At 37.6% G+C, this 72,089-nt stretch overlaps 2 protein-coding genes and 1 long non-coding RNA gene across 3 annotated transcripts in view; 2 read left to right on the forward strand and 1 right to left on the reverse strand.

Moving 5' to 3' along the window:
- Positions 1–15,746: 15,746 nt before the first annotated feature.
- Positions 15,747–50,527, reverse strand: LOC149134003 (uncharacterized). The gene is made up of 2 exons (XR_016243070.1): positions 43,949–50,527; positions 15,747–17,066 (listed from the first exon to the last, which is right to left on the reverse strand). It is a non-coding gene; the product is annotated as an uncharacterized LOC149134003 (long non-coding RNA).
- Positions 20,555–30,964, forward strand: LOC106876196 (tRNA dimethylallyltransferase). The gene is made up of 6 exons (XM_089357242.1): positions 20,555–20,888; positions 21,664–21,741; positions 25,236–25,345; positions 27,152–27,269; positions 29,469–29,537; positions 30,845–30,964. Exons 1-6 carry the CDS (start codon positions 20,870–20,872, stop codon positions 30,892–30,894), a joined length of 444 nt encoding a protein of 147 aa, XP_089213368.1. The 5' UTR covers positions 20,555–20,869; the 3' UTR covers positions 30,895–30,964.
- Positions 50,528–52,545: 2,018 nt separating the features above from the next.
- LOC106876199 (uncharacterized) overlaps positions 52,546–72,089 on the forward strand; it is a 54,275-nt gene continuing 34,731 nt past the window's right edge. The window contains exon 1 of the mRNA XM_089357238.1: positions 52,546–53,167. The gene's annotated coding sequence lies outside the window, so the exon portion shown is untranslated. The remainder of the gene's footprint in view (positions 53,168–72,089) is intronic.

Consider the following 72,089-nt stretch of genomic DNA (forward strand, 5'->3'; position numbering starts at 1 on the left):
TATATATATTATATATATATATTATATATATATATTATATATATATATTATATATATATATTATATATATATTATATATATATATTATATATATATATTATATATATATATATTATATATATATATTATATATATATATTATATATATATATTATATATATATATATATATATTATATATATATATTATATATATATATATATATTATATTATATTATATATATATATATATATATATATATATATATATATATATTATATTATATATATATATATATATATATATTATATATATATATATATATATATATTATATAAGAGGAAAAGGACAAAAAAAAAAACCAAGGCACGACAAGTATATATATAAATCTTTTACTTGTTTCAGTCATTAGATTGGGGCATCTCCTTGAAATATTTTAGTCGAACGACCTCATAATTATCCTGTAGGTTATTATTGCCAAACCGCTAATCACGGAGATGTAAACACACCAACACCGGTTGTCAAGCGGTGGTGGAGAACGCGCGCGCGCGCACGCACACACACATAAAGATCCTTCCTCCGGTCATATAGACCCATAGCGCCGGTTTTCCGATTTCCATACTGTATATATTCCCCGCTGGAGATTAACATCAGTTCGTCGCAGGATTACCCATTCTTACCACTGAATGGACTGAAAGCAACGTGAAGTGAAGTGTTCTGCTCAAGAACAACGCATCGCCCGGTCCAGGAATCGAAACCGCAATCTTACAATCATGAATCCAATACCCTTAATCACTAAGCCATGAACCTTCATACATACACACACACACACACACAACGGGTTCCTTTCAGTTTCCATCCTCCAACTCCACTCATAAAGCCCGTGGTTAGTCCGAAGTGACATGCAGTGGGACTGAACCCAGAACGATGAGATTGAGGAAGCAAACTTCTTTTCACACAACCACGCGCGCCTGCGGTAGGCTTCTTTTTTAGTTTCTGTCTACAAAATCCACTAACAAAGCTTTAATCGACCCGGGGCTAAAGTGGCACTGCAGTGGGATTGAACCCAAGACAACATGGTTGGGAAGCAAGCTTCTTACCACGCAGCCGCTCCTGCACCTGCAGGTCACATTAAGTATGGTAACCTGCACTTAACTTATTATTAGTTAGTGCTCTCTGTTAGTGTTATAAGATTTTCAATGTTCTTTGTATATGTAACGTAGCCCGTACTTAAATCGACGATAGCAAAGAAAGCCTAAGACGGAGTGGGAGGAGTAACAGAAAGCAGGCCGGCCGACCGACCGGCTGGCTAAGCGCGGCAACATTCGCTCTACCGCACACCAAACAGTCATTTATCTCCCGCTCCTTTTCTTCGCACTCCCGCAATTTCCACAACGCTTCGTCTCCTCCTCCTCTCCTCCTTTTGTGGTGGCGGCAGTCGTTGTAGTAACGCTGATATTCAAAATATGAATGAAATGACCGTTAGGTGGGCGGAGTCAAGTAGAAGGCGGAGCGATTTGGCGCTAAAACGCACAAATTATATTACGCAGACGCGCTGTATTTTGTAAACATCACAATGTTTGCTACTTGGAAGCGCGGCAGTTCTTCAGCCCCGCGTCAGTAGCAATCCAACAAAGCGGATGAAAGATGTTCCAACCGTGACCATCCCGTTTCTTTTTAAGCATAGTATATCTAAAACTACTGTTGTCCAATATATATTAGATGATCTTTTCAGATAGAAACAGGCTTTCTCGTTTGCTCGTGGCAGTAACTGTGTTTGACTGATTGACAATAGTAGTAGTAGTAGGCCTGTTTATGTTCTAGAGTTACGAGCGCGTATTAGAGAATTAGAAAACTTTTGTGTTCTTATCCTTGTGACAAATAAAGAAATTATATATTATGTTAAACTGTTATGATTGAACGCTTTCCTATCTTCTCATTGATGTGGAGCAGAGAAGTGAAAAGTGAGTCGTTAGTTCAAGCCTAGTTCGCAACTGAAAGTCTCTCTCACACCCTCCCTCCCTCCCTCCCTCCATCCATCTATCTATCTATCTATCTATTTGTCTATTTATCTGTCTCTCGTCTCTCTCTCTCTGGTTGTTTGTTAAATGAAGCGTAGTTGTGTTCCTCGATGCAGATTCCTCTCTATCACTTTCTTTCTACATACTACAGTCCGGTTCCACCAAATTGGCCACCCCTTTCTATTGAGAGAGAGAGGCGGAAAGTAGAATCGTAGGATCCTTGTTCAAAAATAAACAAAACTTGATTGATTCGATGTTTGACAAATTTTTATTGTTGTCAAAACTATTTCTACTTGTGTCAAAATATACCCCATGCCAACAGTTGCGTGTGTGTAATAATATGTGCACACACAACTCATATATACCCCCGTTTTTCTTGCTCTCTCTCTCTCTCTCTGTATATATAAATACGCGACGGGGTGCTGAACAGTTCCTGGCATTAGGTAAAAGAAAATACAGGAAGATCAGTTAATTATGATTTTATTTTTTATTCAATATATTCCCCTTTCAGATTCACGCACTTATTGCAGCGGTCTTTCAGTTTTTCTAAGCCCTATAAAAGAACTCGGAAGGTTGTGCCTCTAATCAGGCCTTTCGAGATACCCATAAAGCCAGGAACTTTACAGCCCCCCCCCCCCTCGAATATATATATATATAATCGATCATTCAACAATTTATCTTTGGACCCCTTTGATTACTATTTTATTCTGGTGGACCCCCATAGTTTTATAGAATGTTATTTATTAATATTTTCATACATTAATTTGTGTAGGTTGAATGAACTATGTAAAAGGTTAGAAAAAGAAACCTAGATGTTTCTTGTAATACATACCAATACTTACGTCTAAAGCAAAATTTTTTCAGGGGTCCTTAAATTACTATTGTGGTTCTCCATTGTACTATTTTGTTGTGCGGACCCCAAAAAATCTTATGTAGGATAGAGCAGTAATGTATTTATATGTCCGATCACTGAGTGACCAATGGTTTCGCATTCGTAGTGTTTAGCTTTGTAGACGAGTTGTCAGATTCTCTGTCTGTCTCTCTGTCTCTCTCTGTATATATATGAGAGAGCGAGCGAGAGAAAGAGAGAGAGTACCAAACGCGAAACTCGGACCATTAACGATGTGTACCTACGCCTACATGCACGCACGCACATACACGTAAAGTTTGTGCATACAAAGGAAAAGAAGTACTCAATACCAAAAAGTAGAGTGCTTGAAGCTTCGCAATTCCTTATTCCAAATTTCATAACCGAACATTGGCTTTGTTAAATTTGGAATATTTTAATTTTGGTCGTGTCGAGTTTTGCCTATGGACACGCAGGTTCTTCAAGCAAGCTACGACAAGTGGTAACTTGCTTGAAGATTCTGTGTGCCCACAGGCGAAATCCAGGGTAGTAACAGACTGGCTCTACCAAATAAAAATATTATTAATCTCTACTAGCGCACTGAGTTCTCTTTCTTCCGGCAGTCAATTATTTATAGCTTTATCTGCTTCGAGATTCACCATTCCAAAAATGAATTATCACACTTTCTTTCGAAGTTTATAAATTCTTATGTCAACTATGTGTGTGTGTGTGTGTGTAACGTGCAATATGACGGAATGGAATAGTTAAGGGAGTTTGCTTTGGTACCAAAAGGCCCAGATCCGCTCCCGGTACGTGACATATTAGCAAACATTTACTATAGACCCGCATCAATCCATCCATACTTGCGAGTGAAATTAGGTGGGCGAAAAGTGCATGGCAGCCCGTCGGGTGTAACGAAAAACAAAACGAAACAAAAAGAACGTCTGTGTCCCAAATCATAAATTCCATAATCAAAAAAACGTATAGTGCACCCTATCTGCCGTGGGGCGGTGACAAAAACAATTATAAATAAAACTTGGCTGGTCATCGACCGAGTGAGACCATGTTTTTTTTTTTTGTGAACGTTTACTAAGCATCGTGTAGTTGCATTCACGTGACTCTGATACTCGTATACACGTGTTTATGTGTGTGTGTGTGAGTGTACATATGTTCGTTCTGCGTGTTTAATGGATCACTAAACTCACATATTAGACTTCATTGATTGAATTACTGCGGCAACGTGGTGTATTTCTTTTTATTTTTTTCACACAAATAGAGCAAATCTCTTTCTAGGTTATTTGGTTATATAAACTTATTGAACTAACAACACTTATAAATGTACTATTGGATTTGCTAGAAAGCGCAGCGAACAGTAAGGTTTGTTGTATACGGGTTGTGACAAGAAACAATCAACGAAAATCGATCCATTTTATGGTTATTTACCTGAAACTCTCAACTTCTGTTGTAAATGAGGGGATTTGAGTTTTCCACCAAACTATATACTATACCAAAAGGCAGTGTTTCTCGTGGAAACGGGTAGAAGGTACCCCAGGGAAGATCTATGAGAATTGAAAAAGGGGACGAATATGCCAGGTTCATTAAAATTACGGTGGTTTCCATGGTGCACTTAGAATTATATGGATGCAATATATATTTCCTTGCTTTGTCATCTAATTAATGAAGGATGGGAGAGAAGTGCAAAAAATTTGACTACTATAAAGTGGATGGTGATGCTAGTATTTATCAGTATGAGGACCAACGCCATAAAGTACCTGAACTGGATGTGCTTAGTCCATATGGAGTAGAAACCAACGACGACTTTTCTCTTATGTTCTCGCCTCTGGACTGTCTTTTCTACTTCTTTCCAGTTGGGCCCTTGTTTTTTTTCAACTCTGCTTCCTTTTGGATTTTGCTGTACGGCGTCGTGTGCTTCCCGAGGAAAGCCTTCCACTCTTAGGTCTGGTTGGTTGTGAACTCTCACCAATGCCTCTGTAACTTTGCTGCTTTATTTCATAAATATTTGCCATGAAGGCATTACAAAAAGGGGACGAACAAGGACAGACAAACATAAAAGGGGTGAAGTAGCTGTGTCGATTAAATATTTACAATTTTAAATGTACAATAATAATTTGATTATATTTACAATGTTCGATTAAAGCATTGCTCATTACAGATGCAATTTGTAATGGCTTTCCTGAAGGATAGGCATCCGACCACCAGGGCAGACCCCTTGCTTTTTCTTTCCCTTGTTTTTGGCTTCCACTTACCTGGTGCCAAACACTCCCAGCTTCCTCGCCACAGGCTTCCATCTTCTCATGAATCTGTCTCGTGACAGATACCTCTTCTCCAGCCTGATCTTACTACTGAGGTGGTAACAAAAAAAGTTAACTAACCCCTGGCCAGATACAAAGGTATCCGTCACTATGCCTCTTACACGCGTCTTCCATACTGTTTCTTTCAGTATGGCTACTACGCAGGAAAACTTAGCTGCTTGTTAGATAGGAATTGTTGGCTTTATGCAAACCTAATTTTACGTCTGGAAGAAGCGGTCCATGTTAGTCTGGCCTCTGTCCTTTGACTTGCCGCTCATGGGGAGCTCTACAAGAAGTTTGTGCTCTGCTGGCATTGCACAGGGTCATTAAGGCATACGAGCCACCACACCGTAACAAAGACGGGACCTTATGGTAGCTGAAATGAATGGAACAATAATGATTTCATAGCATCACCAGTATTTGATGAGTCCGTGATTTCCTTTTCCATAGCCGACGCTATTACTGGACAGCTTCTGTCCATATGCTTGTTGAACGCGTCTCTCAATATGTCGCTGCAACAATCAATTGCGACAGATATCAGCAGAACCATAGCTTTATTAAGTTAAGACTCTTCAACATGTCCACAATGAACATTCTGGGATCGATTTCCCGTGGTGCGTGGTCTTCCATGCTGTACAGAAAGGGCTGTATCCTTAGTGCTAATATGATCATCTGGATATTCGCTACGAGCATAGTGGTGAGTAGCATCAATCAATCTAACATAATTGATGGTCATTGAGGTTTTACAGAAAAAAAAACAGTGGAAGTATAAGGTCAGGTCAGATTTGCGTGAACAGAACCAACAAAAATGTAATAACAATATATGTGGCCTTAATAAGCATTAATCTTCCACGATGTCACTATATTGTGTGTGTGTATATATATATATATATATATATATATATATATATATATATATATATATATATATATATATATATATAAATCGTCGTTTTAACGTTCACTTTTCCATGCTCGCATGGCTGAGACAAAATTTGTTGAGGGGAGATTTTCCAACGGCCGGATACCTTTACTGTCGCCAACCTTTGGCTGTTTCCTAGTAAGGTAATAATATTTACCATGACCAAACATGTTTTCACGGACGACTGGGAAAAAAGGGCACCACTGTCGCACGAAGTCAAGGCAATAACATACAAATATATACAAACATATCTTAAATAATACAGTTCTATATTTAAGAGATGAGGAATTAGTTACATTATTTACATTTGACGCATAATAATAACATCGAAAAATACCTTAGGAATGAGAACCCAGGTTCGAAATTTCCCCCAAGACACCTGATGAAGGCTGGAGGGTATACCAGCTGAAACGTTGTGTTAACAACAAACAAGATGAGGACAAATATCCGTCAAATGTAAATATCTTAACCAACCTAAATTTTGCTTATGCCTAAACACTACTTAGCGCTAACATTTCCTATTCGTTTTAGTCAGTTGACTGCGGCCATGCTGGAGCAACGCCTTTTAGTCGAAGAAGTCGACCCCAGACTTATTCTTTGTAATCCTAGTACTTATTCTATCGGTTTGTTTTACCGAACCGCTAAGTTACGGGGACATCGGTTGTCAAGCGAAGGTGGTGGGGGGGGGGGGACAAACACAGATAAACACACACACACATATATTTATATATACATACGACAGGCTTCTTTCAGTTTCCGTCTACCAAATCCACTCACAAGGCTTTGGTCGCCTCGAGGCTATAGTACAAGACACTTGCCCAAAGTGCCACCCGGAACCATGTGGTTGGTAAGCAATAAATATGTGTGTGTGTGTGTGTGTTTGAAATAGCGGTGTAAGAGTGTACGTGATATACGCTCACGTGTATGCCACAATATATTAACGCTTATGTCGATCTATGTAAATTTATTTGGCTTCTCTGAAATATAAATATTAACAAATATTACAGACTTCATCTAGACATAAGGCGTGGCTTCTTTGCTCGTCATCAGCCTGAAGTAGCACGACCAATTCTCTTTATTACGATAATACATATCTGACATAGAGGGGACAATACAGGACACTAAGCTGGCTGAAGATGCCTGTCAACCTCTCACAAATATATATATTTCTAGTGAAAACGCATTCACTGATTACAAAAATTAGAAATGATCTAATTATAAATCTCACAGAGGGACTTAAGCAGCAGTGTTACGATAAAACAGTTGTATACCGTCAACTTAATGTGACAGTCCCAGAGATTTATAATTAGATCATTTCTAATATATATATATATATATATATATATATATATATTGACTAGAATGAAAGCATCTCATCTCGAAGCGGTATATAAAACACGGTAGAAATTGCACCCAAGCCCATATAATCCTTGGTTTCGAGTTCGATCCCCCGAAAAGACCAAATGCATAATTTATACGTGAAAGAGTAGGCGTGAACAATAAATCGCTTTTCATTTAATAACCCCATCCGCCACCCCCAACGTCCTTCTCCCCCTCCCCATCTTCTGTATTCTTCTTTTGCTTGCGACATCAAATCCTAAGTATGTTGTTTACAGCTTTTATCTCCTCCCTAGCACTCACTCCGCACCTCATTACATCTGTGTTTGTATGTGTGTGTTGGGTTTTTCTAATTCAACAACCTACATTTGACAAAATCTCGAAGTCAGTCATTTTAAAGAATAATCACTTAATTTTAGGTCGCGCATGGAGCCTTTTATCCAGTCAATATTTTTCGTTTTACACCCCCCCCCCCCGAACCCTTACCCTAAACCCTTACTAGTGAAAATGATATAATTAAACAGGGGATAACACACTTGACACCGAACAGCAGTAACTGTATTCAGCTGAATAGACGTCAGTGATTGGTTGAAATTACAGAAATACGACAACTTTAACATGAAATAACTTGCGATGTACAATTTTTTGTTAAGAAGGTTAAGAGAAGTTGTTGTTTTATATGACACATTCTACCAGTGTCCCAAGTTTGAAAGTGTTTTGTTAAGAAAACAAATGTTGCCCGTCAAACCCCAAAGATCCCGTATGTATGTATGTATGTATGTATGTATGTATACACGCGCACGCACAGAGTAAAAATAAGAGAGATAACTATAGGCTTTCTTTTAGCTCATTTACCTCAATCTGTTTTGTCTGAAACTCAAATGATATCCAAAGTGAGGTTAGGAAGGCAGCATGACTATCTAATTTCGTAAACTAACCGCAATTCCGTCATTGCATCAGATGGCTTCTTCATATAGCATCTACCTTACTATTTCGTCATCAGTTCTTTCCTATTAGTTAGTTTCACTCACAGGAGTGCTACAGCCAGCAGGAGTTTCAGTGAAGGATATCAATCCCCAATACTGATTTTAGTCGGGTACACCTGATATTCATCTCTATATGCCGAACTGTTAAGTAAAAGGGACAGCTTAAATATACACAAATAAACTTCGATCTACCAGATAATACTCAAAAAGTAGCTTGCTTACCAACCACATGGTTCTGGGTTCAGTCCCACTGTGTGGCACCTTGGGCAAGTGTCTTCTACTATAGCTTCGGGCCGACCAAAGCCTTGTGAGTGGATTTGGTAGACGGAAACTGAAAGAAGCCCGTCGTATATATGTGTGTGTGTGTTTGTCCACCTAGCATTGCTTGACAACCTATGCTGGTGTGTTTATGTCCCCGTAACTTAGCGGTTCGGCATAAGAGACCGACAGAATAAGTCCTGGGGTCGATTTGCTCGACTAAAGGCGCTGCTCCAGCATGGCCGCAGTCAAATGACTGAAACAAGTAAAAGACTAAAAGAATATCCTTTTCCTCCACCAGCTCAATTACTTGAGCTGGTGAACAAGCGCACTATTAGACCACTAGGTATGCTCAGACACCTGGTTAAGTTCTTGCTTTGGAAATCGGGATAGATAGAGCTTTTAAATATAACAGACCCTAAAATTTAAAAAATTGTGCATGTTCTCTGATATTGACTGGGTCATTATTATAATCGTTAACTTTGGGTGTAACTTCTCGACAAAAGAGAATACTCATATCCCTGTCGGAGCAACCAGCGAATTCCCGCTGTTGTCTGTTTTTTAATTCGTAATCTGATGGGGACAATGTTCGCTGTTGTAACAGTTTATCTTGGGCAGTGGTGGTTCTCAACCAGAGTCCATATGTCCCTTGAGGGTCCATATAAGATTCTGTTGTTAAAAACTATGTGCAACAAATTGGTTATACTTCTACAGTGTTCAAAACATTTAGACAATTTTTTAATACAATTTCTAATAATATTTAATTCTAAAAACATAATCGTTTTTTTTTTAATATCGAATGTAGCTTCTCGACAAGAGAGAATACTTGTATCCTGACTGTCGGAGCAACCTAATGTATCTATGTTCTTGGAGATAGTGACGATGTTGGCATTCCCGCTGATCTGTGTAAAATGTGTGCGTGTGTTTGTTTCGGTCTTTATTTCCATTTCAGCAGAAGGCCAATAATTTCCAATAAGGTCTCAGTTCCCTAGGTAAAGGACTACGTTTATTTCGGACATACAATGTCCTCAACCATTTTTGTTTTTTTTACCTATGGATCCCTTTGGTTTATATATTTCACTTTCGATCCGACGGAAACATCTTTTAACATCCGAAGGCTGTAAGATGTCTAACTCGCGTACCACCTGTAGAATCCTCCATGTTCAGCTCCGCCGTGCTTATCGCCAGACTAGTGGGTCAAATAATCGATTCAATGGCTAGTTGAAGGCTACTTTCAAGAGTAACATCAGCTCTTCAAAAGTGGAATAAATCGCTGCCAAGCGTTTCACTATGGCATTCTTGCATTCTCACTAACGGAGAAGAAATGCAAAACAATTACAACCAGGAGAAACGAGTAAAGAGACATGCTTGCAGATTCAATACCCCCGTCTCTCCAACCAAATAGTCGCATATCTACAACCCCCAAGTTGAACATCGAAGAGTGAAATATATTGTGAAGAAGATGGCCGCTATTAAACTCGATGGATTCAATCAGTTATTAGTGAGCAATAATGTAAATAAACCATTGTTTGTGATTGCTATAAAGACATTTGATTAATAAGACCTCCTTACAAGTAGGATTTGATTACTATTTTATTGATGTTTAAAAACTAGTTTTATAGAAACTTATTTCAAAATTAACTATGTAAAATGTTAGAGAAAAAAAACCTAGTTGTTTCTTGCAATACATACATCTACAGAAAATTTTTTTCAGGGGCCCTTAAAATACTACTGTAGGCAATTTACTATTTTGTTGCATGGACCCCCAAATATCTTATATGGACCTTCAGGGGCGATATGGATCCTCGTAGAGAACCACTGATTTAGATAGATGATCTCCCAATCATATACTAAAAATATGTACAAGGGACTTTTTGGCAATAATTAGACAGGATTAAGTTGTTTTTTTTTTTGTTTTTTATACCGAAATATTTCCTTTTTATTCATGTGTATGTGAAAATATTTTTATAAAATTCGTGTCTGTAGCTCTATAGATTATTTTTTATTTCACTTTGACATAAAATGGGGTCAACTATACCACTTTGAAAGCTTTTGATGTATTTCAATAGAAATTGTTTTTTCACGCGTATAAGTTCTTTTACACACACACACACAGGTGTATGACAACTTGGAATCAACACATTGGTATTTTAAGTAAAAAATCAAACCGATACATGGTAAACAACCCCCTGTTACAAAGAGGAAAGAGAAAAAAAAGATAAACTTTCACTGTCTTCATCCCGTTTGACGCCTTGTAAACAGACTTTCAGGTTTTGAAAGATGGTCAGTCTGTCACACACACACACACACTCTCTCTCTCTCTCACACACACACACGACTTCCTTTGCCAGCCCATTACACGCCACTAAGTACTTGAACAAAAAGATTAAAATATTTTAAGTGGACACGGTAAATGGATGGGCTTGGTTGCTTAACCTTTGTGATCTTCTTGTTGGCTCGGTTAGTAACGAAAGCGTGGGAGGGATGATGGCGACGGCGGTGGATCTCTCGGATGAAGTCTGTTTGACCATTGGTCAAATTTTTGATGAGTCATCACATTCATTTTATTCACTGGCGATAATGAGTCTGTCAGCACGATTTTTTTTTCTTTTATTCTTTTATATATATATACTTTTTTTCGTCTTGTTCCGCATCCCGCTACCACACCCATATACCCCACAGAAAACTATTTTAATAACAACAATTAAGAAAAGAGGAGGGTTGATTAAAGACACAGAGAGAAAGAGAACGGAAAGGAAAGTGTGTGTGTGTGTGTGTGCGTGTGCATGCATTCTCAAGGTTGTCTTTACCAAGTCTATGGGGATTTGTTTTGAAGAGAATGATTTCAGCAGAGTTCTCTCTCTCTCTCTGCTGTGAATCCGGTTCTTGCTTTCATTGTTCAACCACTGAACTTACTTGTCCAGCTGCTTTCTCTTTCAAACTGTCCGGAACGCACTTAATGTTGGCTATCGTCGTCTTAACTTGTGGCTGAGATCTGACGCCTATAATTTAAATACCCTTCGCAGCAGGCATAGTGATATGTGTGTCTATGTATGTATATATGTGTGTGTCTGTATATAAATACACACACACTCACACATTATATATATATATATATACACACACACATACACACAGAAAGAGAGAACCTATTAAGCGCTACAGAACGACCTTGTTTTGACACTCAATCACTTTTGTCATTTGATCGACATTAAATTCTTCTACAACTTCCCTATTGGTACCAAACTGGATTTACCACGGTTAGCAAAAAAAAAAAAAAAAGATAAAGAGCAATAAAACTTTAGAATGTAAGCACAAAAGGGTAGCGAGCTGGCAGAATCGGTAGAGCGCCGGGAAAATGCTTTGCGAAGTTTCTTTAGTATCTTTGCAATCTAAGTTCAAATCCCGCCGATGTCAAATTTGGCTCTCACCCCTTACGGGTCATCGTCATCATCAGTACCATCAGTTAACGTCCGTTTTCCATGCTGGTATGAGTTAGACGGTGTTTGTCAGGAGCGGTATTTCGCCCGTCGCCACGTTCTGAGTTCAAATTCCACCGAGGTCAACTTTGCCTTTCATCCTTTCGAGTTCGATAAATTAAGTACCAGTAAAAAACTGGAATCGATATAATTGACTAGCTGCCATCCACCAAAAATGTCAGGCCTTGTGCCTATAGTAGAAAGGATAATTAATTATTATTAAAGGATGTGTTGCTTGTTTATCCCCAGGTCAACTTTGATGGAAAGTATTCTAATGATGACCATTTCATGATTTTTAGGTAGCTTGCTTACCAACCACATGGTTCCGGGTTCATTCCCACTGCGTCGCACCTTGGGCAAGTGTCTTCTACTATAGCCTCGGGCCAACCAAAGCTTTGTGAGTGGATTTGGTACACGGAAACTGAAAGAAGCTCGTCGTATATATATATATATATATATATATATATATATATATGTATGTGTGTGTCTGTTTGTACCCCCAACATCGCTTGTCAACCGATGCTGGTGTGTTTACGTCCCCGTAACTTAGCGGTTCGGCAAAAGAGACCGATAGAATAAGTACTAGGCATCCAAAGAATAAGACCTGGGGTCGATTTGCTCGACTAAAGGTGGTGCTCCAGCATGGCCACAGTCAAATGACTGAAGCAAGTAAAAGAGTATAGTGCTACGCAATGTAAACCATAAGTTTGCAACAGTAAATAGTTCTATGTTAGGTTACTCATGTTTAAGAGTATAAGTATCAAACTATCGAGATGTAGACTTGTCTTATATGCACTTCACACCATGAATGCAGAGTTGAGATACGAACTTCTAAAAGGCGTCCCATGATTTTACTTAGCTTTTACTCAGAATTTTGTGTATGTGCTGTCGGAGATACTTGAACCAATACGCGCGCTCAACACCATCCCTAAAATGGTTTGTAAGTGTAAGGAAACCTTTTAATAAATAGCCCCGTAGGCAAATTATATTACAGGATAGCTTAGTCACTGGCTGTGAGAACTGATCCTGGACTCTGCTTGTCCAATTCGTTTGTCTATAAAGTATAGGTAACTATAATGTAGGTACATCATGTAGGTGACTATAATGTAGCTCACCGTTTGTATTTCATTGCATTGCGGTACTGAGTTAAAGATCAAATATCCAAAAGAATGAAATGGGGTGAAAGTAAAAAAGAATTTTTAATTGAATCAATTAAAACGGTCAGTCTGATATCTGATTTGTGTGTTGAAATTGTGAAGAAATCTTGGTCAATAACTGACGAGGGATGAGTGTGTCCACGTCTGTCGTATTTTTTCCTGTTTTCCCTCAGTACCTTTGTCGTCTTCCTGTTTCACTTCCCGCGCGTGCACACACCTATATGTATGGTCTCTTCAGCAATGTGTAACTACACACGTGCTGTTGGCGATTTCTTTTCCTTCTTTTGACTTTTCCCTTTCACCGTTCCGACCAAGAGTTATGCTCGAAACGTCAAACTCTTCTCTCATTTTACCGAACGTCAACACACTACATTCCTTGTACATATCCTCTTGCTGTCCGTTAATTTTATTCGTTTATTTGAATTATATATATATATATATATATATATATATATATATATATATATATATATATATATATATATATATATATATATATATATGTATATATATATATATATATATATATATATATATATATGTATATATATATATATATATATATATATATATATATATGTATATATATATATATATATATATATATATATATATATGTATATATATATATATATATATATATATGTATATATATATATATATATATATATATATATATATATATATATATATATATATATATATTCTTTTATTCTTTTATTCTTTTACTTGTTTCAGTCTTTTGACTGTGGCCATGCTGGAGCACCGCCTTTAGTCGAGCAAATCGACCCCAGGACTTATTCTTTGGAAACCTAGTACTTATTCTATCGGTCTCTTTTGCCGAACCGCTAAGTTACGGGGACATGAACACACCAGCATCGGTTGTCAAGCGATGTTGGGGGACAAACACAGACATACAAACACATACACACACACACATATATATATATATATATACGACAGGCTTCTTTCAGTTTCCGTCTACCAAATCCACTCACAAGGCTTTGGTCGGCCCGAGGCTATAGTAGAAGACACTTGCCCAAGATGCCACGCAGTGGGACTGAACCCGGGACCATGTGGTTGGTAAGCAAGCTACTTACCACACAGCCACTCCTACGCCTATGAGTTGGATTTTTAACACGCCCCTTTGAAGGATTTCTTTTCCTCAGCTTGTTACAATATATATATATATATATATATATATATATACATATATATATATATATATATATATATATATATATATATATATATATATATATATATATATATATATATATATATATATATATATATATATATATATATATATATATATATATATATATATATATATATATATATATATATATGTATATATATATATATATATATATATATATATATATATTGTAACAAGCTGAGGAAAAGAAATCCTTCAAAGGGGCGTGTTAAAAATCCAACTCATAGTATTTAATGTAATATTGTAATATTAATAAAAGTAAATTATTGGGTTGTCAATAGTCTCTCTCTCTCTGTATGTATATATATACATATACATCACTGTTTTTTTTACCTTGATTAGTTGAAACCTGATCGCGGCAAACAAGCTGCTGGCTCTTCAGAGCTGTTCTAATTGACAGAAAACAACATCACAAACTGCTTCCGTAATGTGTTTCCACCAGCTTACATTATCTGAAATCTTTACTTGATTATCTGATATACTTTTAACATCATTATAAAAATATATTTGTTTACATCTGCCTCATGTTCGATGTTTGTTTACCACAAAGCCTGGCGAATCTTACGTGATACGGTTTCTGTTCTTTATGTCATCCACTAGATGGTAAAACATTTCCATACCGTCATTAGAGAGATACTGACTCAACAGTTCTCTGATACGTAGACAATATAAACCCTTTAACATCCAGAAGAACTCTGTCAAATTTAACGTGTATTTATTCACATAGGCGCGGCTGTGTGGTCCTTGTTCGTCCCCTCTTTGTGGTCCTTGTTCGCCTTTATGGCAAATATTTATGAAATAAAGAAGCTTGCTTCTCTAGCACATGGTTCCGGGTTCAGTCCCACTGCGTGGCACCTTGGGCAAGTGTCTTCTACCAAAGCCTTGTGAATGGATTTAGTAGATGGAAACTGAAAGAAGTCCGTCGTGTATGTGTACCCACCACCACTTGACAATCGGCGCTGGCGTGTTTACATCCCCGTAAATTAGCGGTTCGGCAAAAAGAGACCGATTGAATAAGTACCAGTCTTTAAAAAGTATGTACTGTGGGTCGATACATTCGACTAAAAATCCTTCGAGACGGCGCCCCAGAATGGCTGCAGTCTAATGACTGAAACAGTTAAAAATAGAAGTTAGCTTTGAATTATTTACATCACTGAAGTCTCGAAGGTATGTGTAGGAGGCAGGATCTGGCTGGTCGGAACACAAAACAAGGTAGAATATTTGCGCCGGATATGACCGGTTTAAAGAGATAAAACCGCTTCGTTCGATTTTAACGTCTCTTAGAAAATAGTTAAAATTCATAAATGATTCGTCCAGCTGTTTAAAACATACATCCGTCGAGATCCTATTTAGTCTTTTGTCGGTTTGTTGTTTTTACTTGTTTAAAATGTCGAACTGCGGCCAGGCTGGTGAAATATTTAGTAAAACATTTCAACTCCAGTAGTTATTTTTTTCTTTATTTGGCACTTATTTATCGGTTTCTTGTACCGAATCGCTATGTTTCGAGTACGTAAAAGAACCAACAGGCGATGATGAGGGGATAAATACAAACACGACACATACATATACGACGGGCTTCCACACAGTTTCCGTCAACCAAGGTACCGTAGAGTGGGACTGAACTAGAATCCATGTGGTTAGCAAAGCGAGTTTCTTAACCTCACAGCCATGCCTGTGCCTGAACCAAATTAAATTATTTCAATTTCTTGTAGTCTAAAAGAATCACAAGTACGTCATAGAGGGATCCCAGTTGCTCCGCAGATGAACGTCTTCAAGACACCGAATACACTTTACTGAGTATTTACATAACCGTAACTTGTTCTTAGATCTCAGGGTGACTCTGAATTCGTAATCGAATTAAATAGTTCTGCTGTGACAAGGGTCGTCTTATCAGCATCACAGACCCCCAAGTAAATTTATAAACTGGGCGCTATAGTACCTGACAACAAGTCACAGCATTCATAGATCAGAACTGAGCCCGTAAACCAATGCACTAAGTCATATAGTATTTACTTATTAACAGCAATCCACGATATATTGGTCCCCTAGATCCGTAAGGACCTCAAGTAACTGGATATTTTGCCCATGACTTAAAGATGTAGTCACAGCCAGGTCACATTTTACTAGTGAAGGCTTGGCCATATAGTTATAGTTATATTCGCTTTGCAACTTCGTGGTTTCGGGACCGATGCTGCTGTGCACCGCCTTCGGCGCGTATCTTCTTTCATAGCCATGAATTGACCAGTATTTTGTGATTCGAATATGGTAGATGGAAACTGTACAAAAGCCTGTTTCTCAAACACACTTAATCGCTAAGTCCTCCACTGCTAACTGGACCACCAGCATGGTATATAGTTACTGTCTGATTTTTGTTATTATTGCGCCAGTAATGGTGGATGTCCTGTGAAGAGCTATAATTATGAAAATATTTCAATGTTTTTCTCGTAATGATATCTAATATGGATGGCAATGAATACTGCATTCCAAAAACTTCCAATTTGCGTCTATCTTCAGATTTTAGGATCGACGTTTCCGGGGCGTAGGCTGCGATTAGAAAAATAAAGGTATTGTTAAGCCTAAGTTTGAGTTGTGAGCTGAAGTCCCCCAATCCCACCTCCTGTTCTAGATCGTATTTCGAAGACTTCCAAACGTTGTAGATGCTAGTGAGTGAAAGCTGTCTTTTCACGTTCTCTAATCCATTTAGTTTTATTCTGTCGCGAAACACAAACGTCCTGACGTGTTCTGCTTTAGAACTAACTAGTGTGAGTTTGATAATTTTTTTGCTGAATACATCAGCCATTGCTTTGTATTCGAGAGTATGACTTGAGAATAAAAGATATTTCGCTCTTTCATAGGCCCGTAGACCAAAGGTGCCGATTCTTCTATGCTCGCAGAATAGTGTTAATAGTATCGGTGTAAAGGATCTTGCGTGGAGGCGCAATGGCCCAGTGGTTAGGGCAGCGGACTCGCGGTCATAGGATCGCGGTTTCGATTCCCAGACCGGGCGTTGTGAGTGTTTATTGAGCGAAAACACCTAAAGCTCCACGAGGCACCGGCAGGGGATGATGGTGAACCCTGCTGTACTCTTTCACCACAACTTTCTCTCACTCTTTCTTCCTGTTTCTGTTGTGCCTGTAATTCAAAGGGTCAGCCTTGTCACACTTTGTCACGCTGAATATCCCCGAGAACTACGTTAAGGGTACACGTGTCAGTGGAGTGCTCAGCCACTTGCACGTTAATTTCAAGAGCAGGCTGTTCCGTTGATCGGATCAACTGGAACCCTCGACGCCGTAAGCGACGGAGTGCCAACAACAAAAAAGATCTTGCTCTGACCTAGTAGAATCTAGGTGTGCCATATATACATATATAATTTATGGTTTTAGAGAAATCTCTATTAATGCTGGAGAGTCTTGAAGAACGTGTTATAATTTTTATACACAAGTATGATTAATACAATAGTTTCCAAGCGAAGTGCATTCATGTTTTTTTTTTTTATTATTAATCTCCAGGCCCATGAAGTTGAACAAAAAAAAAACAAAACAAGAAAGTGAACACTCCTAGCATAACCTTTTTTCTCTTTGTTCTTTCTATTTCAAGTGTAAATTTAAAAAAAAAAATTACGCAGTCACAATTAAAGATCTACCTGATCGCATTCTTATAAAGAAAGTTTTAAGCGCTTCAATGGCTTCCACACTTCGGCCCGTTGTCGAACACGGCCTTTCACCGGACACTCAACACTAGGTATATATTTGCACGCTGCATGAACACTTACAGCTAGGAGATTGTAAATCTTGCTAAGATATATTCATTGTACTTCACGAATGAATAATTAACTGTTCAACAACTTTTTGTCTGTGTATCGATCATACAATGGGCGTAGGTCTGAGCAGAGTATAACAGGCAGGGATGCACTATTGTACTATCCTGATTACTTTAACTAAAAGAGCAGGAATCAGTTTTGTATTCTCCAACGAAATTTCATGACAAGGCATATATAGCGTTTGTCAGGGAAGTCACTAGCAGTCATTTTGTCAATTTGATGGCACAAAAGGCAAAAATATGTGAACCCCTTCATCAAATTTAAAGGTTGGTTACGATGAGGGGATATTGTAGGTTTTAATCGAAAGACCGAGGATTGTTGCCGCGCATTCAAAATTATTCGTAGGGTATAAACCGAGTCATCACGAAGAAAATTATGCGGAATACATATTGTGGCACCAAATAGTTAGGTGTATATTCCAGCCAGAAACATCGCAAATAGCGTTGGAGCAAGTAGTATACGGCCCTATTCAGGTAGCATTTAGAAAGGACGCCGAGCTAAAATTCCCCAAATAGTCCGATCATCTTGGAACTACCTTACAATCTCCTCATTTTTTTTCGAACAGTCATTATCTTCCAAGCTATCTTAAAAGTTATCGAAAGCTTTTTATAAAGTTGATAAGCACAACGAAATGCTGTTTTATAACGTTTTCTTGAAATTGTCGCAATATCATTGGTGCTCTTAGACTTAGAAATCAGGAAGAATTCGCTTGAATAACTTTAGCAATTGCCCAGTGTCTCGCAACATTTTTAACTTGTTGGTCAAATTCGCAGCTGTTACCTTCAGTAATATGCACTTCTAAGCAGATAGTGGTATTATCTTTTACTTACATCTCCCTTAACCTTTTGCACAGAGACGTTATCCACATGTAACCTAGACTCCACTCACACCAATCTGCTCTGCTTCCATGGAAAAAACAAACAAAAGACATTGAAAACATTCTAATGGTATCCTGTCAGTCTTGTCTCTTTAAACAGCACAAAGACTAAACATACCAAAGTATAATCTTGTACTTCCTCCCTCAAAGTTACATTACAGTCACTGATAATCTTTCCCAGATATTTCGACTTCACAGAGTAAAAACTGTATCCCAGAGAATATTTTAACACAATAACCAATGTACAATCTTGTACGTTTAATCAGTGATTTTCTCACCGCTATTTCCGCAAGTACAGTGACGTTTATGATTCGTTGATGATGACACGAGACCGAAACATGTCTGAAGTTATTCCTCGTACTTGCCGAAATAATATTTGGTCACAGACTAATATTGCTTTTCTTTAGCCACGTAATTATTTCTACTTAGTTTTTTTTTTTTTTTGGCGCGCTCTGCATTAAATACACGTTAACACTAACTTAGATACCGTTATAGCTGTTAATGTATTAAATGATGCATTACGTTCAGAGTTCAATTTTCATCGAGGTCGACTTTGCCTTAAGTATCAGTTGAGCTCTGGGGTTGTTGGCTTTGTATCAAAATTTGAAACCAAATTACGATAATAATCGTCTCTAACGCAGAGACCAGCAGTTTTGAGGGGAAGGGGTCAGTCGATACCATCAACCTTTTTATTTCACAGATACTTTATCGATCTCGGAGGGATAAAAGGTAAAATTGACATCCGCGAGGAACAATCATTGCAAGGCTTTAACTATTCTGTCAATTCAACGCCTTTTTCAAAGTTATTGCAATGATGGCAATCGATATGGGAAACTGTATTTACCTATTGCATTACGGACTCAGTTATCCGACCCATATACACACACGCCTGTTCTGACGGAAACGTCGACTATTACATCAAAAAGATGCATTAGAAGAGTATAAGTCATTTCTGATACTTCACAGGTAATTTAATTTTATCGTCGCCTACAAGGATGATAATCAAAGCTGAAGTCGGCGGAATTTGGTCTCAGTACGTTACTAGATACCGCACTAAGCATTTTATCGATCTGTTTGGTACAAAACCTAGGTTTTCCAGGAAAGTGTTAGATGATTTAACTGGTATTTATTTAACTGATATCTTACACTTTGCCTGAATTATATTATTTTACTGGTATTTGTTTATGAAGGCTAGTATTAAAAATGTGATTAATACAGACAACAGATCGGTAACTATAACTACAAAAATAGAAGTTTTTAACGAATTTTAATAGCATAGTCATGCGAAAGCAACACTAGAGAGATTATAGTCAAAGGGAAGTAACTCTAAAGGGATTTTTGTCTTTTTTTTTTTAATGCTGTTTGTCGGTTGACTCATGCGTGCGAAATTTTAACTGGCAGAGAAATCTTGACGTTCACAGAATGTGTTCTCGGTAGAAAAGAAGTGAACGAGAAATATTTATGAAATTATTGACATTTGATTTTTAATGAAAATCGAATCAGTTTTTGAGATATATATTGTTTTTGTAAGGAATAACGAGTGGAGAAGAATTGGATACACTAAATGGCGATCTCCACCCGATGCACTCACGCTTTCTTTAGAGAAAGTAGAAGATAGCTATAAATGAGAAATAATATCTCTCAGAACCGATGTTTGTAGGCAGTGTTGGTGAGTGAACATTTGCCTAATTGACAGACGGCCCTCTTTTGCAATAGCGAGTCTGAAGTTACTGGTTGCACTACAGCACTTCCCACTACTCTGTGATATTAACAAATAGTTAAAAATAACAACCTGAGTCAATCTCTCTCTCTCTCTCTCACACACACACACACACACAACACAGCTGTGCAGTCGTGTGGTACTTTATTTAACTTAAGCGACATCAGTGACCAAGACAAACATGTAACAAGTGTTTAGTTTACTTTGCATGCAATATCAGTAATATTACTAGAACTGAGTCAATATTTTGTAGTACTGAGCGGCCTCTAAAACTTCATTCAGGCTTAGAAAAAAATTTCCTCAAATCATTCACTGAATGTAAAATGTATGTAATTAATGTCTCGTAATCATAAGAAACGTTGCAATATGTTACAGATGTGACATTTCTTGTAGAGGGGAAACACCTTTACAGCACTTTCTGCTGCTCTATTGATATAATAATGATGATGATATTTTACAATACCAACTCAGTATTCCATAGCAATAATCTGCAAAATGCCACAGAAGACTTATTTCTAAGGTTTAGCTATTCTGATTCTTAGGATCTATTTAGAATCCAAGTGAAATAGTTCCTAATAAGAATCAGAATTAGATCAAGAATTTGGTTCATTGAGAACTGATATAGCCAACAAGTTGCAAAATAAAACTAAATTTGAGTTTCATGAATTGAGAAGAAAAGTTTGGAAGTTGAAATTGACTACCTTTTATATTTCTTTTTGAACAGGTGTTGAAGCTTTAAAAAGAGTGACTCGCAAGTATGCAAGAAAGCAGGTTCGCTGGTTAAACAACAGGCTTCTAAAACGTAAGTAGTTGGTATTGAATAGCAACATAGATACTATGTCACAGAGTTTGCTGATGAAGTGCTTATGAGATAAACAATAAACACACTCTGTAAAGTGGTTCGTGTTAGGAAGGACACCCAGCCGTAGAAATCATGCCAAATCAGACTGGAGTCTGGTGCAGCAATCCACCTTACCAGCTCTGGTCAAACCGTCCAACTCATGCCAGGATGGATAAAAGGCGTTAAATGATGATAATGATGCTTCACTCTATCCTAGGATATTTCATATTCCATTATGTTATAAGGTTGTATAACTCCAGATCAGTCCTGATTGAGTAGACCTATAATATGTATTTATAGGTGTGTAAGTTAGTTACTCAAACGACTAAGTGGGATACATACCTGAAGATATATCCTGTCTCTGCTTAATCCCCCCACCATTGTTTTCATCTAAAAGAAAGGGCTGTGCCCACAATGTACTTTGTAATCCCTCTGAGATCCAATATGGTTAAGTCCAGATGCCCAACATTCTGGATGGAAGAACTCATGTGTATGGCTATCATTATTGCAGTTGTTTTGCTGTGTGTATTTATCACTGCTCTATGAGCCAGGCAGTGTTTCTAATATGGTGTTGTATCATCTATTATAGTAATGAGCTGGTTTGTAAGTTTGTCTGAAATCATGCAATAAGGAAGTAGCAGTGTAAGTAAGAGTAAAAAAAATAGAAGAGACAAAATGGTAATAACAATGAGAGAGGGAGTGGTATCAAACAGCGCCTCTTGCTCTCTCTCAGCAAAACCCTTTTCACTTTATTGATGAACTCTGCCTCTATCTACAGATGCACGCACGCACACTCTCTCTCTCTCTCTCTCTCTCTCTCTCTCTCTCTCAACAACAACAACAACATAAGTAAATAAGATTTTTGGACCTCAAAATTATGTTTTCTGTATCTCTATGGATGATTGACTGTTCTGGAAGATTTTCTGTTTCAAAAATGTGCAAAGCTAATAGAATATAAAATAAATAAGTAGTAATTCTTAAGTCTTAGAATTAGAATATTGTCTATTGAAAGAAAGCTTGATAATATTGTCTGTTTAAAGAAAAGCTAAATATAAAATATTTACAAATACTTCCCGATACAGTGATGTTTGTAAACATTTATGACTGAAGAATTTTGCTAAGGTGGTGAAATTTGTCTTCAAGATCTTTATCTGTTTCAGGCGGTAAAGAGAGTGAGAGAGAGTGACAGACAGACAGAGATAGAGAACATGTAGATGTTGCTGGGAAAAATATGTCTCTGTGTGTATGCCATTAATGTAATCCTGTGTAATTTTGGACTTTGTATGGTTACGTATTGAAATATAAACAAACTGTATTGAAATATAAACAAACTAACACACACACACACACATATATACTCATTTGTTTTGAAGTTTGTGTTCCATTGTATTAAATATACTCATCCACTTGCTATGGAGATTGAATCAGACAGAAGGAGACAGTTAGCCAGAGAGAGACAAAGGCGAAGAACAGCCAGTCTAACTCAAGAAGAACTGAACACAAGAAGATTAAACAATACATTAAGGTTATTAAATCAATCACAAGAAGTGAAACAAGAGAGACGAACACAAGAAGACAGGCTCAAAGACGTCAAAATGAAAAGGAGCACCTAATTGCACAAAGGAGAGATATCCAAAGAGAGAGAGAGCAACACAAAAGCGCCAAGATGAAAAAGAAGAGCAAGCAGCAGTGAGGAGAGAATATCCAAGAACGAGAGCATCGCAAAGGCAACAAGATGAAATGGAAAAGGAAGCAGCACAAAGGAGAGAAATCAAAACAGAGAGAACATCGAGGAGAAAAATGGAAGAATAATGGTTAATACTGAAATGGACCATCCAAAACAAGGCGAACTCATTGCTGATAGGGTTTTCACTAGAAACGTGGTGTTGAAACAATTATTGAGATAAAAGTTGTAATGTTTTTATTTTAATTTTATTTTCTGCATCATTTTCATGCCCTCAGAAATGACATGCTCGACCTGGTTGGTAAAATGAGCACCATTCAAGTATCGGGGTTGATTTAATCAAATAATTCCCTTCCTACAAATTACCAGCATAGTATCTAAGCTGGAAACAATAATAATTATTATTAAGGTGGTGTGCTAGCAGAATCATTAGTATAACAAACAAAACACTTAGCAGCATTTTATCCATCTTACATTTGGAGTTCAACTTTGCCTTTCATCCTTTAGGAGGGTCGATGAAATAAACACCAGTCAAGCACTGGGGTCAATGTAATCAACTTCCCCTTCCCCCTAAATTGCTGGCCTTGTGCCAAAATCTGAAACCCCATTATTACCATCATTATTATTATTATTATGGAGACGAGCTGGCAGAATCATTACCATGCCAGACAAAATGCTTAGCAGCTTTTCATCCACCTAATGTTCTGAGTTCAAATTATCTTTCCAGGGGTGATGAAATACATATGTTAGGCACTGAGGTTGATGTAATCAACTAGCCCCTCCCTCACAATTGCAGGCCTTGTACATATAGTAGGAAGGATTATTATTGGTGCTATTTAAGCATGTGGTCTGCCACAGTATCCTGTCTACGCTGCGAAAGTACTTTTAGCAAGTGGTCTACCTTTTCTTACCCTCTTAACCTGAGTTAATTTTAACCATTACAATGCTGTTAACCCTTTCGATACCAACCCGGCTGAAACAACCTCTGGCTCTGTAGTACAAATATCTTGTTTCCGTAAGTTTTGAATTAAAATCTTCCACCAAACCTTAGTCACAATTTATGTTCCTAACACTAGCTGAATGATAACTAAGTTATTTTACTAAATTCTTTGTTATGTTTAAAATTAATTGAAAGAAACACAGAGCATCTCAACAGAAATATGGTAACAAAAGGCTTAAAGGATTTCTATAGGCATATAGATTTGTTTGTGGCATTGCTAAATGATGTAGGAAGTGTGTCTCATTAATTAAGATTTAAGTATAAGTTATTAATAAATCATTATTCAACATTATTCAAATTGTTTTTATCATCCTGTAGTATAAAGTTCTTATAGTGGAGGCAGATCACATGCTAAAGTGCAAAAGGGTAAGAAAAGATAGACCACATGCTAAAAGTAATTTCACAGCATAGGATACTGCAGTAGACTGCATACTAAAGTAGCACCTTATTACTATTATTATTATTATTATTAAGGTAGCAAGCTGGCAGAACCATTAGCAGTGGCATTTCGTCTGTCTGCACTTTCTGGGTTCAAATTTTACTGAGGTCATCTTTGCCTTTCATCCTTTCAGGGGTCAATAAATTAAGTACCAGTTGAACACTGGGGTGGATGTATATTGACTAGTACTCTCCCCCTATGTCCTCAGACTCTACATAGTCCAAGGTATATTTGTAGAGGATTTCTTTAAATCCTCTACAAATATTCCTGGCCTTGTGTCAAATTTGAAACCATTATTATTATTATTATTATTATAAACACTATTTACATAGGTTCACCTGATAATACTCCACCAGTCTATGCACTTGATGCAACAGATGTTACCCACTGGCAAAACAAAGTTCACAACCCAGCTGTGGAAGTTCTACAAGCTATGATGAAGGTAAGTACAAGATGCTTAAATTTGGAGATTTATCCATGGTAAACTGAAAACTACGTTTTGGTGTTCGTGAATGAATTATCAATTAATTATGCTTTCTTTATTACCTTAGCAAAGGCGGAGGTATTGTTTTCAGTCGTGTTTGTTTGTCCGTGGACAAGATATCTTCAAGAACTGCTGGATGGATTTGGATGAAACTTTCAGGGGTGTTTGGCCTCGTGATTGGCACAAACTGATTAGATTTTGGGATCGATCCGGCACCGGATAAGGATTTTGGATTATATTTTTCCTGTTTTTTTTTTTACTTAATTTTTGGGAGCAGTCGGGTTCATTTTTAGTGTTCTCGTTTGTGAGAGCAATCGAGTTTATTTCAGATATTCTCATTTTAAAAATCATCTCTGGCTAATTGTTGAGAGGACGTTGGTGTTGCCTTGACAGACGTTTGTGCTCTCCGAATGCCCTAATCTAATTTATTTTGTCTAATGATGCCGAGAATTGTACAAGGGGAATAACTATATACTTAACAGTAACTATTATGTAACCAACTGTAAAATATAAAATTGTTCAGTAATATCTTTTTTTGTCGTTTGTTTCGATCATTAGAGTGCGGCCATGCTGGAAGGCCTTTTAGTCGAACGAACCGACCCCAATACTTATTCTTTCGTTCTCGCCTGCCGAGCCACTCTAACTTACAAGGACGTAAACAAACCACCACCAGTTATCAAGCAGTGGTGGGAGACGAACACCAAGCCTCATGCACATAAATATATACAAATACATACATATACATAGAGTGGGGTCTTTCCATTTTTGTCCATCAAATCCAGTCCCATGGCTTCCGTCTGCCCGGCGATACAATAGAAGACACTTGCCCAAGGTGCGATGTAGTTGAAAACAAACTTCCTACTACATAGCCACGCCTGCGCCTATTATTAAATTTTTGTCTTATTTCCAAACGGTCTGGGATATTCCACAAGCGACTATCCTGAGATCATTTGTATGAAATATAGTTGTAGTTTAGAGTTGTGTCCCTTGCATCATTTTGATGATCCGGCTGATCTGCAATCGCCGATTGTATTCAGCTGTATTATTGTTGCTATTGTTACATATAGCTGTACACACTTCTGTATCTAAAATTTGGGTTATATTGAAAATTATGACCGAGCTTCTTTATTATAGTGGTTGTTCTATTTTACAGCACAAAGATGATATTTTTCGTTTTAATTTAGAAAACACTGGAAAAGATTAAAATAAACAGAAATTTTTTTTTTTCTGAAGCAGGAGTGGCTGTGTGGTAAGTAGCTAGCTTAGCAACCACATGGTTCTGGGTTCAGTCCCACTGCGTGGCACCTTGGGCAAGTGTCTTCTACTATAGCATCGGACCGACCAAAGCCTTGTGAGTAGATTTGGTACACGGAAACTGAAAGAAGCCCGTCGTATATATGTATGTGTGTTTGTCTCCCCACCATCGATTGACAACCGATGCTGGCGTGTTTACGTCACCGTAACTTAGCGGTTCGGCAAAAAGAGACCGATAGAATAAGTACTAGGCTTGCAAAAAATAAGTCCTGGGGTCGATTTGCTCGACTAAAGGCGGTGCTCCAGCATGGCCGCAGTCAAATGACTGAAACAAGTAAAAGAGTAAAAGAGAGTAACCCGGTAGACCTATGCAAATATCTTAAATTTTCAACATTTTGTAAAACTATATTAAACAGAAATCTGAACGTTTATGCATGTCAATAGATTCATTATCCAGCAATGTTTAACAAAATTGTTCTAAGACTCCTCAATGAATTTTCTCCTCTGCAGGATGAAATACCAGCAATTCCAACTGCACCCCATCTAGAAGAGCCTAAGAATAAACATGTGTTAAATGTTTGTGATATATGTGATGGAATTATATTAGTTACAGAAAAGGATTTTAAGAGTAAGTCTATTTTCTCTTTTTTATTCTTCCCCTGGAACACCATCAACAATGATACTAAATAATCAAATTGTTGAAGTAAGGAGAATGTAGGGATACAAACCAAAATAAATGATGGTTTTCCATTAATTAATAAATTTACTTGTACTGTTTTGTTGTAACACTACAGTGGCAACAAGGATGATTAAAAATGCCTGTCCGATGCTAAATAAACCTCTTATTAAAAAGAAATAACACACAGAAGAATGATTTCTTTTAAAAAGGCCCATCTGTTTTACCTATAGTCATCAACCATCAACAACATCAATCTTGGAGATTCATTGATAATCATATTTATTGCTGCTCCTGAAAACAGAAGTAGCACTTTCACTGGAGAAACACCTGAATCTCTGAGCCCTGCACCCTGTTAAGTGATTCATTACTCCAGAAATCCTTCAGAGGAACCCCATTTCAGCCATCTTTAACATTAAATTAGGGAATTTGTGTTTTCCACAAGTTACTTTCTGTACTAATTCAATCTCGTTTGAGCAATAAATATACCATGTTAACCTGTTTAGTCTTAGTGAACTTTGGTGAAATTGGTTTTTTTGTTTTTGTTTCTTAATAGGAAGCTGATTTAGCTTGAAATATATTTATATATATATATATATATATATATATATATATTTAGACAGATTAATTTGAATTGAACCCATCATAGATGTTCAGTAACCTATTTTTCTCTCTATCTGTGCCCCTACTCATTTAACCCTTTTGATACCAACTACTACAACTGCCCACTTCCTGTTCTAAAAACCTGCCATCAGAACTCCCTGTTAACTTATGATCCAAACACCAGTTTCATAAATCACAGTTATTTTACGAAATTCTTCATTATTTTCAAAAGCAATTAAAACAAAAAGCAGCATATTCAAAATGATGAATATGGTCTGATTGTTTCCTATTTTACTAACATGTGAAAACAATTCAGAAGTAAAATGTAAAACAGAAATAATGAGATGGCAAAATGTACTTAGTTTGTGCATATATATTTCTACAAGAACACATATTTCATAATATTACATTTGTGTTTAAGGCAGCAAGCTGACAGAATCATCAGCGTGTCGGACAAAAGCTTAGCAGCATTTCATCTGTCTTTACATTCTGCCTTTTATCTTTTTAGGGCCGATAAAACAAATACCAGCTGAATACTGGGGTTGATGTAATCGACTTACTCCTGGTCCCAAAATTTAAAAATCAATATTATATTTGTATTTCAGGCAGCAAGCTGGCAGAATCGTTAGTATGCCAGACAAAAGCTTAGCAGTGTTTCATTTTTTTTTTAATGTTCTGGGTTCAAATTCCACCAAGGTCATCTTTGCCTTTCATCGTCAATAAGATAAAAGCCATTTGAGCACTGGAGTCGATGTAATTGACTATCCACATCACCCAAAATTTCAGGCCTTGCACCCATAGTAGAAAGGAATATTATATATATGTGTTCCTATAACTACTATAATAGGAAATTAGCATGCTCGCTTGCTGTGCTGCCCTGGAAAACATTTATAGAATTGATTTTCTTGTAGCAGATCTGAAAATGGCAAATGAGGAGAGATCTAGAAAAATTTGCATCTCTAATCTAAATGTCACTCTCAGAGTATCCATAGAGTGAAATGTCATTTTTCAATAAGTAAATTAATGTCCCAGTGCTGCAACGTGTATTGTTTCTATATTTCATACATTTGACACAGTCCAATACATAGAAATAAAGAATTAATAAATGATGTATGATATATTACAAGTAATGCAATGCAGAATGTACAAGTAAAGAAATAATGCATTATATATCTGCTTGGTCACTCATTGAGCAGAGTGATGAGGTGAAAGCATGCTGAGCCCATAAACCCAGAGGTCCACTGATTGAAACTACACTCTGCAAAGAAATGGATACTATTTTTCATATTATACATCACATCTGAGTTATCTACAAATATACCAACTGTACACATGTACATATATCTACAGAGATAGGTACAAATTATATTGTGTAATGGAAATTTATACAGGGTCTAGGGGTCAGCAAATGACCAGGAAACACTAAAACCCAAGTAACAATGTAGCTATTTATCTTCTGATGTAAGTACACACATATATATATAGAGAGAGAGAGGAGATAAATACCTACTTTGACAAATATATAAAATGTTTGTGCTTTATTTTCAGTACATATGGCAAGCCGCAAACATAAGAAAAATTTGGCTAGGAAAAAAGCACTGGAGCTAAAAAATCAAGGTAAAACAATTTCAATCTGACAGAGTGAAGAAAGTGGGGATTAAGTTGATTAATAACAACTTGATATTTTATCAATCCTGGTAGAATGGAAAACAAGAGTTTGAACATTAAGCAGGCAGCTTGATTCCTTTTTCATTTTTGTGTATAAACCATGATCCTTGCCAAAATGTAATACAAGTACATGGCTCTTTTTGTAATATTAATTTATTTTAGAGGATGCTAAGGAATTTGAAGCATTGCAATATTCATGTCTTTCTAAGTATAGTAATGGGTTAAGATAGTGAAAAAGTACTGATTATATTAATCCAAGAATTTAGTAAAATAAGGAAAATTATTCTTGGAAAACTTTATGGTTAGATAAATGAATATCAATCAAACAAGATTCTTTAAAAATAAAATAGGTGTTTCTAATGGTGATGTGGAAGGTTAAAAAAAGACAAAGTCTGGCTAAATAACTGGAAAGAAAAGATATTGAACTAGCATTCATTGATGTATCTCAGTATTGGGGAAAATAAATGACAACTATTATTTCCATTTTATAGATAAATTAAAAGACAAAGGATGAAGAATTACACCAATTAAGATTATAGATGCAGAAACCATATGGTCGAAAAGGTCTCAACCACATGAAATGTGTGTGTGTCCAAGTATGAGAGGAATTAGTTGATTATTACTGATACTGCAAAATTTAATATACTTATACATCCTTGAGCAAGACACTACTTGACTCTCTGTCAGCATTATTTAATACAAAATGAACGACATCTTGTTAGAGAATGAATTGTACTGAAGGAATTAACTAGTTGCTTTAGAAATTAAATTCAGATCCTGCTATGGCTGATTTGTTTTACCTACATTTTACAAATTTACATTATTTGGAGGAGGAGTTAAACAAGGCCTCCAGAGCTTAGGAGCCAGTGCCATAGCATGTGTGCCATTTTTAGTAAAGTTGCAACAAACTGCAATAGAGTTTGAAATAAAGTACATAAAATCAACTTAATAAATCAAGGTTTGTGAGTAAGGAAGAAAAGGATTTCTGAATTTCAAACTATGGGAATGGAGTACTACTTTACTTTTGCAGTATAGGGTTACAGCAGCTTCCTTGACGAACGACACAATGTAAGGGAGAGAATCCCCATAAAAAACTTTTTTTTGTTCTGTACTTATTTATTTTTTTAAATCATCTATCAAATCGTTTTCTTCTGATAATGTAAGGTGATAACTTTCGTGTTATTTTTGCAAGAATTCCATTTAATTACGACCAGTAATGTTTAACACGCAATTATAATCAAAATTATATATTTCAGAAATCGAAAAGGAGAAACAAAGGGACGTAATTCAAGAAGAAACCCATTGAATATCGGCGATTTCCACAAAATTTTAACATATTTCAAAAATATTTTAGATAAATTTCTCTACACAAATCACATTCTTGTCGCCTTTTTTAATTATTTTTACTGGTTTCAAATGTCTAAATGTTCTTTGGTGTCTGAGAGGTAGCTCAATATTAAATGCCATAATGTATTTACTTTCTTCGACTAATATATGTGTGTATGTATATATAAATATACATTAAACTCCTCACTCGTATCACTATCGAACCAAGAGTTTAACTACAGTCTGTCCACAGCACTTAGCGTTACCTGCCACTCTTTGGATCTTCTAGATACCAATACCTTATATATATATATATATATATAAATAAGCAGGAGGGTAAATTTGAGGATAGCCTCAGATGCATAGAAGAGGTCTTGACAAATCTGGACCAACACATCAATATACTTTTCCTAGGCGACTTTAACCTCCCAAAACTTAAATGGCCTGAAGGTCACATCCTCTCTGGGATGTCACTGCATGAACAAAGCCAGGCAAAATCTTTGTTAGAACTCTCCAACATGCTGTTCATGGAACAAGTGATGCTCCAACCAACCAGGGGAAGCAATATTTTAGATCTCTGCTTCACAAACAATGTGAGCCTAATCCATAATGTGAAAGTAACACCTACATCTCTCTCAGATCATGACATTATAGAATTAACTATGTATGGTCCTAGACAACCCACTGAAACCCACCCCATCAGGTGGACTCAAGCGATATCCAGCCTGAATTTCCACAGGGCAGACTGGAAGTCGATTCAAAATCAAAACTGGCATGACAGCCTTTCTATACAAGACAATGACCTCAAACTAAGTAATTTTATGTCAACCATACAAGGCATATGCGCCAAATACGTGCCAAAAAGAAAGACCAGCAAACATGCCAATAGAATTCCCAGAGACAGGAAAATCCTTAGGAGACACAGAACAAAGGTCTCAAACCAGTTAAATAGAGAATTGGAGGATAGGCATAAAAACAAACCCCAAGGCTTTCTATAGATTTGCAAAAGAGACTGCTGCGGCACAGTATAAAATAGGACCCTATTCCTGCCTAATGGCTCACTGACTGCGGACTCCACATGGATAAGTGAAGTGCTCAGTGCACAATTCAAGAGTGTTTTCACTTCTCCTCTGAGTCACATGCAGATAAAGAACCCAGCTGATTTCTTTGACAATATCACTCAGTAGAAAAAGACTGCATCCATTACCTACATTGACATTGAAGAGGAAGATGTAATAGCTGCCATAAATGAAATGAGCTCAAACTTGGCAACTGGCCCCGATGGTTTCCCAGCTGTCCTCCTAAAGTCGTGTCAACTGGTAATTCATCAAACTGCAATGCACATTGTATACCACCACAACGTTACTGTTTGAGAACTCACTCAGATAAAGAACATAAGCCAGAAAGAATTGGTCATGTCAATGAACTACCAACAAAAACTCATACACACATATGACATAATAATTCAACTGCTTGATCCAATCTTGTAGAACACACTTGATCAAATAAGCCTAACAACAGATATAGGAATCAGGATGTCCTCTGGTTCAACCTCATTTTCAATTTGCATGTTTCAACCAAGATTACTGGAAAATTTTTTGCTGCTTTGGACAAGTGATTTCCTAAATCTAATCAGTATGATGCTATTTTTAATCAACACACCATGAAGGTATCTTACGCCAGCTCTGCTAATTTAGAGCAGCTTATGCATCGCATAAACAATAGCAAAATGCAGCAAAGGTTCAATAACCCACCTACTGGATCTAGTGAATACCAACCAAGGAGATATAAACCACATTGATAAATACCAACTACGACCAATTTGTAGTAGTAGAAATACTTGATACAGCTAACATGGTAAGAACGCCGATAAATGGAGTCGGGACTGCCTTATGTACAAATAAATATGATAAATGCTCATGCAAAGAAAAATCAAAATGTTCTTTAATGAATCTCTGTATGAATACAAATCTTGTATACAAATGTACTGTGAACACAAGGGGAGGGTCCTATGTTTACATTGGACAGATGGCTGATTCATTTAAGAATCATTATCGTAACAATGTTGCCAGCTTTAAGACAATTAATAAGAGACATTCAACATCTATGGCAGATTTTGCATGGCGACTGAAGGAGGATAAAACAAAGTACAGCATTAATCGGTCCATAGTAACGTATGCAAAACCATACAATATAATTTCCAGATGCCATCTCTGCTCCAAGGAATTCCTGTCTATTCTGTGGACTAACAAGAAAATGATTAATAGAATTTCTGAACAACTCTAGAGATGCCTACATGCATATAAATGTACTTTCACACAATGCAGAGAGAATGAATTTTGAGTAACTGTTAACATAACTTAATTTACTTTAAGGTACGGATGACTTAAGTTTACTTTTAACCACCCCATTCTTATAAACACCAAGTAGATAACTAACTCACTTTGTGATCATGAGTACACCAAATCTCACGTGTGTGTATGCTCACATTTTTGTGGATGCTTGTATGAGCAAGTGTACTTGTGCCATGCAGCTTGCCTGGGGGCATTTATACATTCATATCTGTTAATGGTTATTTTTAATACTTTTCTCAATAGATTGCATGTTCATTTCTCTTTTTGCCATCTGAGATTTTATTTTTAAACTTTGATATAGGCACAGGAGTGGCTGTGTGGTAAGTAGTTTGCTTACCAACCACATGGTTCCGGATTCATTCCCACTGCGTGGCACCTTGGGCAAGTGTCTTCTACTATAGCCTCGGGCCGACCAAAGCCTTGTGAGTAGATTTGGTAGACGGAAACTGAAAGAAGCCTGTCGTATATGTGTCTGTGTTTGTCCCCCCCAACATAGCTTGACAACTGATGCTGGTGTGTTTACATCCCCGTACCTTAGCGATTCGGCAAAAGAGACCGATAGAATAAGTACTAGGCTTACAAAGAATAAGTCCTGGGGTCGATTTGCTTGACTAAAGGTGGTGCTCCAGCATGGCCGCAGTCAAATGACTGAAACAAGTAAAAGAGAGTAAAGAGTATATAAATGAAGATATTTCCTCCATCTGGCTGCTTTTTTTTCTACAAAATGAAAAGTTACATTGCAGAACAGTCATTTTAATGAGTTGTATTTGTTTATCACCCAACGAGATACATCTGCACCACTGGATGCTCCTGAACCAGTTGTTGGGTGTCCTACCCAAGAGGAATTGATGCTAGATGTGTTGAAACAATTATCGTAATTAATAATAAATTCTCATATATTCCATCTTCTGTCTTTCATTTGCTATATATATATATATATATATATATATATATATATATATATATATATATATATATAATTGGGTGTCTGTGTTGGTTGTTATAGTTTTATCTCATTTTGTCTAATACATATATATATATAGAGAGAGAGAGAGAGATCTTTTGTTTTAATCATTGGACTGCAGTCATGTTGGGGCACTCCCACCTTGAAGGGTTTAGTCGAACTAATCTACTCAAGTACATTCTTTTTTGAAGGTCTGGGGCTCTGGTTAGGCTTCTAACCATTTGAATTTTCACCTGAATATTTTCAAAAATTGTAATTTTAAAGTAGTTTTGCATGTGTTAGGCTATATAAATACGAATTTACACAAAAACCTCAAAATGTTGGGTTTTTCTAAGAAAATGCAAAACAAACTGATGTGTATCCTTCAAATCCAATCTATAAGTGGGATAATAAATATTTTTAAGATATTCCAAAGATTCTCTGAATGACTATATGCACAGGCTTGGTTGTGTGCATTTACAAAAAAACAATCGTGTACACACCTAAGTATTAAAGAGACACAAAGAACATATAAAACTACACACACACACATATCTACAAACGGCAGTAACTGTCTCAAAATGTCCTGTTAGCAATCAGCCTGAACTCCAACTAAAAGAATTTAAATAAAGCTCAAAGAAAATAAACACTCCTATTCCAAATTCAAGAAATCTCAAGAAATATTTCACTTTGGAATTCAACTCAATTCCAGTCCATTCTATTCTATTCAAGAGTTGCTCTTTGCATTCAAGCTGATTCTGATCCAGCAAACTTATGGTGAAAGACATGCTAAGCACGACTACCCCAGCTTTTGTTCCTGATATAAGAGAATATATCCTGCCCACTTTTTATAAAGATTAATCTGAGAGAGATCTGGTCCCATCGTCTCAGTAACATTATCAATACATGTATAAAATACATACATTCCTCTAATGCAACTGAAAAAAGTTTTTTTTTTAATTTTGACAAATGACAAAAAAAAGAAAGAGATAAATTAAGAAAGTAGGGAGAGAAATCTCAGTTATCATCAAGTATCGTCTGCACTCAGCAGGTTCAATAGCATAGATCGTCATTTAATTAAAGTTTGTCTAATTTTTTATATTTATCTATCCCTGTAATTCTTGGTTTTCCCCATACTACTGTCATTCGGTTTGCCTTTTAATTGAAAGCTGTTCCAACTATGACCATCTGTTTTATTACTTTCTCTAATAGCATGCAGGCAATGCCTCTTCAATACATTTCTTTTAAAAATAGTAGGGGGAGATTTAAGATATATTTAGTCACTATTTCTAACAGGTCGGACGCTCATACTTTAGCACAAGGGAGGTAACTCTTCATACGCAAAAGAGTATTGCATTGTCAGATCTTTACATAGTAAGTGGAAACGCGCTACGGACCGAACGAACAGCAGCAGAAATCTCCAGAGACTATTATTTCCCGACATTCTAAGGGAGCGGGGTCCACTTAGGTCATGACACCCTGGTGTTCTCTGCTGGTTTTGAAATGTTACCTTTAGTGGGTATTGAACTCAGAACTTTCTGGTGATCTTATTTCCCTGAAAGTGGTTCATACCACTCACCCACAAAGACTGCCGCGAGAATTTGCACTATTGATGTATTTCAAAGTGGGTTTCCCCCTCCTACTATGTTTAGCGGTTTGCAGTGTTTCTTTACAGTTCCAGTTACCATTTCTCTTTGCCCATAGCAACCTTGTAGGTTAATATAAAGATCTTCACCCGGGAACAAAAAAATAATAATAATAAACCAGCCTGCTGGGTGTTAACAAGTATGTAGAAAACGAATGTGCGCTGATGACCGGTGCGGGGAGTGTACTTTCGGAAAATTCATAAGATCCGATTTGTTTTTCTTTTCATATTCGTTTTCTACATACTTGTTAACACCCAGCAGGCTGGCTTATTTTATTTTATTTTTTTGTTCCCCGGTGAAGATCTTTATATTAACCCGCATTACTAGGTCGTTCTCGCTTGCGAGTGACGGTTAGGATTTTTTTCCCCCCTGTTTGGGACAATGTTTCGATATAAATATATATGACATCAGTCATAAGTTAGTGTGGGTGCGAACGCGTTCGACTGTTTACATCTGTCGAGCAGATGAAACACTCTCACTCATAGACTTTTACCGAAATATTGCACCTATGGGTTAATTTAACAACGAAATTTGGCAAGGACGGTAGCTGCTATTTCTAACATATTGGGTGACAACAGTATATGCATTTTCACATACATAGACACAGTCACGCACACAATGATAACTTCCAAATCCTGTTTTCTGACTGGGTTGAAAATTATCAAACTTTAAACCTCTATAAATTTTTAAAACTTTTCTGGAAAAAGTGAAATATCTCCAGAGATTGAGCTTGGAAAACTACATTAATATGCCAAATTTAAAAACTTTCAATAAACTTTGAATTTTCGAAAATTGTCAGCCAAACTGAAAAGATCCTATTATTTTAAATTACCGTTAACACTGAACCAGAAGTAATAATTGACACAAAAGATTCCGCAAAAACCTGATGGGATTTCTAAGTTATTCAATGTGGGTAATCGGATAAAGATTAAAGGGAGGCAGCTATTAGGCACAACGTTTTTTTCACAATCTTACTAAAGGGAGACGATCACCACTCTCCGATGTCGGCCAGTGGTACACCCACGCATGCAATTTTTTCAACAACCTAGCTTAATTAAATTGTAGAATTGTTTCAGACTCGAGTTACTTTAGATGCCTTGGATGGGTCAGAGGTGAAGCACATTTGTTGTCAAAGATACTTAGCAAAAAAGTGACGGGGCCTCGACCATTTACTCGAGTTTAAGTGTCATAGAGTCCGAAATGCGTAATGTAATAGCTGTTGTCCAGCAATGCTTGGATGATTCAACGAATAGATCAAGTGATTGTATATTGGTCAGGAAACTGTATGAGGATGAAAGTAAATGTATGGAGTTCAGAAGCAGTATCTCTGGTACTGCTTCTGTACTAGCAATGTTCGTGCGGTAGGCGAATGAGAGTCTTAAGTTGTGAATATGACTTCTGAATGAGAACGAGTTCTGAGAGCGGAAGTAGAAGAATTATGGGTAAAGAAGGTGTCTTTGAGCCAGAGTGACTGGACATCAATATTACCGATATCCAGACGAGTGGTCGGGAGATTGGAGAGTTTAATGCAAGGGAGACAACAATTATGATTTTTTTTTCCTATAAGTTACCTCCCATTTTGTATATTCATCCCGAAATCCCGTGCAATCTCGTGTAGTTTCCTATATTCTCATCCAAGATGGAGATGGTTACCGACAGATTTGATCATTGTTGAAAGATTCCTCTCAGAATGAAACCAATGGTAACCTTGTTAACCCACAAGTAAATGTGTGTGTGTATGTATATATATTATGTATATATATATATATATATATATTATGTATATATATTGAACAGACTCGGCTGGCACAAAACTAAGAGTACAATCAACTTTTGATATAAGCACACACATATTTAGTAACCGAAATATCCGACATTGTCCGAGATGAAAATTAAAGGAATTTGCGGTAAACAACGCAAAGAAATGCACCAACGCACGCACATGTAGAATAATTGAGGATCTTTTCTTTTCATATGAATATGTGATGTGGTTCCAAACTATTGAAAGTCCCTGGTATTTTCTTTTAGATTTAAATCTAGAGATTTCAAAGCCATTCAATTTTTTAATTTTTTTGTGTGTTTTCTTTTCTTTTTTATTCCAGTCAGTCGACTGGGGTCATATTGGGTCACTGCCTTCAAGACTCTTTGGTCGAATTAATCGACCCAAGTACTTACTTTTTGTTAAGCCTGTTACTTATTCTATCGGTGTTTCTTGCCGACCCGCTAAGTTATGGGGACGTAAACACACCAACACTGGTTGTCAAACAATGGTGTGGGGGACAACCACACGCATTTATATACATATATAGAGAGATAAATACACATAGATACATATATAAAATGCATATAAGATATATAACATACATCATCATCATCGTTTAACGTCCGCTTTCCATGCTAGCATGGGTTGGACGATTTGACTGAGGACTGGTGAAACCGGATGGCAACACCAGGCTCCAGTCTGATTTGGCAGAGTTTCTACAGCTGGATGCCCTTCCTAACGCCAACCACTCAGAGAGTGTAGTGGGTGCTTTTACGTGTCACCCGCACGAAAACGGCAACGCTTGTAATGGTGTCTTTTATGTGCCACCCGCACAAGCCATATATAGCATGTAAGACATATATATATAACATATAAAACATATACAGCACACACACACACGACGGGTTTCTTTCAGTTTCTATCTACTAAATCCTGTCACAAGGCTTTGGTCAGGCATGGGCGTGTAGTTAAGAAGTTCACTTTGCAACCACGTGGTGTAGAGTTCAGTCCTACTGCACGCCATTTTGAGCGTTTTCTACTATAGCTCTGGGCCAAGCAATACCTTATGAATAAATTTGTTAAGAATGAACTGTGTACAAGCCCGTTATGTATGTATGTGAGTGTGTCTTTGCGCCTGTTTACTCCTATCCTACACCGCTGATAACCGATGCTGGTTTGTTAACGTCCCCGTAACTTAGCAGATGGAATAAGTACTGGGATCGATTTGTTCGACTAAAACCCAGCATGGTTACAATCCAATGGCTGGAACAAAAGATATCTTTCTCATATATATATATATATATATATATATATAGCTACGTCAATTTATAAATACATACATGCTTTATACATTTCAATATCTTATAATAATTAAATCTATATCATTATAAACACTTCATATCCCTATATCTCTTCTCTATAGCTATATCCAAGTATATACCTTTATATACCTCAGTGTCTCCCACATATAACATCTATTTATAGCAATATACATACTTTATACAGAAATTTATGTAAAATATCTAAGTCTAGCAGTGTTTATTCCGCCATATTTCCTTTTATTGGCCTGTTGGTGTTTCTATTTTTGATGATGATGAAATTGTGTGATGAGGCAATCTGCCTCCATGTTTACAAGGAGTGTACAGACAGGAGAGTGCTGTTGTTTAACCTCCGAGTAAACTGCTCGAATAGGTTTACAGCCCAAAGCATTCCGGCCGTGCCCATTCCATGTTTTTGCATGTCAAGGACTAATATCTAAATATGCTGTTTATTTAAGATAGGAAGGGGCGCTTTCTAGCAGATCGAATGATCGCATAGAGTAGATATGGGCAACCTTTATCGAGAAGCGGGCCGCATGAGGCATAGGTCATCATCGGGCGAGTGACATTACTAAAGAATTTAAGGTAATTTTCCGTTAGGCGTGGCATTCTGAAAGTTCTGCGGGCCGCAAGTTGCCCATGACTGAGTTTGAAGGACAGTAAGGCATTCCAACAGTGGCCATCCTGATATTTTCCCCCAAAATCACATTATCCAATCTGCACTTTTCTTAAACGTGTCAGAGAGACAGACAGAGGTTTAACTGAAATTTCTAGCAAGTTAAGCGACTACGTAGAGGTTCACTTGATGGTTCGATCGACAAGCAAGTTCGTCATCACCAGATGAGTAAATGGTTCTCCGTCGGCTTCGATGATGAGTATTCAATTGTTCGAGCAACTGAATTACCTGCTCCTGAATTTATGTGGAAGCAGCTGAGTAGTCCACAGACACGTGGACAATCTTAACGAAATTGTCAGCGCGGAATCAGCGTGACAAGGCTGCACAATTACAATCCATCCAACGCGTTTCCGCACAATTTCACTCCCAAGGCAATGGTAAAAGATACCTGTCCAGGATGCCATACAGTGAGATCGAACAAAAGACTTCTTACTCGTTTGGCCATGCTGTAGCCATGAGATACGAAGAGAAGGCCTCTGTTGTCCGCCCTACTAGAATAGCGTTGTCCGATGCAAAATAGCAGTCTCTTCCACACAAACCAAAGCTATAGGTTCTATCTCTCTAGTATAAAGGGTTCGATAGGATCCAAGCCTGGACAATATGGTATAAAGGACAGGTTGTTGCCCATATGCAGCGTATTCCATCTATCCACGTCACTGATGGATCCAAAGTACAGCACAGTTTTTACATTTTGGCTCCAGCATTTTCGCAGGAGTAACCAGAACGAGGTTATGGACAACGTCTAACTGCCTCAGGGGCTCCGACACCTGAATTTTTTTTTTTTTTTTTTTTGTCAGAGTTTACTTCCGAAGCCTTTCCTATGGCAAGGCAGCGGAGGTTTGGAGTCAGGGTGTGCCTTCTCCTAAATGTGTTGCACCGCTCCATCTGCTCGACTGACTTGCTAAGCTACTACCCCGAGTCAGAGAAGACCTGTGAACCATAGTGGCTAAGATGTGGTTCCGCACGCCTCAAAACACAGGAACCTTTCACGCAGGGTACCCCATTACTGCACAAAATAAGAGATACAACCAAATATGCGGGAATCAAGAGATATTAATATCTAACTGTCCAGAAAGATGGACAGAAATTGTATTTTTATTTCAAATCTCTAAATATCAGTGTTAGAATATTTTGGTATTTTATTTTATCGACCCCGGTGGGAGGAAAGGGAAAGGTCATTTCGGTCGGATTTGAACTTAGAACATAAAGATCCAGATATACCACATTTATTCCGACGCTCTTAAAGATTCTGCCAACTCACTGCTGTGAACAGATAGTAATAAAACAAATCAGATTCAGAAAATCAGCATGTAATTAAACCGCCTTAATTGTTAAATTGATGATAATTGCTATTATAAAAAAAAAAATTTTAATTATCAATCAGAGCCTGTTACAGTTCCACACAGTTGATAAAGCATTTCCGATTCTGAAAAAACATTGTTTGAAAAATTTCAATTCCCCTCCCCCACCAAGCAGGCTATTTACATGCTAGAAATAACAGCCAAATCTCACAAAACTAGTGTTAGGTTTAGGGTTAGGGTTAGGTTTACCCTGTGGATCTATATAAAAACCGGGTGGGGGGGATCGAAATTTTGAAACAGATTTTTGAAAATTTTTTTTCAGAATCGGAATCTCCATAGCCAGAGGATTAATGTGCATGAATGGATCGTCCATATTGTATTTATGAACACGTGTGGGAAAGAAACTTGCTGAGGGAATGCTTAAAGCGCTTCCATTACCGCCTAAAAATTTAGGGGATTCGCTACTTCGTTTTATAACGTTTATTTTTACGCTTTCATGCCTCTCACTCTCAAACTATTCTATCCCTCTCCTCTATCATACCCGCTTCTCTTTCTAAGCGTTCATTACTCATTGCTTCCCACCAAATCGCATCCACCACACGTCTTATATTAACTCTTTCTGTACCTTTCCTCCTCTTTATTTAGAGGTCAAGCGTAATTAGAGAAATCACTCAACCAAAATTTATATGGCTAATTATTATAGAGATTTCAGCAAATACGAGGGAGACAACTCTGGACATTTCAACATTACTGGACGTCCTCGACGAAGCGTAGCTTTACCGAATATGCTGAAATAACGATGTAGCAGTATAATAGATGTATATATACGATATATATAATAACAGGAGTGCAAATTAACATATTTAACAATTAAAACAACGCTTCCATGACGTCTATGCTTCACTGAAGCGGTTAAATTTATCCAGAGTTGTCTCCCGTGCTTGTTAAAATGATTAAAATAATTCCACACAATATAATATTGAAATCAAATATCTATAGTGTAGAAACTTATACGAAATAAAAGTAGTTTAAAGAGTTTGGGCAATAACAATTAAAATGGATCTCCCTCTATTATACACGGCACGAAGAGATACTGGTGTTCCGCATAAGTGTTTCTAATTAAATTTTTTTTAATGCATACTACATGTTAACCCTAACTTACGTATTGTAATTTTTCGTAGGGATCGCATGAGTTAATTAACTTAAATTGTCTTCAAATTTTTTTTTTCTTTTTGTCGTTGAATATCAGATTTTGTGGATAACGACGAGAAATTGGTTCATTGAGACACCTTTTAATCCTTCAACGAAAGTATCGATTCAAAGCCCTCGAGCAACAAGTTTTCTATGAACCTCATGTTCTATGACCTCGTGTAGTGGGCTAAGAAACTGCAACTGCGATAAAACCGACCAAAAACAAATCTGAAGAAAACTGTATAAAAATGTTAAAAGCGAATGAGATCAACGAATTCGTGGTTATAGGGAGCGGAGATAAAGAATACGTACACCACCCGTTTTTGGCGAAACAAAAACCCGAACCCTAACCCCTAAACACTGGTTGTGCGTATTCTTTACCTTCGACGTAATAAGGTTATGGCAGAAGCCAACAATATGATCTTAGATTTCAAACACTTTTAGAGGAAGTTACAGCCTACAAATTACTTAGATAATCTCAGCTAATCTCCGCCTTACTACATTACGTATATACGAGATCTTACCGTGCTTTTTTCTGACAACAAGAAATCATTAAAAAGGTTCTATTAAAATTTCAGACACATGGTATCTTATTTTATAAACTGTGAAGGGCAGAAGTCAAAGTTGCCCTCAGTACGTAAAGATTTAGAACTGAATAACCACAAGTATGTTTACCTTTTTGTCCGATAGACTTTGTCAATCCACCGTGTTACTGAATTGGTCATGTTTTTGTCTTTCTTCGGACTTCTGCAACTCGTGGAAAATAACTTCCAGATATAACTCAGGAGAGGTTACTAATTTGTATAAAATGACTCAGCAAAATGGAGCAACAAAGCTTGTAAAAAAACCTTATTGTTCCAATCTTTTGGGTCCAGTACAGAAAGAATTCAGTGAGCAATGCAAATTTCACGATTCTCGGTCATTCTTATTCTTTTTCTCTCAAACATACAATAAGACAAATTTCTGACCTCTTGCAGCCTCTTATTAGTCAAATATAAATATCGAAATACAATAAATATATTCTATATATATACACACACACAAACATTTAATTAGAAAATATTTAGAATATATTTGTAAGTTTAGAAGAAAGTAGTCTAGAAACTTCGCGAAATTTCTAGAAAGAGGTGTGGTTCCTTTTTTGTTAGCAGGCCATATTTAAATTTTTAAAAAAAGTTACTAGTGAAGTCTTATTTAATGAAATATAATCATTCACGTGTAAAAGAAAAAAGAATTTCGGAATAAGCATCACCACTAACCTTTTTATTTCAAAAATCCTACAAATTTCTGTTTTAAACACATTTTTAATTATTTTGAACAATTACAAGCATAGATGAAAAAACAAATATGCATTTCTGAAATCCACAATTAATAGTAAAGAGAAGCTTTAAATACAATGTATTCAATTAAAATATGTCCCAGTGTTATTATTTTCCCTCAAACGAACTTATTTCAGAACATCGCACTTAGCCCTTCAGAAGTCCGCATGTGACTTAAAGGCCGAAAGTTCTCCATCGCTTATTAATACAAAGTGAAAGTATTGCAATTCGGGTCCTTATCCCTATATCAGAAATCAGTTTTTGTGAATAGAATATTAAAAAGAAATTTTGTGTTTCTATTCATCGATGTACTTATGAATATAAATAATTATTTTCAATAGCAAATTAATATTTTATAATTAAATAACTAAAATGAAAAATTAAACATGAATAAAATGAAATAATTTTTATAATAAAGAAATAACAAAAAATTCTTCAATGCGTAAAACTTAAAATACTGTGATTTTCCTAAAATAATATCACATCATAATTACAGAACTAGAACAGGAGAAATCTTATTTACCTGTTGGAACTGTGATTGCAAATGGTAAAATCCATGTTCTTCGAAATTATGTAATCCATAAATTTGGTAAAATCCACAAATCAAAGAAAAAGAATTTCAAGTAAAAAAATTCTTCAAGAAATCTTTTGGGTATCCGTTGAAAAATTGTTATTATTAATGTTTTCCTTTCACTCTTTCTTTAAAAACAAAATGTGCATGTGTAGCGAAATGCACATGTAGAAATAACACAGGTGGAGGGATATGTGTGTGAACCTAGATATAATTTTTTAATTAGTCTCCCTCTTTTACTTCTCTACACACAACTGTTTTTTTTTTCTTTTGACATCGACTTCAAGCCTATTGCTGTATGGGAAGTTGTGAAGTTCATGCATTTCTTAAAACGCTGTGATACTATAAAATAAACTCTTAGCAACAGTTGTCAACTTCACTAAACTTTCGCACGTAAAGCACTAACTTTTTTTTTAATGATGCTAAATATATATTAGCAAAATTTAAAATAAGGAGTGAAAAAGGAATACATATTTCTCAGTTACGGAGAAATTAAGAGCTCAAAAGAGAGAAAGAATGAAATAGGAGGAAAAAACACGTGCAGTTGTGTTATGAGGCGCACCTTGTCAGGGGCGATAATTCAACCACAAACAAGTTATTTATATAAGCAGAGGGGCCAGAGATTCGCCGAAGACGGGTTGCTTGTTTAACATCAACTCAGTACTATGACCAAATATGTACCAACTATGACTGTCCTATCTAATTCTTTTCAGAAACAATGTATCTAAAATTCTATTATCCAGTCTTATTCCTACTTTTTTAAAGATGGTAGTGTGTGATTTGTATGAGAATCAGTTGCTTTTCAAGCAGTCGACATTCCTTACATTACCTGGTATTTATTTTATCGATCTTGGAGGTATAAGAACTCAGAACGTTGCAGTCGCTCAACGATTTCTACATAGATCGTTGAGGCCATTTGTAATGAATTCCTATCGAACTATAGTGGTGTGGTAAACTTAGCACTGGACATGCGAAGAAATATACGAACGAAGTAAACAGTATGAACTGGATTTCCTGAAAATCGCTTTATTTAACAACTGCCTCGAACAGTGTAAAATATAAAATTGCAGGGATGGTTGTGTGCTTAAGAAGCTCGCTTTGCGACCATATACTTTTGAGTTCAATCTGACTGGGTGGCATCTTCTACGAGGGCGTGCTGAAAAGGAGGATCGGTTAATTATGATTTTATTCCACTTATTCCCCTCTCAGATTCACACACTTATTGCAGCGAGCCTTCAGTTTTTCTAAGCCCTGTAAAAGAATGCGGAAGGTTGGCCCCCACCAACCAGACTTTTCGCGACACTCTTAAAGCCAGGAACTTTTCAGCATCTCATCATACTACAGCCCTACACCGACCAATGCTTTGTGAGTGATGTGTGTGTGTGAACCCCTCCACACACATACATTGCTTGACAACTGGTACTGGTTTGTTTACGCTGTCATAACCTAGCGGTTCGCAAAAGCGATTGATGGATTAAGTACCCAACTTAAAAAAACATAAATACTAGTATCGATTCGTTCGACTAAAACCCTTTGGGACGCTGCACCAGCAGGGTCACAGACCAATGACTGAAACAAGCAGAAAAAAGTTTTTAAAAAAAACACATGGTATGTAAAAGAAAATGATAAATACTTATCACCTTCTTCAGGGTTAGAAGAATACGGTATGAATGTCAGTCTTTTTAAAATTAAATCTATGTAGTTTTGCCATCAACTTGGAAGAATGATAAAAGCTGTGTCATTGTCAAATAGGCTGTCATGAACAGCTTCCTCATTTGATCCCAACTGACATATCAATTTAATGACCATACAACTCCCCCTGTACCTATTCTCTTCACAATTCACTGACACCAACTACCAACTGATTGGAACGAGTATTTACGATATTTTCAAGACCATAGTTACAGGTGAGAATATTGAAGGTTAACCTCCAGAAATTCCACTTCGCCAACAAGTGGAATATGTTAGCTTTAACCAACCTGGAAGGGAATGATGATTTTTAAAATCTATGTGCATAACTGAGGAGACTTTATGAGGTGCTGAACTGATAGTTGTATAAAATAATAACAGTACATCGGGAAGAATATCTCTGTGTTAGTTGCAAATTATAAGTTATGAAAGCAATAGCCATTTCCTTCATAACTGTCTAGTAGCATTCACACTGCTGGACTAAGTAGCATGACTAAATCCCCACATTCTGAGAGGTTATTTTATTATTAGTGCAGTACTATACTACCTTTAACATTTATGAAGGACCAGACATTTAAGGTTGATGCAATACTAGGGATTTTAAGATCCAATACACTTTAATCCTAATAATCAAATTGAATGACAATAAATTGGCAGATTTACTTTTCTTTGCTTGATGCTACTTTAGTAATTGCCGTTATATTTTCTTTATTTGCTTCTCAGTCTTTTGGCTAGGATCAAAGTGTAGTATTATATTTTCTTTACTCTAATATATTAAACTTATGCAACAATGTAGCTTAATTATTTGTTTTCTCATAAATAAGACGAGAAAAACAAATTATGTTATTAGTAACATATTATAGATCCTATAACCCTTGCATTAAGTTAAATCAAAACTTTTAAACAGGTAGGAAATATTTTGTAGTGTACAGTTTGTATATACCATTATACAAAACTATAGCTAAAAAATTGAAATTAATATTGTTACATTTTCAACATTAGATAGCAACAAATTTAGTGTATAGGTACAAGTTCACCAGGGTTCAATTTTGAGTTCACTCCTATTCATCATACACCTCCAGGCCATAACAGAGGAATTTAAAACCAGTTGCCCTTGGGAATTACCATATACTGATGACTTAATTCTTATAGTAGAATCTATAGGAAAATTGGAAAAGAAGTTCCAGGTGTGAAAGTAAAACCTGGAATGAAAGGGTCTTAAAATTAACTTAAACCAAAGTTCCAGCTACCAGGAAAACAGACAGAAAGGGCCCTGTTTGATATTTTGGAAAATTGTTGGTAGAAATCCCATACAATGTACTCAGTGCAAGCTATGGACATAGAAGTGGTGCAATGGGATCACAGAAAGGTTAATAGAGAAAGTAGACTTTGTAAGTGGAAGATACACATGAGTAGTAAACACTAAGAACATACAAGAAACAGATTTTCTCAAATGCTGAAGAGGTTCTTTCGAGGCAGTAGATACTTTCTGTTACTTAGGTAACCTAATTAGCAGTGGAGGATGATGTTCTGAAAGTATAGTTACATGAATAAGAATAGGGTGGAGAAAGTTCAGAGAACTGTTAACTCTTGGTAACAAAAGGTCTTCCCCTCATACAAAAAGGCAGGTATTTGGTGCTTGTCTATGAACAGTAATGCTACATGGTAGTGAGATATAGACCTTGAACACTGAGAACATACAAAGACTAGAAAAAAATGAAGTATGCTCCATTTGAAGTGCAGTGTCAGTGTGCATGTATAACAAAGTGCAAATGTGTTGAGAGGAAAACTGAGCAGAAAAGGAATAAAATGTAATGTGCAAGAAAGAAGGCTATGCTTCTATGACCATGTGATGTATATGGATGGGAATAGCCATATAAAGAAGTGGATAGAACTTGTGAAGAGGCAGATCCAGGATGAAGTAGTGAAGACTAATCTCAGGATGTTGATCCTCATGGAGGAGATGACATAAGATTGAGATGATTGGTAATTCACTGTGCTCAAGAAGACACATGTGTCTCAACATAAGTCAGGTCCTACAAGCATTGTGTTTATATTTATACATTCACTGGGCTCAGCCTCTACACCCAATCTTCCCCTATTTAACCTTTCCTACCTTTTAACTTCCTAACACCCATTCCCCTACCCTTGTAACTACATCACTATTCAGCTGCTATAATCAATTGAGAGCATGACATGCACATATTGCATCCCTCTATTTTGCTATCAGTTACCTCCCCCTTTCCCTTGAACTAATTCCTTTAAAATCCATCACTCATTCCTTACCACATTATATTTCAATGACCACCCTTTTCTGTAACTCCAGTTATCTCTCTTTCTCCTCTCGGACACATCTTAGGACTGCCATTAGCTTATCTCTAACACTCTCTCTTAGCTGCTATCATTCTTATCATGTTGTCATTGTCTATCTACTGTTGATTGAACCTACTCACTACATACTTCTGACCTCCATCTCTGTCACTGTAGTTTGTATTATACAGGCTTCAGTTCTATACAGATTTGACAAGAAATGCATGTTTTATTGACATATTCAAGATAAAATTAACCATTTTTATGATATACTTTAGAAAGCAAGAATTAATACAAAGGTAGAATTGATGTGAATCAGAATTTCACCGAACTTCTGCAGTTAAACAAAACTTAATAGAACATATTGCATTAAGAAGAAAGCACATGGAACGGTTTATGGTAAAGATAATAAATAGTCTAGGTTGTTTAACTAAATCATTAATAGGCAGCTTAAACTGATCTCCAGTTCTGCCAAATTCAAGTTAAACATTTCACCAGTTTACACAAACATACAGACATTCACTCTCTTTTTTCATGGAGTATAAGATGTAGTAAATATGGTGCCATACTACTTGCCAAATTCGTCATTCTTTTACTAAAGAGTATTTCATTAAGAGATAAATCATTGAGATTTAATTAGTGATGCTACCTACATAAAATCCAGTAATTAAGTGAATATTAACATATTTGGTATAATGAATATTAAAAATCTAATTAGAAATACTTATGCAATGAGGAAAAGAATAATTGTGCAATGACTGATGCTGGGATTATTTTAATCATTTGTGCAAGTATAGAATACCAATGCAGATATGTTTTAATCTAATAAGGCATCCTCAGTATGATATAGAGTTTGCTGTACTTACCAAAGTAGAGATAAGAGTTACTTTACACTCTGTACAATGCTGTAAAGTGAGTATTAGCATACTTAGTGTAGTGGGCTAAGAAGTTTTAATTAGCCAAAATTAAATTCTTAGTGATGCAAATAAATTATTATTTAAATCACTATCGCAAGCCACCTCCACCTCCACCACCACCCATACACACACAAAAATGAAAGGTAAACAACCATGAAATTTTAACTAATTAATTATAGGTGCCGGCATGGCTGTGTAGTTAAGAGTTTGCTTCCTGAACACATCGTTTCAGGTTCAGTCCCACTGTGTGGCACCTTGAGCAAGTGTCTTTAAATATAGCTCCAGGTTGACCAAATACTTGTGAGTCTATGCACTGCTTGACAACTGGTGTTGGTTTCTTTATGCCACAGTAACTTAGCAGTTTAGCAAAGGAGACCAATAGAATAAGTCCCAGACTTTTAAAAAAATGATAAGTATTGGGGAGAGTTTGTCTAAGGCAGTGCCCCAGCATGGCTGGAGTCTAAAGCCTAAAACAAAACAAAAAATAGAATGAAGTAAGAAGTGATTCTGATATCTAACAGATAACTCAGGACATGTTTTAATCTTATCTAAACTTCATCACTAATATAGTTTGTTGTAATAATTTAGAAGAATGACTCATGAAAAAAAACAAAACAGAAATTCCTGCAGCATAAATAGTAAAGTTGGTGCTAGCATACTCAGTATAGTAATTCTTTTTATTCTTTTATTTGTTCCAATCATTTGACTGTGGCCATGCTGGAGCACCGCCTTTAGTCAAACAAATCGACCCCAGGACTTATTCTTTACAAGCCTAGTACTTAGTACTTATTCTATCGGTTTCTTTTGTCGAACCACTAAGTTATGGGGATGTAGACACGTCAATGTCAGTTGTCAAGCGATGGTGGGGGACAAACACACACACACACACACACATACATATATCTATATATATATATATATATATATATATAAAGATGAGAATATGTGTGTGTATGTGTCTGTCTATCTGTTGTATGTCTGTCTGTGTGAATCACTAAAACTTGAGAACTACACAAGCAATTTCATTCAAATTTTACACATGCCTTACCTAGGGTCCATGTAGTGTCATAGGCAAAAAAATTTTAAACTTCTTCCCTAGTGCGAGCCCAGAGCAATATCATATCTTCTCCACTACTTCTGTATTACATGTCACAAAAGTGAAACAATAACATCTCTCAATTGTAATGTCACATACTTTCACTTTAATAGTTTCACTTTAATACTGAAACTATTAAAGTGAAACTATTACCTCACATATATACAGGCATACATACATATATATAATATACTAGCACTATAGCCTGGTTTCACATGGGATGAAGTTAAGATTACCTGAGTAATACCATCAATTGAGGCAAATTTGGTGCCCGTACGTAAGTTTTGTAAGAGGAATAGAGAGGGCTATCTTCTCCCGCAGAGATGTGAGAGTCAGATCTATCCTTTCGAAAACATGAACAGTTTCGTAACATTGCTTACAAAATAATAGCTGATTGTTTGCGAAGGAGCGTGTCTACTTGCTATGTATAGAGCAACGGATTCAGCAAATTTGGAAATTAGTTGTGGAGAAACAGAATATCGTTTATATTGTGTATCACTCACTAAAAAGATGAAATTTTAAAAATCTGTTGTCATTTTCTCTCTCTTTCTCTCTGTCTTTACACCGTCACTAGAAGGGGACTTAACGCATGCTCCGACTTGAACATTGTTAGAAGTTATGGTTTAAAATTATTTTTAATGCAAAAATTCACCTGTTAGGAAGGAAGAAAAAAAAATAAATGGCCAATTCTGGGCATTTTCGACCATGAGGAATCCATTGGTGTGACTCCCAAATTGCTATCTTGTAAGGTGTGGATTTCTATAAATGCAACACACACACACACACACACAGAGAAACACACCCACAATTTAGTCATTTTATCTAAGCATAGACTAATAAAGTTGTATTCTTGGAAGCTGTAGGGTCACCCAAGCATAAAAGATGAGCATTATTTGTAATTCAATGGTACAACAGTGTAAGAGTTTGCTTTGAGATATACTTAGATTGTGATTTCTGCAATGTGGTGCATAAATTGTGAAGTAAATGAGAGGCATCTTTGCCTCCACTAATTCAGTTGCAAAGTATTGGGTAAAGTTATTTGGTTGCAGACCGCATTTCAGTCTTTTTATTATCACTGGGTCACACATAGTCCCCAGATCGTAACATTGATTTCAAGGCCTTCTCAGATGAGTGACTGATTATTCAAAGACATTTATACATTCTAAATTTATTCTGTCCAGTTACCTATCGGTATAGTGGTCATATGCAAACTCCAGAGGTGACACTTTCATTTCTCCTTAGCCCTCACGTCACACAGTTGTTAATGTTTATTTGAGTTGGGTCACGCCCTTCCAATTGCTATAGATCCGTAATGCATCTTACAGCTGTGCCTGTCACCTGTATAGTGAGGAATCCCACATTGAGAGTGGTAACGACTAGGCTAGGGTAGCTGACTGCTTATTGTGATCATTCGTCTTTTGGTTTCCTGTAGCTTTGCTCTCTTTTACAAACCCAGTGAACATACAATATATTTCCTATTTCCCAGAAATTCAAACAATAGATATAAGACCCAAGTTAAAAAGATTCTCAACAATTCAACTTCTCTGGTTGACATTAAGATACACACCCCCAATAGGGGCCTTAACTCCCACATTTTAGAGCTCCATGACCTCCATTTTTCAGGAGCAAAATCCTTTTAACAGGTTCCATAAGACTGGAATTTTGGAATCTGCGCATAAAGATCAGTAGTATGGGATACATGTGTCATGATTAGAATTTTTTAGGGTGTGTAAAGAGGGAAAGAACCCTCATCTGCAATTTTGATGAAATTCAAATCATAGATATTCCAGTTCATTTGAGAAAATATAACAGAAAAGTCTAATTCTTCAATTGCATGTAACACGGGCAACAACAGGTATCTCTCTTAGTATATATATATATATATATATATACATATATATATATATATAGAGCAATAAGAAAATGGAGGGGAATATGTGGTACTCATCAACTTGCAGACACTGTACTATGTGGTTAGCAGCTGTGTCAGGTGCCAGTCCATCGACCTTACTCTGGGCATACATGAGGCAGGAAGTATTCCAGTAGACCACAACTGGAAACAACTGGCAGTGGACATAACACACTACCGGCTGGGGACATACTTCTCAGTGGTTGACTGCGGACCAGGGCGGTTGGCCATATGGAGGGAGATGAAGACAGGGACCACAGAGGAAATCATGAGAATACTAAATGAGATATTCCTGGAATGAAGCCCCGTGGATGAGCTGCTTCTGGATAATGGCACTGCATTTCGCTCGGAGGTGCTGAAAGAAATGCTTGATGGGTGGCAGGTCAGCCACTTCTTCAGGACGGCATACCGGCCAAGTGGAAATGGGGTGGTGGAAAGGCATCATCGTACCATCAAGACCATGGCAGAGAGGAGCCACATTTCACCAATCAGGGCCGTATTTTGGTACAACATGTTGCCCATGTCAGGACAGGCTGAGGAGTCGGTGCCACACAGGGCAATATTCAGGTATGAGTGGAGGCATCCATGTATTGCATCAATGCGACCCGGAGGAGAGGAAGAGCATGTTTTCATGCAGGTCGGGGAAGAAGTTTGGGTAAAATCCCCAAATGCACGATGTACATCTCGATGGGGAAAGAGAACAATAGCCTCAATCAATTCGAAGAACAACGTCTCTGTCGATGGTATGCCATGCCATGTTTTGGACTTGTGGAAGATTGTCAATGCCTCAGAGGATGGAACCAGCTGCAGTGGGCAAGAAAATGAAGAGAGCAGCAGAAGGCAAGATGATGAAGCCAGCAGCAGCATGCCAGGAACTCAGGCCAGCCCCGGGGTCACACGGCAACCACAGAGGGAGCAACACCCTCCTCCCTGATTGGCTGATTATGAAACAAGTTAAGGTGTGAGTTTGGGAGTGAGGAGTGAGTGAGAAAGCTGGTTGAGTGATCTGTAGATCGGGGGCAGTGTAGTGTTTGTGGTGTTATGGGCTGTGATGAGCTATGTGGTGTTGGTGGAGAGGATTGCAGATGAGGTAAACGGAAGTGAAGACTGCAGGGGCCGGCGGAAGAGCCACAGGGACATGTGCAGGTAGAAAGCACGTGGGCGCAGTTCGATGAGAGACGGCGAGTGTGGAACGATGTGTTTTTCTTCACGATAACGACAGTGATTGCTCATCCCACCTCGGTCAACAGGTAAGGTCTCTGTATTTCTTTCTCCCTTTTGCTTCTTTTTCTGTTGTTTTTTTCCTCCATCACACAACACATTAATACCCCAGTGATTTATTTATATGCCAGTTGTTCTCTTCAAGGATTTCTACAACTTCAATGTATTGTTGTTGATGATGATGAAGATGGCTGTGGTGTTTAACCCCAGATCACTACTGACTGAACAGAGGTATGAGAAAAAGCATTTCAGCTATAGTCATCCGGGTTTTTTTAGTTTTTTTTTTAATGCCATACAGGAGACTACATTATCTGATGTGCCTTTTCCTTATTTAAGACACAAAGGTAAAGTGTAATCTGAGGAAAAGTTGGCTACTATTTCCAGTAAGTTAGCCAACCATGCAGAGGATTTATCATCCTGTTCTTCCCTCATCCAATGGTGTGTCAGAAGTGAAATTCTGGAATTATATTAAACACTAATAAAGTCAATCAATACTTGTTATATATAACTATAAAAGTTAAAAATATATCAAAGCTATTTGACAAGCTGAAACATGCTGTCTGGGTAAGCCAACAATATGTAAGTTCTTGTATTGGTATATAGATTCATGTGGAGGCGCAATGGCCCAGTGGTTAGGGCAGCGGACTCATGGTCATAGGATTGCGGTTTCGATTCCCAGACCGGGCGTTGTGAGTGTTTATTGAGCGAAAACACCTAAAAGCTCCACGAGGCTCCGGCAGGGGATGGTGGCGAACCCTGCTGTACTCTTTCACCATAACTTTCTCTCACTCTTACTTCCAGTTTCTGTTGTGCCTGTAATTCAAAGGGTCAGCCTTGTCACACTGTGTCACGCTGAATATCCCAAGAACTACGTTAAGGGTACACGTGTCTGTGGAGTGCTCAGCCACATGCACGTTAATTTCACGAGCAGGCTGTTCCGTTGATTGGATCTACAGGAACCCTCGACGTCATAGGCGACAGATTGCCAACAACATGTAGATTCATGTTGTTGCTGCTACTGTTGTTGTTGTTGTTGTTGGTGTTACAGTTGCTTAGCATTCTAGTCATGACCATTGCAACTCCTTCTTAAGCTTTGTGTATCTAGGACTATGTTGACTAATGTGTCTGTTCTCTTTTCAAAATGACAGGGTGTAATTGGAGGGAAAATTTGGCTGCAATTTCTCAGCAGTGCAGCATTCATATAGAGGTTTCTGCATCAAATAGACGAAACTGGAATTTGTAATGTTTATGCATTTCTCAAGCACATTCCCATATCCATATTGAAATAAGGTTTTGAAATCACCAACAACTTGTTTTGTTTGGGGTATTTATTAATGTTTTGTGTCAGATTGTGAAAGTATGTGGTCAAGTGATTAGGATGTTATAGGTTCAATTCCTGGACAGGGCAACATGTCATGTCTTTGAGCAAGGCACTTCATTTCAGAATGCATTAGTCTATTCAACCATAAAAGAGTACAAGCCAGTGGCTAATGCAGGTCTCTCTCTCTCTCTCTCTCTCTCCATTTGTCACATCATCAATATGCCACTAGGTCAGGGGTGAAGGAGCAGAGAGCATCTTCATCTCCTTGTGAACATATAATAGGCAATTAATGAAAACAATTGATAAAAACATGGTGCATGTTACCAACCCATATTTACTCATGAGTGACAGCTAAGTGTTCTGTGTCAAACTTGCACATCAAGCTATCCTAGGACAGTTTCAAAGTATATCATTTTTTGGTTATTGGAAGCTGAACAAGACTTTATTGGATTGCGAGGCTTACCATAGCCAGATTAAGGGGTTAGTTAAGAGGGCACTAACTGGCAGTGATCAACAACCAGTGGTAGAGTGCCCTCAACAGAGCCTTTTGAATTGAGTCGATTAGATTTAGCAAACAGTTAAATCTAGAGCAGACTAGAGTAGAAAGGGACCTAGTTAAGACATTAGAAGAGGCACTGAGATCGGGCTCTGTGTCACAAGTGCTGGCGGTGAGATCGGCACTGGACCAACACCTCAATGCTAAACATGAAGGATGCAGAGTCCGGGCAAGGATATGTGCAATGGGCTGTGAAGGTATCAATGTTGCTAGATGGGCTCACTCGGTAGAAACCCGACGTGGCATCGGTGCTACGATTGGGTCTTTGACAGATGAGCTCGGACAGGAGATCCAAGGACAAGAGGAGATATGCAAGGCCTTTCACAAGCACTTTGCCGCGTTGTTCGGGAGGGACGGGACATTGGACCATGGGGACGCCTTACAGCATTTGCTGGACGGTGGCCCGCGTCTTTCGGCCCGTGATGCTGAGAGCTGTGAAGGACCAATCACAGCCAAGGAGATCATAGAGGTACTGTCCGAGTGACCCGGGTCTGGATGGTCTTCCGTACGAATTTTATAGTAGCATGCCAGACTTGTTCGGGAACGTACTGGCCAGTGTGTATACGAATTGGCAGCAGAATGGGAGAATTCTCAAAGCTGTGAGCCGAGGATTGGGAAGGACCCGAGCAAGGGGGATAACATCAATAATTTTCGGCCCATAACTCTGCTAAGCACAGAGTTAAAGATTTTGGCCAAGGTGCTTGCAAAGAGAGTGAGGATTGTCGTAGGTGACCTGTTGGGAGAAGCACAGGCATGTGCCATCCCAGGAAGGACGATACAGGATAACCATCACCTCATTCGCTACACCCCAGAGCGGATGGGTAAAATGCATGTCAACAGTGGGGCACTGGTGAATTTAGACCAGTCTAAGGCATTCGATAGGGTTGACCATGAGTATCTGGCGGCGGTCCTCCAGGTGGCCTCCAGATTTGGCCCAACCTTCCAAGGCTGGATCAAAGCCATATATGGCAATATCGAATCTGTAGTCTGGGTGAATGGGTTCTCGAACCCCTTCGCAATCGAGCGTTCGGTTCGCTAGGGCTGCCCCCTGTCCCCGCTACTGTATGTATTGGTGCTCGATCCACTGCTGCGGAGGCTGAGGGACATGGGGGTGGACCCGCGTGATCTGAGTTACAGGAGAAATGTGATGGCATGTGCAGATGACGTCATCATCACCGTGTCTGATGAAGGGCAGCTACCTTGTGTAGAAGACGCCATCAAAGGATACGAGACGGTGGCAGGAGCAAAAATTAATCAGGAAAAATCAGTCGGCTTGTAACTTGGCACCTGGCAGGGCAAGTCGATGCCTCCCAATAGCGTCATTAGGCGCTGGATGGAGGGCCAGGTTAAAATGCTCGGGGTCTGGTTTGGACCAGACCTCCAGGTGGAGAAGAATTGGAGTGAGTTGACGAGCAAGGTGACAGCGATAGCCCAGAAGTGGTCTGGGAGGAAGTTATCCTTGTTGGGAAGGGTGGAGGTTGCACAGATGTTCATAGCATCTGTGATAACCTACCACCTAACTGTCGTGCCTTGCCCCGGTTTGTGGCTTATCAAGTTGGAGCGGATCCTTTTCTACTTTTTGTGGGGAAGTAAAACTCCACTTGTGAGGCACTCCATCTGTTGCCAGAGACCATTAAAGGGTGGGATGGGGATGCCCAGGCTAATGATGCGCAAGTACGCGCTGAGGCTGAGCCATCTCCGGTGCTACCTGGATGGTGAGCAGGTGTGGTCAAGGCATGCTGAGCAACTCTTTCCAAAGTTAAAGTCCCTTGTGGACTTAGGTGCATGGATCAAGTGGAGACCCAAGTTGGGGGAATGGCAGGAGGAGTGCAAACAAGCACTTTCCCTCTTCTCTCGAGTGAGCAATACTGACAGCAGGGTTACCACAGCGGATTTTTATAGCGGGTTGGCAGAGCATATGTCCGATGATGTCCTGGGAGAGAATCTAGCTTCGATAAGAGGCAGCTAGCCAGCCTGTTCGGTAGGACCTTCAGGTTGAGATTTCTGGATAACTACCAGAAATCCTTGAACTGGTTGTGCTACCGATCGGCCTTACTGGTTGTCAAGGCATGGTTATGACACCTCCCCCACATGTCTGAGGTGCGGGCGTGCCAGTGAAACAGTCATGCATGCTTTCATACACTGTTGAGGGAGTTGATAGCCAATGCCGAACAGCTGATGTCAGAGTATGGCTCTCGACTGAGTCCATGATAAAGATTGTACCACCTTCCTCTTTCTCCAAAGAAAAGAAGGCAGGATTTCTCTGCGTAGTAATCATACTGAAAGATATGGTATGGAAGACGCAAGCAAAAGGGATCGCGACAGGCCCAATTCATCTCCGGACACGAGCTGGCAGATTTCTTCGCCGCCCATCTTTCCAGCAAGATCTGTCTGGAGAGGAGGAGCCTGTCGCAAAGAGTATTTGGAAAAAGATGGACGGAAGTTGTAAGAAAGATGAGAATGCAAGGAGCCGTCCTTGCACGGTCGGTCTAAGCATAAAAGGATGGAAATGATTACCAAAAAGGAAATCAACCGGCGGGTTAGTCACTAACCTGAAAAACAGTAATAAATTAACATCTATATTTTTAATTTCATATCATCCATCATACATATCTATAAACCCATTCGTTTTTAATCTTTTGTAAAGAGTGTGTCTGACTCTTATATGTCCCTTATCTGTCCTTGTTTGTCCCCTCTATGTATCCTTTTTAATAGGAAATAAAGAAAAACTGTTGGTACCAGACCTTTTAAGGTCTAACCACTGACCACATTACAGCTACCTCCATCTTCATTGTCACCATCATGTTTCTCACCAACATCGTCAACATCTCTGCACAGCACCAACACACTGCACAGGTTCTAACATATTGCTGTTCGTGATCTTCCTCACCAGGGTTAACAGCTAACATACAACCCACACAGATGCATGTAGATATATGAATAAATGTTCATCAACCATTTCCATTTATCATTCAGATTGTGTATGTATGTGTGGCCACATTAAAGGTATTTAAAGTTACCGCCTTGTTCCATGTATTTCCTTATACTGTGTTCCTGTCAAATGATATTACAGCCTTCTGAGCAGTCACATTACATGGAATACAACCTATCCATCTAAAGGTTAAAGTCTTCCTTGGGCATGTGGGTTTGAGTGGGATGGTAATTAGGTTTTAGGGCGGGTTGTTATGGAGAAGTGTTTTGGAGAAATTTATATTAAAATTTGGGTTATGTTATTGTTTGGAATTTACTCATGTAAGTAAAGCTTTGTAAGCAAGTGTATGTTTAGGTGTGTCCTTTGTTTGGTAGGCACAGGATGCGTTTGTAGTTCAGTTATTTTTGGTTTTATTGGATTTAATCCTTTACTTTGACAGTGTAAAGATCAAAGGTTCAATGTCCAGTATTTAGAAGTTTAATAACTGGATGTGTCAACTTTTTTGTAATGGAATTTTTTAGAGGTTCACAAAGGAATTTAAGTAGGAGGTATGTCTTAGCCAGTGAAACCTGTATTTGTTATTTGGGGAAGTTCCTATTTTTATTTGGAATTTGGTGATTATTAGTCATGGTGTTGTTAGTATGGAATATATTTCCATCTTGCCTTGATATTCACCAAAAGATTTGCTTGGGTGTAGAGGTTGTTGGTCTGTATGTTTCTCTATAGGTGTTCATTGTTCTATAATGAAACCTTGTGTTTTTATGGAGACTGAGTTAGTGGGCTGCGTGTTGATCAATATTTCTTCTATTTTTAGACCGGAGTATCTTATAATGTGTTATTTTAGGTCTATGGGTATATGCAAAAGTGGGGCATTATAAAGGGGGTGTATATATTCATGTATAAAAATGATTTCGAAATATAAAAAGGGGCAAGTGTCTTCTGCTATAGCCTCAAGCTGACCAAAGCCTTGTTGAGTGGATTAAGTAGGCAGAAACTGAAAGAAGCTTGTTGTATGTATATATATATCTGTGTTTGTGTGTGTGTGCCACCATCGCTTGACAACTGATGTTAGTGTGTTTATGTCCCAGTAACTTAACGTTTCGGCAAAATAATCCAATAGAATAAGTACCAGGCTTAATAAATAAGTATTTCGGTAGAGATGGACTATATGTAATCTGAACCTTTCCCCACCTTATTTATTAATTTTTTTTACGGAATCCCACGTTTTAGGCTATGGAGATTCCGATTCTGAAAAAAAATTTTTTGAAAAATTTCAATTCCCCCCTCCCACCAAGCAGGCTATTTACATGCTAGAAATAACAGCCAAATCTCACAAAACTAGTGTTAGGGTTAGGTTTAGGGTTAGGATTAGGGTCAGGGTTAGGGTCAGGGTTAGGGTTTGAGTTAGGGTTAGGTTTACCCTGTGGATCTATATAAAAACTGGGTGGGGGGGATCGAAATTTTGAAATTGAGATTTTTGAAAATTTTTTTCCAGAATCGGATTCTCTATGGTCTGAAACATAGGATTCCGTAAAAAAAAACAAAATTTAAAAGTGGGGTTATACCCAGATTACATATACTCCATCTCCACCAGTATTTCAATGCGGTACCCTAACATAGCTGCAAACTGATGACTGAAACTAGTAAAAACGATATGTGTATGTATGTGTGTGCACAACAAGCTTCCACATAGTTCCCGTCAACAAAATTTATACACAAGGCATCGGTCGGTCCGAGGTTATAATAGAAGACACTCGCCCAAAATACCGCAACGTAGGACTGAACCCAAAACCACATGATTACAAAATAACCTTCTTAACCACACAGCATTGAATCACTTCTTTCGATTTTACGAATAATTTCTACACAAAAACGTAGTTTTTCATGCTAATTACAAAAACCACAACCATTTTGGTGGAAGAAATTAATGATAACATAGTAACGAACCCGTAAAGACTGAAACTAATAACACTATATGGAACAGATGTAAGCACCTTGTCATTATATACAAAGATATTGATTACAGAGACGAGGTGTTTATTGTTACATAACAGTGTGGCTAAAACCTAGATATACTCTGTGGAACAGGCCGTAGGAATTCCCGTGCGTAGAACACAAATTCGCAAAGATTTTCTGAAAATTCCAGAAAATATAAAAGTTATGAGAGGTTATATGGAGTGTTTAGATAAGAATTCCGCCGTATATTAATACCAAAATTAAATTATTTCCAAATGCGCGTAGACTTTCCAGACCATCTGCAGTCGATTTCAAAAACTATTTTATTTCTGGATACGCACACACGAAGATTAAACATGAGGGACTTTGAGATAACGATGGCCTCACATGGTCGTTCAAATTGCTAGAAATAATAACTAAATTTTTCTTAAATTACTCACTGCTGTCACATAAAAAAAAAAGTACGTAGAACAGACACCGCATCTATTGACCTCCTCCGTACTTTTACCTGTCTTTGTTTTTCTCTACGTGTATTTCCATAACCTCGTGCACCGACTTTACCTGCACTGTTATTTTAATATGTGTGTATGTAGGCAATATTGTATGTGTGTGTGTGTTCAAAAAGTGCTCGACACTAAGTCTGTGTCTGTGTGTTTGTTACCGTTAATACGCTCGTTCTGTAGCTGCTGTATCTGTGTGTTCGCTTACCTTTTTTAACGTCCCACTGGTTTGACCTCTTCCTCTACCTCACAACACTAAACCATGTTCCCATGGTCGTGAAGTTCCTGTTTATTGTCTTCCGCCTTCTTATTCTGTCCCCCTTCTTTTTTACTCTGTATATCTTTTCCCTCGTACCCGCTGTTTCGTCGTGTATTTCCTCTTTATCAACTGTTCATAGCAATTTCTTCAACCTTTTTAATTTTTCTGTTCAGTTGAAACTTAGAAACTTTTCTCTCTCCACATCAATTAAACGTCAACATTCCACAAACTTACCTTTTGGTTAATTGTTGCCGATGTAGGCTGCATTAATTCATTCAGATTCTGAATTTTGTCTTAAATAAATAAAAATTACATTGGTTCAAAAAGTTTTTAAAATTGTTATGGGCGTTGTACAATGTCTCGTCAACGCGCGCGTGCGCGCCTTCAAAAACGAAGAAGAAACAAAACAAATTTTTTTTTTCTAATTTACTAATGTGTGCGAATCAGAAATGAGGCCAGTAATTACAAGTTTCTTTGATTCAAATATGGCAATAAGGAGATTCGTTAATTAACACTGAGAACATTAAATTAGATTTACTCTCTGAATTCAGGAAATTATTACAGAACCATTTCATAAACATACTTAGAGATGAAACTTATGGTACCACACACAGAAATGAAGAAAATTAGAAAACAAGTATATATATATATATATATATATGTGTGTGTGTGTGTGTGTGTGTGTGTGTGTGTGTGTGTGTGTGTGTGTGCCTCTGTGTGTGTATGTGTGTCTGTGTTTGTCCCCCCACCACCATCACTTGACAACCGACGGTGGTGTGTTTACGGCCCCGTAACTTAGCGATTCAGCAAAAAGAGACCGATAGAATAAGTACTAGGCTTACAAAGAATAAGTCCTGGGGTCGATTTTCTCGACTAAAGGCTGTGCTCCAGCATGGCTGCAGTCAAATGACTGTAACAAGTAAAAGAGAAGAATAAGACTATATTAACTTTGATAGGTTTCGGTCAGTATACGTCCAGGCCATGTCTAACTTAATAGCATCACCTGGTGAAGTCTTTTAGTCATATATGGGGTACCATGGCCCACTCTAGTAAAGAGTTATTGTTGGAGGCATATCCAGGTGTAGGAGGTTGGTCCAGGATTTTTCGAAGAAATTTGTCCAGTAAACTTTTGAATTTTATGGGATCCATTGTCTGAAATTTTGGTACAAGGCCAGTCAGTCTGGAGGAGAGTGTAAGTCAATTACATTGACCCCTGTGCATAACTGGTCTTATTTTATTGACCCTGAAAGAATGATAGGCAAAGTCAACTTCAGTGGAATTTGAACTAAGAACATAAAGAGGGATAACATGCCACTAAACATTTTTCCTGCACAGTAACAGTTCTGCCTGCTCGCCACCTTAGAATAAGACAAATATTGGGTTCAAATTTTAGCACAAGGCCAGCAAGTTTGGGGAAGGAGATAAGTTAATTACATTAATCCCTAGTATTCAACTGGTACTTAATTTATTGACCCTGAAAGGATGAAAGGCAAAATCAACCCCAGCATAATTCAGACTCAGAACACACAGACAGATGAAATGTCGCTAAGCATTTTGCCAGTGTGCTAACAATTCTGCCAGCTCACCACCTTTAGCATGAGATTAATATTTAAAACTGAACTTAGTGTTGGAAATAAGATAGAATGTAAAAATAAATACATCAGCCATTCCAGTTAAAAGCTACAGTTTCAATATAGTAAATTTTTAAGGGAAGTGAATTGGAGAATTTAGGAAAACTAGAAAATTACTTGCAGAGTTCCGAAGTCAAAATACTTATGCCAATGTAGATTATACCTAATCTACACACAAAGAGGAAGGATTTTGATACTTGAGAGCTTTTGTAAAATAACATATTTCCTACAGCCAGATGTCAAAATGTTATCATCATCATCATCATTGTTTAACATCGGCTTTCCATGCTGGAATGGGTTGGACAGTTTAACATGAAGTTGGCTAGCAGGGTGCTGTCCAGACTCCAATTGTCAGTTGTGGCATGGTTTCTATGGTTGAATGCCCTTCCTAATGCCAACTACGACACAAAGTGAGCTGGGTCCTTTTTACGTGCCACTGGCACAGGTGCATTTACACAGCACTAGTACAGGTGCACTCACACAGCACCAACATAGGTGCTTTTATGTGTCACTAGCACCTGAAAGGATAAGCCTGTATGTGTGGAGGACAGATCTTACTTAGCATTGAGAGAAAAACTGGGCATAATAGGAATCACTTGCTCACTTAGCATTGACCAAACACCTAGTAAGCAGGAAAGCAGACAAATTATTAATCCTGTAAGGTGAGAAAAAGCTCTGTTTAATATATAGAAAAGGTATGCACAGAAATTCCATACAGTGTATGTACCTAGCAATAGCTATGGACACATAAGTGGTGCAGTGGAATCACAGGAAAAGTAACAGAGAAGTTAGTCCTTGTGTTTGGCAGATGTGCAGGAACAGCAAATATAAACACACAGGAAATTGATTTTTCTCAAATACCCAGGAAGACCCTTAGGGTGGATAGTTTCTGTTACTTAAGTGATCTAATTAGCAGTGGAGGAGGATTCTTTGAAAGCATAGTTGCTAGAATAAGAAGTGGTTGGGGAAAATTGAGAGAGTTATTACCTTTGTTGGTAACAAAGGGCCCCTCTCCGAGAATGAAAGGCAGATTGTATGATGCTTGGGCACAAACAGCTATGTTACATGATTGTAAAATGTGGGCTGTAAATACAGAGAATATGTGAAGGATTGAAAGAATTGAAGTTTGCATGCTCTGCTGGATGTGCAATGTCAGTGCACATGTACGGCAAAGTGTAAATGTATTGTGAGAAAAATTGGACATAAGGGGGAATCGGATGTAGTGTGCAAGAGAGAAGAGTACATTGGTATGGAAATGTGATGTGTCTGGATGAAGACAGCTGCATACTGAAGCGCTGATCGCTAAATGTCAATGGAATCTGTAAAAGAGGAAGTCTCAGGAAGATGTGGAATAACATAATGAAAATAACCTTCAGATGCTGAGCCTCACAGAAGAGATGACAAAGGAACAAGATGATTGGTATTTTACTGTGATTGAGAAGCCCCCATACATCTAAGTAAAAATGTGTCCCTAAAGGCATTTCATTTATGTCTATGCCCCTGCACATAACCTGTCCCTCACAAATTCTTCCTCCATAACTCTTCCTAGCACCTCTCTGACTCCACTTGTGATCATTCACTGCATTCCCCACTCCATCCCTTACTCTCCTTTCACAGTCTTACAAACTTACCTACCAACTCACCCTATCCAATCCTCTGTACCATTTCACTCATATACACTTGGTGTTAGAAAAGGCATCCAGCTGTAGAAACCATACCAAATCAGACTGGAACTTGGTGCAGCTCTCCGGCTAACCAGTTCCAGTCAAACTGCCTAACCCATGCCAACATGGAAAGCAGATGCTAAATGATGATGATGATGACAACGACGACGACGACGACGACGACAGCACCCTGTAACTTGAGTGTATTCTCTGACATTGTTACTTCACCATCTCTCTCCTCCTCTCTCCCTCCCTCTCTGTTCCTTAATCTTTTTCCAACTGAGGTAGCCATGCATCTCCTCTACAGCAAGATACCTGTTTCTCTGTCCCTCTATCATACTCTAACCTCTCATCAGCTGGCTTGAAGCCACATCCCTCAATACTATGCACCCACCTCCATCAAGTGTTTTTGTTTGCAAAGTGCTTGGTGACCTCAATGGAACACAGTGTAAAGTGGTTTGCATTACGAAGGACATCCGGCTGTATAAACCATGCCAAAGCAGACAATTGAGCTTGGCATAGCACAGTCGTCTGGTTTGCTAGCTCCTATAGAACTATTCAGTCTATGTCAGCATGGAAAGCAGATAATAAATGATGATGATTATGACAATATATATATGTATATTAGAGTGGCCCTTAGCAATAGGTAATTTTCCAAAAGTTAAAATTTTGCTGCTCCCATCCCCTAATCCTGTTCCAATATCCAATAAACAACATAACGGGGTGTGCAAAATCTAGTTGATTAGATCGACCCCAGTACATAACTGGTACTTAATTTATTGACCCCGAAAGGTTGAAAGGCAAAGTCGACCTCTGCGGAATTTGAACTCAGAACGTAAAGACAGACGAAATGTCGCTAAGCGTTTCTACTGGCACAAACTTAGCTGAATAGCAAGAAACTTGCTTTCCAACCACAAGGTTCTGGGTTCAGTCCCACTGCATGGTTCCTTGGGCTAGTGTCTTCTACTATAGCCTTGGGTCAACCAAAACCTTTTGAGTGGATTTGGTAGATGAAAACTGAAAGAAGCTTGCCATATAAACAGGGTGTCCACAAAGTCTGGGTACATGGAGTAAATAAAATCATAACATAAACAATTAAATATAAGAAATAATAATTTTTTAAAGTATGTGTTAATCCCCATGTGGGTACATGGAGTAAATAAAATCATAACATAAAAAACTAAATATAAGAAATAATAATTTCTTGAAGTATGTGTTAATTGTCATGTACCCAGACTTTATGGACACCCTGTATGTATATATATCTATGTCTGTGTGTTTGTATTTGTCCACTCATCATTGCTTGACAACTGGTGTTGGTGTGTGTTTATGTTCCTATAACTTAGCAGTTCAGCAAAAGAGATTGATAGAATAAGTATTAGGCTTAAAAAATAACTTCTGGGGTTAATTTGTTTGACTAAAATCCATCAAGGTGGTGCTCCAGCATGGCTCCAGTCAAATGACTGAAACAAATAAATAAATATATATATAATGCCTCTCCCAAGGTTTAATTGTATTTCTTTCAACACACGTATCCACATCAAGAATCTTGCACATGAAATACACATACGAAATATATATATATATATATAATTCTTATACAAGAATGTTGTTGATTGTGACTTTGAAGTTTCGACCAGCAAAATCATTCAGCAGTCTGACAATGGCTTAGCTGGCCAAAACTTCGAAGTCACTGTCAACAACATTCTTGTGGAAGAATAATAAATTTGTGCTCTACTAAAGTAAAGAGTACCCCATCAGATTACTGTAAAATTGTCTTTATTGTAACTGAACATAAAACACACAAATAAACATACTAAAAAGTTGCAATGTGAAAACCAAGAATCTAATTTACATAATCTTTCTTCAAAATATGAAACTGCTTGGCAAAAGTAGCTCAAGTAATACAAAAACTGTTGGAGAATTTGTGTCACTATTAACTGAAACAATCAAGAAAGTGTCCTAATCATTAGAAAAAATATCTAATACTGACGAAACTGGTCTATACTAGAAGAAAAGGCCAAAAGAAATTTTTATACCAAGAACAAAATCAATAACAAATTCAAAGCATCTAAAGATGAAATTATATTACTATTAGGTTGTAATACATTAGGTGATTGTTTCATAAGATCATTATTAATCAATAGGACTCTTCACAATATTCAATGAGAGGTTTGAATAAAAATATTCTCTTCATTAGTTGGCGAGTAAATAAAAGATCTTTGATGAGTAATGCAATATTGAAATGCTGGAATAAAAATTGATCCAAAGAAAATAATATTGACTTCAAAAATGTATTTCTAATAATGTTACATCATATCTCTGTGATTTAGAAAGCCTTAACTTTACTATTCTGTTCTTAACATTTCATACAACACTACTTATCCAAAACATAGTTGGGAATTTTAAAACCATGTAATATATTTGTATAAGGGTAGCCATAGCGAGTTGGTGTAGTTGCAGATGTGAGATGTGAGATGAATGATAGTAGATATGAGAAGTGTAAAGAGGAAGCGTGGTAGAGCTTGTTGGCACTCCGTCGCTTACGACGTCGAGGGTTCCAGTTGATCCAATCAACGGAAAAGCCTGCTCGTGAAATTAACGTGCAAGTGGCTGAGCACTCCACAGACACGTTTACCCTTAATGTAGTTCTCGGGGATATTCAGCATGACACAGTGTGACAAGGCTGACCCTTTGAATTACAGGCACAACAGAAACAGGAAGTAAGAATGAGAGAAAGTTGTGGTGGAAGAGTATAGCAGGGTGCACCACCATCCCCTGCCGGAGCCTCGTGGAGCTTTTAGGTGTTTTCACTCAATAAACACTCACAACACCCGGTCTGGAAATCGAAACTGCGATCCTATGACCACGAGTCCGCTGCCCTAACCACTGGGCCATTTCGCCTCCACTCAGAAATGTAATATATAAGCGATATTAAGTCTGAAAATGATACTGCTGCATTATTACCTCTTGGACCATGATATGCCATCAATGCTGGATTGTTTTTCAACCACTGGGCCATTGCACCTCCACTGTGGTAGAGCAGATGGGAAAATAAGTGGTGGCACATCTCTTTGCTTTTATAGCTCAGTCTATCTCACTGTTCCCTCACCATGTCACTCTTGGTCTGACTGAAACTGCACCAGCTACAGATTTGGCCCTCAGTAGGTTTCCTGTAACAACTATTAGTCATCCTCTGTGTTATACATCTCTCTCTCTCTCTCCTTTTCCTTCTTGTCAAATGCTTCAATTAGAACATCTCTTAATCTCTCACTGTTCGAAGGATACTTAAACTTTCATATCCTCCCTTTCCAGATTGGTTTGTATCTTTGAATCTTTCTATTTCTAAGTCTGAAGTCTAACCTAAATTGCATTGTACATTCTTCTTCAGGGAGGGACTTTACATTCCCAAGCATCTGCCTATCACTGTTTCTGATGAGAATGTAGCCAATCTGGCTTGTGTGTCCACCGGACTGTTAGGTGACTAAGTGACTTGTTGGTTTCCTAGAGGTTGTGTTGCAGTTCAACAATCATTTGTATGATAGAATTCTAGCAGTCTTGTTTCCTCCTCATTTCTAGCACCAAAGCTATAACTCCCATGAAATCCATTGGAGCGCTGTCCAACATGTCTGCTGAAGTTATCAGCCCCCAAAATAAGGTCATTGTTTTTCATCATTGAGGTAAACTGCAAAAGGGACTCACTGAAACTGTATGTAGAGCATATGCAGAGATTATTGCCAATCTGATATTATCCAGACTAGTCTTATCTTAACAATCCTATCATACACATTGACTACTTCAGTCAATTATCAACCCATTTCTCAGCCAAAACTATACATACACTACCCACCCCATAAGCTGCACCCAGTGCAAGCTATAGACACATAAGAGGTGCAGCAATATCAGAAGAAGGTTAATTGGGAAAATAGGTTTTACGTGTTGAAGGTGTACAGGTTCAATGAATACTAAAAGTGTACCGAAAATAAACTCCATCAAATGCCAGTGGGGTAAGCTAGAGGTAGTTGATAGTTTCCGTTATCTAGATGACCAAGTCAATAGCAGAGGTGGATGCTCCGAGAGCATAACTGCAAGAATAAGAATAGGCTGGGCAAAGTTCAGAGAGCTCTTACCTCAGAGTGAAAAGCAGACTATGATACCTGTGTGCAAACAGCTGTGCTACATGGCAGTGAAACATGGGCTGTGGCCACCAAGGACATGCATAAGCTTAAAAGCTGGAAAGAAATGAAGCTAGCATGCTTTGCTGGATGTGCAATGTCAGTGTGCATGTACAACAGAGAGTAAGCATCTTGAGAGAAAAATTGGGCATAAGAGGCATCAGATGTGGTGTGTAAGAAAGACAACTGCATCAGTATGGTCATGTGATGCATATGGATGAGGACAGTTGTGTAAAGAAGTGCCTATTTCTAACTGTGGAGGGAACCTATGGAAGAGGTAGACCCAGGAAGACACGGGGCAGGATGGTGAAGTATGACCTTCAAACGTTGGGCCTCATGGAAGCAATGACTAGTGACCGAGACCTTTGGCAATTTGCCATGCTTGAGAACACCTGTCAAGCTAAGTAAAATCGTAGTTGTGGTCCAATGCCAGTGTCGCATACCTGGCATCTGTGCTCGTGGCACGTAAAAAGTACCTTCTGAGCTTTGGGCCTAATAGAAGAAACAGCAAATAATCAAGACCTTAGGCAATATGCCCTACTTGAGAAGAAAACCTATCAAGCCAAGTGAAACCATGGTTGTGACTGATATTGATGTCATGCAATCAGCACCTATGCCAGTGGCACATAAAAGCACCCATTACAGTCTTGGAGTGGTTGGCGTCAGAAAGGGCATACAGCTTTAGAAACCATGCCAAATCAGACTGGAATCTGGTGCAGCTCCTCAGATTACCAGTCCTGGTCAAACTGTCCAATCTATGCTAGCATGGGATAACAGACGTTAAATGATGATGATGATGATGATGATGTTTATGTATGTAAATGTGTACACACACACACACACACATGTATGTGTGTATATATATATATAAGGATAATGAGAGGGAAAAAAATATTAATTGGTTGAAATGGTCCTTTATTTTCATCATTACAATCTAAAATATAATTTCTTCAAGTTATAGTACATTGATTATTCACAGTACTGATATCCATCCTGTAGGTAGTCTAATTTATATTTTGTTGATTGCTAGAAGACTGGTGGAAAAAGGAGAGACAGAAATAGTAAGAAAGATCTACCTCTCTGGGCTGACAAGTAGATAGGGTGAAAGTTGTATTGTTGTGTGATGACAAACCATAAGTGAAAAATAGATGCTCTTTTGTTAGGTGCCAAGTGACTAAAGAAATAGAACTGATTCTGGGTTCTGTATTTATATTTTTTTCTAACTAAATTAGGTCAGGCTAGACAAAGGATTTTCTGTCTCTTATCTACCTGGACCCTATTTAATCTAAGAATGTTAACTTAAACAATAGAACTGAACTAAATGTGAAAGTTGACTCTCATGAATTTCTAGGTGCAAAATCCGAGAACAACAGGAAACAAACTGGTAAAAAAAATGTTGAATTGGTTTCATATCTTGGCTTAGAATCTAGGAAGCTATTTGTTACAGACACATGCACATACACACACAGACACACACACACACACAAACACACACACAAATACACAGACTCTATGGTGTGGTTGGTGTTAGGAAGAGCATCCAGCTGTAAAAACCATGCCAAAAGAGACACAGAAGTATTATGTAGTCTTCTACCTGACCAGTTCGTGTCGAACTGGTCAGCTCATGCTAGCACGGAAGGAGGATGTTAAATGATGATGACAATGAGGATGATGACATGTACTTATACACACACACACACACACACACACATATATATATATACACACACATATGTATGCATATAAATATATATGTAAATATATATATATATACATAAACAGCTGGCATTTACCCTCACTACCACCACTATATACATGTGTGTGTGTATATATATATATATATATATATATATATATGTATATATGTATATATTACATATATACATACATACAAACTCACATACATATAATCACTTCATCCCCATACCTTTATGCGTGTGTATATATATATATATAAATAATACAAAATGGGGCAAGAATGCAGTTAGGTGATACAAGAAAGGGACAACAAAACATCCAAATAGACAATACAAAGAAAACAAGGACAGGTCATTCGGAGTTTTCTTTCCTCAGTCGAGATCCAGATTATCTTTGCAATTTTGGCTGGTTATTCTCAATATTGCTCCAATCTGGCCAGCCCCAAGGAAAAACTAAGCTAAAAGCATTAGGTTCCTTGGAAGAAAGCAGCGAATGTATACAAAAACAAGGACGAAAAAAAAAACGAACAGTGTTACACAAATACAATAAAAATAATAACATCATCATCATCATCATCATCGTTTAACGTCCGCTTTCCATGCTAGCATGGGTTGGACGATTTGACTGAGGACTGGTGAAACCGGATGGCAACACCAGGCTCCAGTCTGATTTGGCAGAGTTTCTACAGCTGGATGCCCTTCCTAACGCCAACCACTCAGAGAGTGTAGGACATAACATATATATATATATATATATATTTAATTAAAGGATATGTTAACCTTGTGAAGGGATAGTTGCACCCAAGGAAATACTGGTTCAATACCTAATATGTTTGGGGAATGAAAATCCCTTAAAAACAATAGGTATATATTAAGCATATAGTTTATATATCCATTTAAAAGAAGAAAATAATAATAATAATAATAATAATAATAATAACAATAATAATAATAATAATAATAATAATAATAATAATGATAATCATAAAGCACTGCTTGGAACCGCTCTAATACTCCGGAAGGTGCTCGAAAAATAAGAGGTGTTACCTTAGTTCACTGGTAGTGAACAGCTGACACCGTAGTACATCTCCAGCGTTAGAAGCTGTGTAAAGGCAATAAATTAAAATAATAATAATAATAATAATAATAATAGGAAGTCAAGAAAGCTCCTAACGATGCATGGATCCCATCATCCATGTGCAGATACTGAACGCCTATACATGAAGAGAGCAAATGGAGGAAGGGGACTGATAAGTGTCGAAGACTGCGTGCGTATTGAACTCGAGAGTTTACTGAGATGTCTGGCCCAATGTAAGGAAACCTTGTTATATAAGGAAATTAATAATTGTTTATTATTAACAAATTAGCCATCTTCACTTCTTACAGCCATTTCAATAAATACTCAATAATTTAATTACAAATTTGTGCATTAAATTTATATTTACATGACAGGAGTTTAATTTCATCAAAGAAAAAACGAAGCTGTACCTTTGGATGTTAAACGTGGGCCTATCAGAGTCTACTGAAATGAATTGATAGGCCCACATATAACATCCACGGGTACATCATTTTCTTTCTCTGATGAAATTATACTCATGTTACATAAATGTAAATTTAATGTACAAATATGTAATTGAATTTTTGAGTATTAATTGAAACGGCTGTAAGAAGCGAAGACGACCAATTTGCTAATAATAAACATAGGCGCAGGAGTGGCTGTGTGGTAAGTAGCTTGCTTACCAACCACACGGTTCTGGGTTCAGTCCCACTGCGTGGCACTTTGGGCAAGTTTCTTCTACTATAGCCTCAGACCGACCAAAGCCTTGTGAGTGGATTTGGTAGACGGAAACTGAAAGAAGCTCGTCGTATATATGTATATGTATATGTATATATATATATATATATATATATATATATATATATATGAGTGTGTGTTTGTGTGTCTGTGTTTGTCCGCCCAGCATCGCTTGACAGCCGATGCTGGTGTATTTATGTCCCCGTAACTTAGCGGTTCAACAAAAAGAGACCGATAGAATAAGTACTAGGCTTACAAAGAATAAGTCCTGGGGTCGATTTGCTCTACTAAACGCGGTGCCCCAGTATGGCCGCAGTCAAATGACTGAAACAAGTAAAAGAGTAAAAGAGAATTATTAACTTCCTTACCTCCATTTTCTTTTCTTCTTTTAAATATATATATATATATATATATATATATATGTTGAAAGTCAACAAACAAAGTTTGCTTTAGAAGCGTTGAGAT

The sequence above is a fragment of the Octopus bimaculoides genome, chromosome 9 (assembly GCF_046866305.1).
Source record: "Octopus bimaculoides isolate indiv1 chromosome 9, ASM4686630v1, whole genome shotgun sequence".
NCBI lineage: Eukaryota > Metazoa > Mollusca > Cephalopoda > Octopoda > Octopodidae > Octopus > Octopus bimaculoides.

Excerpts from the sequence above, each read along its gene's own strand:
- LOC106876196 (XM_089357242.1), top strand. Across the intron at positions 25,346-27,151 it reads TTCTACAAGCTATGATGAAG|GATGAAATACCAGCAATTCC; the intron begins GTAAGTACAAGA and ends TCTCCTCTGCAG. Across the intron at positions 29,538-30,844 it reads ACTGGAGCTAAAAAATCAAG|AAATCGAAAAGGAGAAACAA; the intron begins GTAAAACAATTT and ends TATATATTTCAG.